The sequence below is a fragment of the Nuphar pumila genome, chromosome 1 (genome assembly GCF_984573655.1).
Source record: "Nuphar pumila chromosome 1, dmNupPumi1.hap1.1, whole genome shotgun sequence".
Taxonomy (NCBI): Eukaryota; Viridiplantae; Streptophyta; class Magnoliopsida; order Nymphaeales; family Nymphaeaceae; genus Nuphar; species Nuphar pumila.
In genome coordinates, this window is record NC_143249.1 from 6,245,152 (window position 1) to 6,317,240 (window position 72,089).

The 72,089-nt window shown below is 38.3% G+C and overlaps 3 protein-coding genes across 4 annotated transcripts in view; all 3 read right to left on the reverse strand.

Moving 5' to 3' along the window:
- Positions 1–412, reverse strand: part of LOC149847805 (EG45-like domain containing protein) — a 2,317-nt gene extending 1,905 nt beyond the window's left edge. Inside the window, exon 1 of the mRNA XM_090009500.1 lies at positions 275–412. Within this exon, the coding sequence (XP_089865626.1) occupies positions 275–392 (118 nt within the window). The 5' untranslated portion in view covers positions 393–412. The remainder of the gene's footprint in view (positions 1–274) is intronic.
- A 4,413-nt stretch (positions 413–4,825) lies between these two features.
- Positions 4,826–7,596, reverse strand: LOC149847806 (beta-fructofuranosidase, insoluble isoenzyme 1-like). The gene is made up of 5 exons (XM_090009504.1): positions 6,739–7,596; positions 6,249–6,407; positions 5,852–6,093; positions 5,650–5,740; positions 4,826–5,169 (listed from the first exon to the last, which is right to left on the reverse strand). Exons 1-5 carry the CDS (start codon positions 7,594–7,596, stop codon positions 4,990–4,992), a joined length of 1,530 nt encoding a protein of 509 aa, XP_089865630.1. The 3' UTR covers positions 4,826–4,989.
- Positions 7,597–17,901: 10,305 nt separating this feature from the next.
- On the reverse strand, positions 17,902–53,380 carry LOC149847807 (cyclic nucleotide-gated ion channel 17-like). Of its 2 annotated transcripts, XM_090001819.1 has the most exons (7): positions 52,929–53,380; positions 52,152–52,692; positions 26,024–26,236; positions 25,552–25,847; positions 22,591–22,702; positions 21,467–21,703; positions 17,902–18,982 (listed from the first exon to the last, which is right to left on the reverse strand). In XM_090001819.1, exons 1-7 carry the CDS (start codon positions 52,982–52,984, stop codon positions 18,230–18,232), a joined length of 2,208 nt encoding a protein of 735 aa, XP_089857945.1. In that variant the 5' UTR covers positions 52,985–53,380; the 3' UTR covers positions 17,902–18,229. The 2 variants fall into 2 exon arrangements, with proteins under 2 accessions (XP_089857945.1, XP_089858012.1); XM_090001886.1 differs by lacking the exon at positions 26,024–26,236 and having other exon boundaries at positions 52,929–53,297.
- Between the last annotated feature and the right edge of the window lie 18,709 nt (positions 53,381–72,089).

Consider the following 72,089-nt stretch of genomic DNA (forward strand, 5'->3'; position numbering starts at 1 on the left):
CCACGGTACATCTCACTTGAGAACTATGACACGGGGCCCTCGCACATCTCTATCGAGCGAGATGTGCGGTGGAGATTGAAAAGCGAAGAATCAGTTATATACAATATGAACATGTTCCGCTGTCGACTTGAGGGATCAGACGCAGGACTTGATCCATCATGGTTCCAGCCTAGCTTGAACTCATTTGCAAACTTGGTTAGAATTGAGGGGCCATATTGTTAGTTGTACCCCACAGGGTCACCAATATTGGCAAACTTGGGTGTGTGATACTTACGAACATAAGGTGGTGTGTAGTAGGTTGCAGTGCCATCATCAGCAAGGGAAATTGAAGGAAGCACTAGGATCATGAGAGAGAGGAGGATGAGAGAACAGAAGAAAGTGGCCCTTTCCATTGTTGAGTAGTGCCCTTGTTTATCTAAGCTAAGGCAAGATAAGTGGCCTTAATATAGGGAGTGGCTGTTGATGTCAGGCCCCTCCTTGAAGACATACCATATCAATGTATTTGCATATCAAAACACCTCATCTACCTTGTTTTCTTGTTTTAATATCTTATCTTACGGGATTATTTGATATGAGTATTAATTAACATGGACATACTTTTACCTAGTTGGGTTTCTCTAGGGAAGAATAAATATAGGTTGGCAGTCGTACTAGGGAGATGTTTATATGAGAAATTAATGCAAGTTTCTTACTAGGGAAAACCGCTTGTCTGGTAGGAGTAGTTAATGCAAGTCACCTTGTGTTGGGAGGTTGCAAGTTCAAATCCCAGTGATATCGCTGTATAACTGGTAGCAATCTGCCTAACCCCAACTTGCCTTTTTAAAAAAAAGTCATATTTGGAGTATGGAACCAAATATATGAGTGCTCATCTGGTAAATGCATATATACCAAAAAACGCCTGTCCCTACGAATGGGACATCTACACACAAATCAAACATGATAAGCAAAAGCAAACAAACATGAACCCGCAGATCAAACATGATGACTAAATCTTAATCCAGTAATAGGAATGTAAATGGCATGGATTTAGGTCAGATTTAGCCAATACCATATCCAACAAATCGGATGTTGGCTAAACCGTGAATTTGACTCAGATCCAAAGAGTGAAAATCTCATACCAAATCCAGTTTTTTACATGTCAACAGATTTGGATATTCGTCAAATCTGAATATTCATCAGATTCAGTAGCAAAAAATCAAAACTACCTGCGAATTATAATTGGATATGGATTTGGCTTACCAAATTAGAATAAATGGAGTTCGATTCGGTTAGAGGTCGGATAAAATCCAATACATTGACATCTCTCTCTCTCTCCGTGTAAGTAGCCTTCTTAATTTTTCTCTCTATTAGAAGACATTAAAAAATCATAACACTTAACTTGTCATTCAACAAAATGTTGCCTGACGTGATAGTCCTATTAAAAAAATTGAATAAATTACATGAAAACCCAACTACTCCTCTTTGTCATTTTTAAAATGTTATAATAATACAACTAACTTTAGGCTTTTTAATGCCCCTCATCACTCCTTCATAAGTAGTATAGAATTTGCTTAATATTATTAATGCATTTTTCTTGTAAAAATAGCTAGTAATTACTTGTTTCTCACAAAATGAGAAATCTTAACAAGAGGAATCTATCAGCATGAAATTTTCAGGAGATTTTTTAAAATTTCAATTGTCAAAATATAATTTTCAAAATACAAACTAACTAAAATATGTAAGAAGAACAAAACGGTAGTTTTTCTAAGATTTTTCTTATAAAAACATATAGATTGTGATATATTAATTCAAGTGATAAAAGAGTGCCCCAAGGGGATTGGCGTGTGGGGTTGGGGCCTTGGCTGCTAGACGGCCAGTCAAGATTTGATGCTCATGGGCATCACCCCTCTGCGCAAGCCATCGCATAGCATAGGTCCCGGGGGTTGGGGTCCTAGCCTTGGGAGTTTTACGCTGCCGGCACGACAACCGTAGGAATGGCAGGCTGAGCCAGCGCGATTAGGTCTTCGTGTCTTGGTGCAGTTTCTTCAGTTATAATTTTTTTTTTAAAAGTAATAAAAAAGTGATATTTCACAAACTTTTTCTCATATTTTATGGGTGGGGAAGTGTTTTTCTCTTTACATACTCCACCACATACATGTTGTACCATCCAAATATATCCAAAGAGGTGTCGTAATGAGAGCTAGTAGAAAATGCAGAAAATTATGTAATCTAGAATTATTTTCCTAGCAATTTTGCGTATGGTAACCAACACAACAGGGGGCAGTCGAGCATTCGCTTTTCGCTAGTATGTATGCGGGGACGTCTCGTAACTGCTGTGTAGCATGTCATGACGTGAAATGATAATTGACCTTGGAGCAGTGTTACAAGTTTCGGTGTTTTTTTTTGAAAAATTACAAAAAAATAATAATAATATTTTTGTGGCTGATAAAAGCTTGAACATTTTCAGAATTCTTTTTTGTTTTCATTGTAAAAATTTCTAATTGTAATTAGTTTTATTGCCGGCATTTTGTGGGTAAAAATTTGAGAAAAATAAAAAGTTTCAATTTCCCACAATGAAATGTGCAACAATAAAGCAGATACACCAATTAGAAATCTCAACTGAATTAATCAGTATATATATGATTTTGAAAACCTCCCCAATGGAAAACCCTATCAAAACCTTTCAAATGGACTTTTTATTGGATTTTTGGTGTTTTTTCAAAATTTCGACTCTACATATGTTTGATTCAGATGCACAAATAGGTTTTTATAAGTTTAAAAAAATCAGCGGCCTACAATTTTCATAAATTTTAAAGACTCCAAATACCATTTTTTCTATCCAAAATTCATGATCCAAGCGTCGATTTCTAGTAAATTATCATGCCAAACACATCCGTGTTTGATGAAAACACACACGCATTGACCGTCCATCACGTGCATAATCCATCCGTGATGGACGGTCAACCCACAAAAAACACAAAAATACAAAAAGTGACTTTAGCGCACTTCTGAAGCGCCACTAAAAGCCCATATTATAAAAATGTTTTTAGCAGTGTTTTAAAGTGCCACTAAAGGTCCAGCAGAACTGAAACCTTTAGTTGCGCTTGGCACCAAGGCCTCTTTTTGTGCATTTTTGCACAAAGAAACATTGAACGTCCATCGCGCACACAATGGACGCTCAACATAGGTGTGTTTTCATTAAGCACCTCTCTCTCTCTCTCTCTCTCTCTCTCTCTCTCTCTCTCTCTCTCTCTCTCTATATATATATATATATATATATATATATATATATATATATATATATATGCCAGTAATGCACTGGCTCTGCCCACTTTCTCGTTCTTCCCCATTCTGTCCCCTCAAAATTGCATTTTTTAGTATTTTTTTCTCACATCCACCACCATAGATGTTATCTATAGATTTTGTTTAGTGGGCGCCGGCTTTTGGATCATCGGAATCTGACCTGTATACAGGTTTTTCAGTGATCCAAAATCAATGGCTATGAAGGTACCGGTTTTCTCGTCTCATAAATCATGTTTTTCGTCCAGAAAACATGATCCAATGGTAGATTCCCACTAAATTGAGCATGCTAAACATATCTAACGGTTCAGATCTATCATAAAACACTTAAAAACTCGGGGGCAGAATGAGAAATGGGGTCTAATATGTTCAGTTCTTATATATATATATATATATATATATATATATATATATATATAGAGAGAGAGAGAGAGAGAGAGAGAGAGTAATGCGCTCATTTTGCCTGCCTTCTCATTCTTTTCCGTTCTGTTCCCTCAAAAATCATAGTTTTTGGTATTTTTTCTCACTTCTAGCACCATAGGTGTGATCTATAGGTTTTGTTTAGTGGGAACCGGCTTTTGGATCACCCTAATCTAACTTGTATACAGTTTTTTCTGGTGATCCAAAATCAATGGCTATGAAGGTACTAGTTTTTCCCCGCTCATAAAAATATGTTTTTTTGTTGAACAAACATGATCTAAGAGTTGATTCCCACTAAATAGAACATTCTGAACACATCTAATGGTTAGATCTATCATAAAATACTTCAAAACTATGGGACAGAACGGGGCAAAATGAAAAATGGAGCCTAATATGTTCAGTTCTTTTATATATATATATATATATATATATATATATATATATATATATATATATATATATATATATCCGATCTGTAGGAGTTTGGTCGGGTAATAAATGGTTGAGGGTCGAGTCCTGGCCCATCGTGCTCCAAGGCTGTGTTCAGATTTACGAAGTTTTGGTATACCTGCAATAGGTTCCCAACAAAATTCTTTCATCCCGTGTTGCTAAACCAGAAATTTGATGTAATTTAGCTTCAATTCCCACCCAAATTCCACAAACCCAAAAGAAGCCACAAGCATTCAACCAGGCCAACCCAACCCCATGACCACACTTAATCGAGAGGATATCCGGTCATATTCAATTGTCACCCTGCCTGATTTCAACCCAATTTTACCATTAGGTTGCGGTGCGATGAATCTACCAGGCGACATGAAGATTATTCATGAAAAATTCCAACCAAAGAAAAAGAGAAAAAAAAAAGTCTACATTGGAAAGCTACATTTTTGGGGGATTTATGACCCAAAGAAATTGCACCCAGCACGAAGTCCTGGTCGCAATGGCTCAGTCTGCCATACCTATGTCGTGCCGACAGTGTAAAACTCTGAGGCTAGAACCCCTGCTCCCGGGGCTTATGCTAGGCGTTGGCTTGCGCAAATAGGTGATGGCCATGAAAATTGAAACTTGACTGCCCATGTAGCAGCCAAGGACACACCCCACTACGCCAACCCCCCTTGGGGCCATTGGGAAGCTACATCTTAATGCTTTTTTATTGTATGAACTAATTCAGCACTAGTTTTAGTAACTGGCGTAGAGGAACATGGGCATGAATCAAAGTCCATAGCAGAAGAGAAATGAAAAAAAAAAGCTAAAAATAATCTTTAAATAGTTTTGATCTCTTTCTTATAATCAGTTAATGGACGGTTTCGACATCGTCCATGCACTCAATCTCGAGATGCTAACTGTGGCAGCTCCGTTGTTGAACACAAAGAGTCGTGCATCATCTCCGACGGCCTTCTCGGGGTAAACTCTTGCAGTAATGCAAGTCTTTCCGCCCGCACCGAAACTCTCCACGATAGAGTGATCGATCTACAACAAATTATTGAATCCATAAAGCCTCATTAATGGCTATTCAATATCCCAAATTTGCTCAATGATCAGCTAAAATAGCACACTCTAATTTCACAGTGCAAGCTAAGGGCTTCTTTTAAGCAAAAAAGAGTCTTCCATTTAGCTTGAAAATTAACACAAAGACCAATTTAAGGGGGCATGTGTGGGATATAGCTTCAGAAAAGAAGCTCGTGAATCATGTATATTATGCTTGCAGTAAGCAAGTTGGAGTTCATGGGAGAAAGAAAAAAGTTTACACCATCAGGAAAGCGACCTTTAAGTATGGCATGCTTAGCCAACAAGACTAGGTCTCTGATCCCGGGTGTGGTTTCCCATTCCTCATGGAAAAAAAATCATGAAATTGGTCCCAATTCATCATATTGGTCCATGACCAAGATCATGCAAATGCAGTAACTATGAAAAAAAATAAAGGCAAAAAAATAAAAACTAGTAACATACCAAAGTACGTAGAGACAACTTCCCATCCGTTAGATCCACATCTACAAAGCCACCATATGTAGTTTTATCCACATCGGTTGCCAATGTTGACCTGCATTATGTGTAACTTCAGTCTACACATTCTGAGTATGTCCGACCTTGTGCAACTGAAAGAGGGAAAAAGAAAAAAGGAGCAAGAGAAAGAGTCTAATTGTGGACTTACCTGCTTTGGTCACTACACATGACTACCGCATGTTTATTGCCTTGACCCTTGAACACCCTAAAGAAGACTGCAGTCTGCTCCTGCAAGTCTTTGGAAGCCAAAACCAATAGGCCAAAAGGCCCAACTCCACCCTTAACTGAGGCACCCTTCTCACTGCATATCAATTGTGGGTTCACTAAGCTTGGGTCCAGAACGTCAGCCTCATCTAAGCCATGCAATTTAAAAGTAACTTCTACATCTGCCTGAAAAAGAACCGATCAAACCAATATCACCAAATTCAGATCCTTTGGCACAATGCAAAGGCTCCATCGAAATGCTTGAGTCAGAGTATATGAAAGTAACACTAGGCTTATAGAACCATATTTCTCTCTTGATACAACTAGAATGAGAATTCTACCTGTGATGCCTTTACTATTGGAACCTCAACAACAGACCCGCTCTTAATCTGTTTATTCTGAATGTCGTATTGTTCTCCGCGTAGAGCTTCAATTTCTTCAACAGGCCACTGAACAAGCTGCCTTCCACTTGGATCAAGCCAAATACTTCTCGGAATCGACTGAAATGAATAAAATCAAGGACGCCATTAATTCTTCATTTTACAAGACAAATAAGAAATATGGTGACACTGTTTTGAAGAATGTAGATACAATAATCAATACCCATGTTGAGCTTTTTGTTCTGGGGGGGCTTATTTGGATGCACCAACTTATCCAGAAAATTAAGATTACTTGGAAAATGCAATTTCCAAGCCTATCCTAGTTTTGTAGATAAGTAGGTGCTGCCAAACACCCATGCATTGGTATGCAAATCATCATTGTATCATTAACTTTTGTAGGCATACTTGTGTGCAAATCATCATTATATCATCAACTTGCAGGCAGACTTACATGGACACCAGCCCAACCTTTCAGCATATCACTGGGCACACTGTCTGATTCATTCATCCACCCCAAGAGAATCCTTCTGTTCTTGGCACTATCATAGAATGTTTTTGAGGCATAAAACTTCCCATAATCATATCTCAGCCCGCTCGCATTATCGGCAGACTTATTATCAGGTATATACTTGTCTTCTTGATGCAAATATGTCCCCACAGTGTAGTATTCATACTTCTTATCATCCAAGCTTGCTTTCAGTACATGCTTCACATGATTACCAATAACAGAGGTATCCAATCCCTCAGTACCTCTAAGAGAAACAGGGAAAAAGTCGGGACACTCCCACATACCAGTGCCTGCTGAGGAATGAAGAGAGTGTTGGGCTTTAACCCAATGAATAAAATCCGTGCTCCTGTAAAGAAGAGCCATCCCCCTGTGACCTCTTTTGCTGCCCACAAGGACTCGCCACATTCCATCTGGACCCTGCCATGCTGTAGTGGGGTCCCTAAATGAACTAGCATTGATCTTGTTTTGAGGAGTGGGAGCCATCAAAGGGTTGTAAGAAGGCTTCACCCACTCCCTAAGAAAAGGGTCAAATGGGTTCTTGGGCAGGGCAATGTTTTGAACCTGTTGGCCTGCTGTGTTTATTCCTGTGTATAAGATGGCAGGCTTGCCCCCTGGGAGGATGGTAGCAGAGCCAGACCAACAACCCTGTATGTCAAATGGCCCAGTGGGATATATTGCTGGTTCAAGAGGCAGCCAATTGATCAGGTCTGTGGATATTGAATGAGCCCAAACAATGTTGCCCCATACAGCACCAAATGGGTTGTACTGATAAAACAAATGGTAGACTCCCTTGTAATACATAGGGCCTGAAGTTTGCAAAAAAAAAAGTCAGTTCACTATAAATTTGCAAAACAGGAAAGGAAAGAGAGTCCGATCAATTCATTTTTTGTAGTTCTTTTTATTATTTATAATTGATGAGTAAAATAACTGGAACATAGGAGGCTGACTCACCATTAGGATCTGAGCTCCCACATAAGCCATGTCAAAGAAAAGAGGAGAAGAATGTGTTAGCAACAGATTGAGAGTTTGCAGATCACTTTATTTACTCGGGAGAAAGGGTCAGAGTTATACCATTGATCCAATGGCTTGGTGGTTGGAAGTGATAACTGGTTCTATACTGTAGGTTTTGAGTAGTGTTTGTCTGCACAGATTGGAGTTCTTCAAAGATCTGATGAGATGCTTTAACTCCATTAACTGAGAGCAAAGTGTGGATGAGAGCCAGGACGAGCATCACTCTGTAAGGCTCCATTGTATCTCAAGATAAGTCCCTTGTCTGCACAAGAGAAACAACATATAAAACTCAAAAGACCATTGGCTTTCCTAGTTTATTAGTATGTTTAAGGAGTAAGCTTGCAAGTGATGGGAAAAGAAGGGCAACTAATAAAAAGTAGATACGGTAGAGATTAGAAGCCAAATACAAAAAGTAAAGTTAGACACCAAACTTGACAGGGAATATTTGTACAGTGGGCCATTTGAAACTGATAAAAATATGGCATTGCTGATTCAACGATTGATAAACTGAATTCAGTCTTTATTATCATGAAAGAAAAATTGAAAAAAAGAAAAAGAAAAGAAAAGTGACCAAGTTGAATCATAAAGGTAACAAACAACCACAGTGCAGAATGAGTGTATTTGACTAGGGCAAGCACCTTTAGTGGATGATAAGAGTAAGAATTATGATGTATGATAGATGGATTGTGAACAAGAAAAGAAAGAGAGTATAGTTACTTTAGGAAAAAAGAGGTGCTGCAAAAATTTTACTATCAACCAACATAAAGTAACAAAAAGGTAGATTACATTTACGTGACCAATATGCGGTGAACACGGTGAATTAATTTTAGCCACCTCATTTTTAAAATATTTAAAAGATGCCTCACCTTACAAAAATGTGCAGCTTTCTGTCTACAATTACTTGTTTTGTCAGTTATAAAGAGTACAAAAATGATGTTTAATAAGTAAAAGCAAAGGTTAAAATGTTAATTAACTAGAGTTTGGTGAATAAAAAGTTAACTCAGACGGTTACCACCTTAAGAGCGTGTTTGATGGCACCGGATATTTTTTCCCCAAAGAAAACCTTTCGGCTTTCGGTGGGGAACCATGTGACTTCCCCCCAAACACAGTCCAAAATAATGCCAAGCTTCTTTAGGAAAACATTTGTGGCCATTGGAGCACGTTTCATACACGGATAGAAAAAAGCCGCAGCTTTTTTTTCGATTTTTTTCGATAGATAGAAGAGTTGAAAATCTTGGAATATCATATTTTGAAAACATCGATGAAAAAGATATTCTAGCCGCTGCTTTAAGTAATTAATATATCATAATATTTTCAATATATCGCAATATTACCCACCTGTCGTTGAGATGATAATATCATGATTTTATCACTACATTTATATTCATACTCAAATCACATCGTTGAAATATCACCCAATCTAATTTTTGCATGTACTTATTTTTTGCTCATATTTTTAATTTAGTAATTTTGCCCAAATATTTCTATTAGAAAAAAACAATATTTTCACGGCCAACATGTTGCCCTTGCCCTTAACAATGTTTTGTCACTGCAAGCCATGTGCTTTGTCCAAAATAGTAAATATTTCCTAAAATTAACAAACAACTGCCCTATATGACAAGAGAAGGTGCACAGTAATTATGGTAATTACAAACAAAAAATTGGGGAATCGTTTGTAAGAGTTTCTAGTACTCAGCAGAATATATATATATATATATATATATATATATATATATATATATATATATATATATATATATATATATATATATATATATATATATATATTTATTTATTTGAAAGGCAAGTTGGGGTTAGGCAGACCCCTACCAGTTATACAACTATACCATTGGATTTTGAACCTGCAATCGTCCCAACACAAGGTTAGCTGCTCCTACCAGACAAGGGGAGCCCCTGTTGGTACAACAGAATAATATTTGCTTATACAAAAAAAATGAAAAAAAAATAACTATGAAAAGAATGGACCGATGTTCTATATGAAGTGCACGAGCTTTTAATTCAACAGCATCTATTTATGTGATTGAGGAAGGAAGGTTGCACTAAAAAAAAGCTCAGAAAAAAATTTATTAAAAAGGACTTTCTGGATTAGTTTTACAAATTTAGCAACAATGGGGAGTCTGTTTAGGGACATGTTATCCGGATAACCGTATCCGATCACCAATTAATACATAAACCGTTTCGGTCGTTGGGTAATAATTAAAATATTGGTAACAATTATAAGATTGCATATTCTAATTTGTGGACCTTTATGACTATTTACGTGGATTATTTAGTCAAGGCCTCACGTTTCCGAGACTTTCTCACCTTTACAATTCCATATAGTTATCTATCTTTAAGTTTGCCCACAAGGGCTTTGCTCATCTGGTTGGGGCCATTTGTGAATGTCACCAAGTTGACGGGATGTCACAAGTTCGAAATGCATGGGTGGTGTTCCTTGCCACACAAGAAGGTCGAAGCTGAGTGTACACCGGTGGACAGGGAAGAAACCTCAAAGGTTTTAACAACTAGAGGACAGCCAATGAGGTGTCGGTGATGGTGATGGAGGGTTTTCCCTTTTGTCCAAAAACAAAAAATTCCCTCTTTTGTTTATCCTTGTCAATGTGTGACTAAAGAGGTCCCTTTGCTTTTTTTCATTAGCTTATATGGAAGTCAGTCAAGTCAGAACAACTAGTTTTGTCCTTTTAGAGGGGGGACACATTTAAACAATTTTATATGGCTGAAAGTTCAAAATAATACAGTCAGGACTACAAACGAGTGTCTGGATCCCACACCCATAAACCAGAATGTCTTACAAAGAACAGGCAAAGGGCCAAAACTAGGACCACTCAACCCCAAAATTAGATTATTAACCACCATAGACCAAGATTAGGCCAGGGTGGACCTGATGTCCGGAATCCTATCTTTCGAGCCCGCCTGGTATCTGGCCCACAGCTAGGGCTGGTAAACGGGCTTCATGAACCAAACAGGGCATGTTCGGTAATGGAGCTCGTGCTTGTATTTAGGCAAGCCGAGCTCGAGCTCGAGCTCAAGCTCAGCTAGTCCTTGATTGAGACGAGTGTCAGAACACGAGCTGGCTCGTGTAAAAACTTTTGGTGCTGTTTATATATAGAATATATTTTTTTTATATATTACACTTAAAACATCTATAATTTATATATTATATATACTTAATAGTTTATATTTTGTGTATATATTTTTTATGCATCCTTCTCTTTGTTTATATATATTTTATGAATTTTTATATATTATACTTAAAATATATATTTTACATAAAAATATTTTTTTATCTATACGAGCTCTCCTGAGCCAAACAACCTATGTTAGGGCTCGACTCGTTTAAGCTACACGAGCTGCTCGTAACTTGACTTGCCAGCTATCCGAACCGATTACGAATCGAGTTTGTGATGAGCCAAACAGAGCCGAGTCACAGGTGTTCGGTTCGTTAATCAGCCCTACCCACAGCAAGTGGGGCTAAGGAGCACAGCATGGGCAGGAAGCAGAAGGAGCCCTCTGACCCTTGATAATTAATAATAAATGGTACAACTCTGGCTCCCGGGCACGCTTTTCAAAATTGGATCAAGTTTCACCAAATATTTGCTCCTATTAATACATATCCTTCATCCCAGTGAGACCTAAAAAGGAAGCTACCCATCTTCCCAATTGGAGCAAAACTTGCCATTTGAAGGCAAAATCCATCTCAAAGGCAAAAGTTCCCGTTATCCAAACAACCATCAATAATCCTCCATAGATAGATTTTATAAGGAAAACCATCCTTTTGAGACATGAGATGATCCAATATTTCTCCATTGCTAGATTTTGAAAGAGAAAACCATCCTTGTGTATTTCTCATGACTCATGAGATGATTCAAGAATGCACCCATTACACAAAAACAAGAGCAACAGCAATAGCAGAAGATGGATGCTAACAAATGCCATGAAGACAAGCTCTTAAGATGAGAGAGAGAGAGAGAGAGAGAGAGATGCGATCAATACCATCAACATAAAAATCTTATATAAAAACCAATAATGGAGAACTTGACTTACCCAGTAGAACTATCTCCTCAAATTGCAGTTGAACATCTCAATGGTTATACACTCCCAAGAAAGAATCAATCACCAATCCTGAACCAGCAACTCTCTCTAAAAGCAGGTTTCTAACTTTTTTGACTTTTGAGATAATGTAAGGTTTTGGTGCACTCTTATAAAGAAGGAAAAGGAGGGGAGTTGTGGGGTTGGTGAAGGGCACCCTTCAAGATTTGCTACAGATTTTTTCTTTTCTTTTCTCCACAACCTCAAACTTCCACTCTCTCAGATTTTATTGAACCCCTCTTTGGTGGCTTTGCTTTGGTATTTATACATAATTGGACCCAGTTTCCAATGATAAAGATGATGTGTAGTTTTTTTGTTATTATCCTCAATTATTAAGTTGTTACTATGGATAACTGTGGAAATGTGAGAGAAAAATTAACTTGTCCAGAAATATCCCTGTCAGGACAGCGATCTTACAGCAGGCAGAACCAGCGTGGCTAGGTCTCTGATTTTGGTGGTGGTTTCTCCGCGTAAATATAAAAAAAGAAACATCCTTGCTCAATTTAGACAGTGGTCCGGTCCATTTGGACTGGGTCCTAATCTGCTACTTGGGGATCCATGTTCTCTGCAGTAAGGGCTGTTAATAATCAGGTTTTTAATATTTTAGAAACCCTCCTGACAAGCTCACCCAGATTCACAGAAAGCTGGATTTGAACCAACCCTAATAAATTTTATAGTTTTGTTTGTATCCGATACAATATGGACTTGGATCCTAGTTAGATTTTCCAACGCAGTCCAATTTTTCATGCATCCTGCCTGTATACAACTAAATCTTGAAAACTTTCTGGATTTGGCCTCTTTGTATTTTGTAGCCCAGCCCTGACTGCAGCAAATAGTTTGATTTGTCCATATGAAATAGATTTTTATTAATAATTGTAGCTATTTTTTATTTTTATCTCAAAAAAAGAAATTTTCGGGGGCGCTGCCCCCCAACCCCCGACTATCAAACCAGTTTTTTTTGTTTGTTTTTTTTTTTTAATCTGGCCATCTTGATTTTATAGGAATCGACTCTTAGATCGGCCTATTCTAACACGTAGATAGTTTTTGTAAGGTTGAAAATGAAAGGTGTCTAACATTTTCATAAATATTGAAGACCTGAAAAGTCAGGAAAAACACCCCAAAATCTCACTTTCCGTCGCTGTAGTAAACACTTAACTTTTGTTCGCATCTACTCTATAGCTCATTTCTGGGCAAGGCAAAATCTAGCGATAAATGGAACCTTTTCACTAAAATACCTGATACATTTATAATTAAAAAATATGAGAATAGTAAAGAACATGTGAAACTATATTTTTTTATAATTTTGTGATAAGATCATATATAGTATATTGGAAATATGCAATATTTTAGAATCCAGTGATACCATTGGTATTTACAGTCTGTAAATCTCATAAAATATTCTGAGATTTTCAAAATCTCTGCGATATTCATGACACTGGTTGGCAACTGGATAGGCATGACCCACATGACTTGTCAGGTAAGATTCCTTATTTTGACATGTTTACGTATACAGATCTGATCCAGATCCAGGCTGGAAACCTAAAAACAATCCAGGTACATGCGGATCGGATGAGCATACTCCTGACCTCGTTACCATCAGAAGTCTCTCCGATGTCCTCAGTTATACCATTTTACATGCCTTAGATGCCGTTCATCTAAAGCATGAAAGGCTATGAAAGGGAACAGTGGGACCCATCTATGACATGGGTGATCCGACCTCTGGTGGTTGATGTTGTTCATTTCATGGATCAGAGATACCCCTGACCCAATCCACTGTCCTGTAACTCAGCTCCAACACCCCATGCTAGTCATGTTGCGTCCAAAGTATACGATCCTGTAATTTGGCATCTTATAATTCATTGACTGGATGGGGAGTAGGGGGGTGTCAACGGGTCGGATTTACCTGGACCCAACCGGGACCAAACCCTATAGAGTGCGGGTATGGTAACAAATAAGAAGACCCGGGTCCCGACCTAAAGGTCCGATTAATACATGGACTCAGGTATAGTTTGTGAAATTTTATACCAGACCAGGGCCTGACCTGAGTTCCGATTAAGACCTACAATTTTTCAATGTAAAAATAATAAAAAATATTATTTTACCTTATCGGAACCGAGCATGGTTTCTCTTATAGTAGACCCGATTAGACCCAAGTTTGAACCCAATACCATACCCAAAAATCTGGTCCAAGTCGGATTCCACCTGGGTTTGAACCAAACCCGACCTGTTCACACCATTAATGGATAGCCCTCAAAGACTTAGGCGGTAGCACAACTACCAATCTCAATGGTTGAGTAAGCTTCAAAGCACCAGGTCCCCTTCCCACTAGCTTCAGCCTCACGGCAAGGAATGTGCACCCGCGAGTATGGCTGGAAAACAAGCTGAGTTGCTCGTGGCTAGGCTCACATTAGGCTTGTAAAGAGCTCGTTCAAAGTTGTAAACTAGGTTTGGCAAGTTGAATATGAACAATAGATACTCGGTTCCGACTCATATAAGCTAGTTAGGTAGTAATAAATATTATATATATATATATATATATATATATTACATGAATCTTTCTGCAATACTATTTCTTCCAGATTTAAAACAATATATTTTTCTATAAACAAGCTAGCTCGGCCAGCTCGACCTTGTTATAAGAATGAGCCAAGCTTCAACACTTCAAGCTCATCTCATTCAGCTTGTTTATCAGCCCTAACCGTGAGAATCAAACTCAATTTGGGTTAGTAACCGACTAGGCTTCAAAGGTGAGTGCTGGCTGGATCAGCACTAGACTATGTCACATGGGCGCTCCATCTTTGGCTAGACGTTTAGGGATACGAAACGGGGCACAACCATGACACGCATAGACTATATTTTATTACTTATAAGAATTTTAATAGTTTAATAATATTTTCAATAATTCAAAATTCTATTTTTATTCAATAAAATAACAATAAAATCTTTATTCCCGCATTCTCTTTTTATAAGAAATGTGTTAACTCGCATCATAAACTGGTATAATAGAACAGTTGGTGTCCTTGTCTTTGCCACATAGTCATCAATCAGTAGACAAGGTGGGGGTGTCCACAAGCCTTGAAGTTGGTCAATCTCGTCTGTTAAAAAAAAAAAGTGCCTTTAGTCGCAGTCATTGCCTACTTTTTTTACTACTTTGCAGCGTCCCAACACAATGACGTGCACTAACTGATCCTGCCAGACAAGTAGAGCCCCTGCACCTATTTTTTGAACACTTGTTTCGCTGCTTTTGCTTCACGCATCACTTTCTGTATCAATTTGGGTTTTTTCTTGGGGCTCGTTCGGTTGGATCATTCTGATTGAATGAGAAAATGAATCTAATTTGTACATGCAGCTAAGTTAAGCTGTGATGAAGTGAATGCAAATGAGTCACTTTCTAATTTGCTGAGACCCATGAAGTGATTTTTTTTTTAAAGAAGCAGCCCAACGTACCCTTGGTAACTATGGTTTGGATTAGGGATGGCAGTGGACAAGGGGAAAATGGGGCCCCACCTCGCCTTGCCCCTATTTGGACCGGGGATAAAGGTTAAAATCAAACCTGTATAGGGATGGAAGCGGGGACAGACTTACTTTTGCCCTCATCCTGCCTCGTCCCCAATCCTCATTAAAGAAATTACTATTATACTTTTATACATATTAAAAAAAACCTATATATATATATATATATATATATATATATATATATTAACCTTAATATAAAATCTTTTCTTGAATCTCTTTTCTTTCCTTTCTCTCCTTTTAATGAACCGCATGAGCTCCCATTTCTATCATCTTTTTCTTCTTATGGCAGAAGGCGGCAGTGGCGGAAGGACCGAGTAAACACTTGAGGACATGAAATGGGAAATGGACCGAGGATGAAGGTTAAAAATCAAAACCCGTGCAAAGATGAAGGAAAAAAATTTTAGACGGGGTGGGGGTGGAGACCTTGTCCTCCTCCTCTCTTCTGCCATCCTTAGTTTGGATGTAGATAAGTTATTTTTTTTAATGCAATTGATAAAATCCTCTCTTTTTTTTTTAGAGTTTTCATAATGCAGTTGATAAGTTCAATACTAAGCCCAGTCGGGTATGGGTCCAATTCTTTTGTGGAATTTGGCGAATGTCAAATCACTTGAAAAAAGTGATTTGAGATCCTCACCGTCCGTTGATTCATCTCACAAGGACCTCATGGTCTTTGTGGATATTGTATAATGTGAGGATGCCAAATCACTTTCCTAAAAGTGATTGTGATCCGCTCTCATGTGGACATTATAACTAAGGGCATCAACGGGTCGGGTTTACCTGGACCCGACCCAAACCAAACCCAATAAGGCTCAGGTATGGTGACAAATAATAAGACCCTAGTCTGGACCTGGACCTGAAGGTTCGGACCCAATACCATACCCATTAATCTGATCCAAGTCAGGTTCCACCTGGTTACCAACCAAACCCAACAGATTGACACCCCTAGCTATAACTCAAACATGTCAAATCCACCTTTAAAAACTTTTATTCCAGATGTCATAAGCCATTAGTAGGTGTAGAGAAATCAAAGGCCTCACCCGCGGATTTCGAACTTGTGATGTCCCATTAACTTGGTAACATTCACAAGTCGCCCCTTCCAGATGAGTGGAGCCCTTGTGGGCCTGGTGGTACTCACTCTTGTTGGATCTTGTCATATACTTGTGTTTAACTAAGTGTATTCACCATGTTAGTAAGTTTAGTCATCTTCAACATGTCTTGAGATTAAAATCAGAGGTTCAAAATTCATGAAGACGAGGATGGTTTATAAATGACCTAAACCATCAAGGTGGAATCAACTTTAATCAGCACATGAATAAAGTACATAAATCATGTTAAACATGATCCAATGGTTAGATTTTGATTTTGATTTTGGAGATCAAATCTATATAGTTGACTTGGCAAAGTTGTAGTCCCGATCAAATTTGGAATTCTTCCTTACATCGCCTATCCTGAGCCCAGTCAAACGCCCGTCTTTTTTTCCCATGTTCATCGGAATGGCTCGGGCTACATAATCATGCTCCATTTATAGGATTTGGGAAGCTACATAATTGGCCAGCCCATAGATCAGATCCATTTATAGGCCTGATCGAAAGTGGTCAATAATGAGCTCATATTGAGCCGATTATGAGCTTTTCTTATAAACTTGAACATGCTCATTGCTGATTGAGCTGAGTTACGAGCGACTTGGTTCATATGTTTAGCGTGTCCTGTTTCCAGTTGTCCCCCCTTGTTCCGGTACTCCCTGTATATTATTTTTTATAATCTCAACAGTTAGCATGTACTTTGGGCATAGTCATCAGCATTGATACTCGATACACCCTTATCACATATACGGCATACCAGTCCCAGACATTGGTATAGAACTCATTTTAAAAGTCATAACTAGAAAGTAAGAAATGTTTAAAAAACTCATACCAATTACTTTAGAAACTAGTACCATCTCTAGTAGAAATTCCTTCCTATTAAATTGTAAATGAGTATCAAGCTCATTTCTATCATATTATAAATCAATATCAAACCCTTTCTTCTATCAACATCTCTGCATATAAATAACAATGGCATTACTAACAAAACACAATTTAAGTTAAGACTTTCAAATGTTATAAAGAAAATACAATACATATATAGAATAACAATTGACTAATTATCCATGCTTGACTATTTTAATTCGTAAGTATTTTTCTGAAAATATATACTTTGTTTCAATTTTTTGGAAGCCAATACCAATTCTTTTAACAACTGTATTAATGTTTATTAGAAACTCGTATAAAAAAATTTGATGGCATACTCCATTTCAAGTAAAATGTAGGTGAAAGTTTTTAAGCCCTTGGGTACCAGTACCAATACATGGTAGCCTGTACCAGTACTTGTACCCGTTTATGGCAACTACAGTCATTGGGACCTGTTAAAAGATGCAAGTTGTTAAATTTCTCTGTCGACGCCACAACAGAAATATTCACCGAAAAATGAGACTAGAACCATCAATACTACATAGTTAACATGATAACAAATAAACACCATGCCGGACTCCACTATATCCGATATACATCGAACAAGGTTTTGCATGTCATGCTTCTGAAAATACATACAAAAATAGAAAAGACAAAAGCTTAAAATCAAACCCCTTGCATGGGGAATTTGGAACATTATCAAACTGATTCCATTCTATCTGCGAGTCTCCCGTCAAAGCAATTTCTAGTAAGCCATGAACTATAAGTACCCACTTTGTATTGGTGGGGTGCTTAATGCTCAAATGTAAACTCTGTTCACCTAGTTAAATTAGAATGGTTGAAGATTGTCAATCATCTTCGGGGTCTGCAGAAAAATCAGGTTCATCAGGCTTCTTTATTTTTGGTAATTCTTCTGTTAAACTTGGCACAGTGACACCCTTGACCTTCTGAGCTCCTTTCCTTGTGTTTGCAGCAAACCTTGAGGCAAGTATGGTGACAGCAAGATTCTGCATCGCATTAGAAGAATTCAGTGGGGCGCTCTCACAGTCATCATGCATTCTGTCATCTTCCTCTTCTTGTTGGTCCCTCATCATGGAGAATGGCTCCTGCATCAGGAGCTCCCTTGCCATCTTTCTTCTTTTAAACCGCCGCCAGGCAGCCTGTATGAAGCAAGACGCCCATGTCCTCCAGTGATGGGAGTAGAAACGGAATGTATGCTGTAGCTTCCTACTGTGCAACCGCCTGAACTGGTTCGCGACAAATTTGAGGTCTTCTGCATGCAATGCAAAAGCCTCCACTTCGCTTAGTGCTTTGACTGTTCTTGTTGAAGAAGGAAGATTAACCGTGGATTTTGGAAGCAAGGCCCAGGCAAGCAGCTCTTCCCCACAGAAATCTCCAGGCCTTAAAGTGATAGAGTTGAAGAAACCAGATCTTCCTCCATTGGTTGTGGAACTCTCGAGTTGCCCCCGAATGACAAGGAGCATCTCTGTGACAGGGTCACCCTCGCGTACAATGTATGTGCCTTCAGTGCTTAAGGAGGAGACTAAGCGCTCACATATCGCATCCAAAAGCTGATCATCCATCTGTGAGAAAAGAGGGACCTGCAAACACAAAAAGGGCATTAAGTTTAAGCAAGTGGTAGTGGTGTCATGGCCCCAGAGAGTCTAAACATCAAGCTGCCAGTGATGTGTTCACACATGTACGATCAGATAGCATATCAGGTAGTAATGGGGAAAAAAGCACAAGAAAGAACAAGAAAAGGAGAGAGAGAGAGAGAGAGAGGACTTTTTGTGGGATGTGCTTTCACCAATTTACATCTGAGAAAAGAAATGAGTCCAAATAAATTATCGCAAGATCTCAATGAAAGTTGTCAAGAAACTCCCACCATGTTCACATCAAAGGATGAATATGATTGGAAAGTAAATAATTTTCCAAAGGCACACGAAGAGAGTCCACATGAAGAAACCTAAGGGGCCTCTTTGGATGCAACCACCTACCCAGAAATGTGGGAAAAGTTGGAATTGCGCTATGTTACACGACAATGATTTCTCTAACTTATCCCACCGTTCTCAATGAGTTTTTCTCCAACTTATCCCACTGTTCTCGATAAGTTGGTTCATCCAACCACCCCCCCCCTAATTTTCACCCATCTGCCAGGATTTCTCGCTCAAATCACAAAGCAAGAAGGGAAACAGACCATATCTCTGTCAAATAATGTGCCAAAATAATCAAATGCACATAGTCACAGATATAGGCGATATTTTGAAAATATAGCTGTATCATATTATTCATGAAACGATATTAAAGGAAAAATATCATGATATTTTGAAATATCAGAAATTTATATATGTCAAGATATTATTGCAATAATTTCATGATATTATCACGATAATATCATATTATGAGTTACCTTTCACTTTTTTACTACTTTTCTATATCTCAACCATGTTTTTCTTCTTCTGTTTTATATTTTTTACTTATTTCTTTTATTATATGTGTATTTTATTATCTAGACATGTTATTTTTCTTATTTCTACTTGTCTTTTTTTAATTCTTTTAAGCACCGTGTTTTTGCCAAGATTTATCAACTAAACCTATATTATCACAAGAAACTTCCTTGCTGAGACCGATATTTGTGACTATGGATGAAACTAACATAACCTAAAAGCTATGTAAACTGCTACAAAAGAATGATATATGAGCCAACTATAAGCAGTAGATCTTTAAATTGGATATACATGAATTCAAATATTATCTGAATCAGTTCATAAGGTGCAAAATTATGTAGAGAGCTCATTTCAGCTGATTTCCAGCTTATCAACAAAGATCAAGGATGAGGCTATCGATAGAAATCAACTGCGTTTATAAACAAAATAGCTCTCAGAACCATCACAAAATCAATCCCAGGAGTTTGTGATTTGAAAATTGCCAAGGACGCACAAACATTCCCTTCCAAATTCTGAAATTAGATAAAGCAATCGAAGGAGCAGTCACATCCATCACAATTCAATGACAGTAAAATCAACTTATCCTATATAAATCTCATGTATAAGACCCAGATGAATTGAAAGTTATATTTTTGGATGTGGAAGGGAGAAAGTGCAGAAACCATGCTTGTATTTGAATAAAAATCCTTTTTCTGATAATCCAAAACCTTGAACTTTTGCATGAACATAGAATGTTGTTTAAAGAAATATATACATCATAAACATGTTAACTTCAAAAATGAAGATAAATAGCTCATTGTTCCATCATATGACCAAAATCCACCAATAAACTATGTATACATCAATCAAATTAAGCAGACAACAAAATACACTTCAAAGAGGCATCCAGACCACTCAGCAAGGGAACCAAAGGAATTTCCTATGAGGGCTTTAAATTGCAGCCATATAGTCATGTGGAAGACTAGAAATGACCAGAAAAAGGGAGAAAAAGGCCATAACTTTACACTTAAAGAGGAAAAGAAATGCCCATTTGCATTCTAAATATCTTAAATCACTTGAGAAAATGCTGCAGCTTATTTTCGCTTCTCTTAAGTATACAGGGAAGGAACTCCATAAGAAACAGCCAATTATGACTCAACAAAAGTTCTGAAGCACAGTATGTGTAGGAAGCTCGCTGCACTGACACAGAATGCCAGCAGAACACTGCTCCCTAAGTTTAAGTAAAAGCAGCCATTCAAGTGATAGAATTAAGAATCTGAGTTGTGATTCATGAGTTAAACTCCAAATATTCTTCCACCCAAGCATTATACTTATCCACATGTTACCACTTCTTAATTTTCTTCACCATCTCAAGCAAATGCCAAAAGCTTAGCTTCAGATACTTGTCCTTGTTTTAACTAAAGTGAAAAGCGTCAAGCTACTAGCCAAATACTAGAACTGCAATTTATGCTTAAAACCACTCTTATTCAAATTAATGTCCAAAACAAAAAAATGTTAGTCCTTAACAATAGGGCTGGGAAAACAAAAAATCGGAAGTGAATCACTGCCACGCTTTGTATGTAATATAGCACTATATGAACATCTGTATAGGTTTATATATAACAAACCCAAGAGAATGGATACATAGAGAAATCTTACACGTCGAACAAGGTCCAAGCACAAGTGTCGTTGAATGTCTCGACGGAGGTCTGTAGGCAATCCATGCAGGATAGACTCTTCATCAACACCTCGTGTTGCAATCCACTTATATTGAACAAACCGCCGGACACGGTCCTGCAGATCTGGAGGTAGCTGACGATGTCTCATCCACTCCTCAGTGTCCCTCCGTTTGAGCCTCCACTCTTCAAGCCTCACAGTAAGAGATTGCAGGTATGTCTGCAAACAAGACAAGTAGCTACAATGTAAAACCAACAACTGGAAGCACCAACCAAGATAAACTTTTGAAGTGAAAATTTAATTTGTAAATGACCAATAATAATGTAAGCAAGAAGAAATCATAAACTCAATATGCACAAAGTACTATTGGATTTGATCAGAGTATAAAATGTTATTAAAATCAAATTTTAATTCGAAATTAAAAAGCAAAGGCAGAAGACTCAGGCACATGATATTTGCAAACACATCCTAGAGAGAAACAAAATAAAACAAACTTAGGTAATGTTTGGATGGGCTTATAAATAACACTCTTCTTTCTTTATGTTCATCTTAAATATTTAATATTTCTGTTTTTGATATTTTCTTTTTACCTAATTTTAACGAGTACTCATAAATTTAAAGGAAAAAAACCCTCCTTTACAAACAATGGGCGGGCTGTTTTAGTTTGTGTTGCAATCCTCGTTTAGAATAATTGATCAGCACAAGATAACATTAAGATTAATCATCAGTTTACAAAATAAAAATGGGCATACTTTGATTACCTCATGTTCAAATTTAGGGAGGGAAAGAGAAGCTGGAAGAAAAGATAAGGAAAGAGAGGAGAAGAAAGAAATAACATCGTAGTTGATTAATATGATACATATCAATCAATCAACAAATTGTCAAAAACAGGTGACATGACAACCAAGCATACAGAATCGGTGAAAATTTGATAAATTGATCAACAAGACTTTAGAGTCAGCAAAAGTGTCTTGTCATTTTCTTATCCATGGCGTAAACTACAAATAGAATTCATACAGTAACAAGGGTTGCAAACTAAAGATTCATGTTGCCATACAAGAAAAAACTTAGAATTTTTTAAATGGCAACAAAAGCAAGTAGAGTACCTGCATGTTTCCAATCAAATGTGCAAACAGCACTAGACCCAATATAGCAATAAGGATGGCAAACGCTGTCTCACCAATAAAGGTGCTTGTGTTCAAATTCTGCCCATAGGAACTGAAAAGGATTCACAAAATTATGATTTTTTTCTTTTTGTTTTTTGCAACTCAAAACATCTTGCTAACAGATATCATATCTCATTAGAATTTGCATGAACATTCACATGGCAAGATAACATATTTCAACTAGTGAGATACTGCAATGTAGCAATAAAAGATGTGAACATCAAAATGATGAGAAACTAAATCATAAATGTATATGACTGTCAAAATAAAAAATTCAAGGAAAAATGCTCATTCCAAAGCATATATCGCGTAAATGGACCATTGTTAATCACATCTACTAATTCCAATTTGTTTAATATGCTCAGATTCACTACTTTACTAGACGGTTTCGTAGAGTAGGTAAGTGAATATGTGTGCATTTGTGCGTTCCTTATCATGTGTGGAGTATGGCCACAAGGAAAAATTACAAATCCACTTAAGTGATTGCCGTGGTCGAAATCAATGGATTGACCTACACTGGCTCAACTGGTAACAAGGAAATTCACACTTGCTGCAACAGCTTATATTGTAATAATCTTCCAATACCTCAATATTTACTTATATGCTTGTACCAAGAACAAGAAATAATGTAATCACTACCCATATTGTGAAGTTTCCAACATCCACCATTCCCCCATTTGTCCATAATCTGAAAACTCACAGGACTGAATGCCAAGTTAAGTGCCAAGAATGCCAGTCCAGTTACAGATAGATTGGACTGTCATCTGTGAATCAATTTATTGGGACATTTCTTACAGGACTTTGCATATGCTTATCACTAAACATAGTCTTGCCTAGACTTATCCATGTTAAGCAAGTCTTGACCATATAAACTTGAGATATTTGAGTCTAAGTAGGCCTTTTAGTGGTAAGTTCCTCCACTAGAGACTTTGATTTTTACCAGGGTTGTCAGCTGATAATTAGAAGGCTCAAGAAGCTCTTACATTATTTAAGATAAGTTTTTCATCAAACAAATCTGTAAATTCTACAACTGGGATTGTCTAAAGTCAACCTGATACAGTGTTAGTTGTATATAGACTGAAGAAGTTCTTACAGAGATAAAAATGTCTTCCATCAAACAAGTTTAAGTCCACGACTGAGATGGTCTAGAATACAGTTTTAGTTGTATATAAGAGCCCTTGAATCATTTGTGTACCTAGATGTTTTTTCTTTTTTTGCTGAAGAAAGCCGTGACTTCTATCTTATGAGCATAACAAGGACAGTTAACAAAGTGTACTTATCAGGGTACTTAACATTAATATAAATAATAATATATGGGACACCCACATATAGGAGTCAGCATGAACGTGGGGGCTGATCCTCTCCAATGTGTACTTGGTTTCTCCTTTCTCTTAGCATATTTCCAATAATTTCCAATGGAAACCAATATTTTGGTTTATTGTTTACCAATGAAATAGTTGATTGTTAAAACCAAAAAAAAAGTAAAATCATTTTATGGTCCCTACTCGACTTAGACTCTGAGGTTGCACCAACCTCCTTAACTCATGTTACAAGGGGTGCCATCACTAAGAGAGAAAACCTTTATATTGTCACTGACATTCAATAAATCATTTACAACTTGCAATGAAGAGAACACTATTGAGTATTCCCACATCCAAGGAAACACAGAAGTCATCGTCCCTCCTTATAGCCAAACAGACAGATGGGGATAATAAAAGTGGAAAAAAAAAAAGATTTGAAGTTAATTTCTCCAATCAGTGTTTTAGCACATTTGGTGGGAAAAAAACAGTATAATATGGATTTTTTTGCCCATGAGTGTTACAATTCTTTTTCTTTTCTCTTCCATCCCTTCAAAAGTTTAAATTTCTGTTAATCAACCATATAACAGGTAGAAGCCAGGAAATCGTTCTGTATTTTCAATAACTGAGCCAATTTCCCGATTCGTAAAACATGTAGACTGACATCTTCATATCCCACCATATCTTTAAGGGTATTTTCATCAGACCTGTGGATCCATTTGCAAACATGATATGGATCTTTCCCACCCTCAAATAAATGTGCCTGACATGAATGTTGGCCATGCTCAGTTTATGATCATAATGGTACCTTGCCATCTCCCAGACTTCGGCTTCAATTTGTTTGTGGCAATCAAAATTATAGATGTTTTCAACACCAATTTCACCCCAAAAATAGTCATTATCATGTATGCAGAAACTCTTTTGTTCTTTTTTGTTTTTTACAGAAGCTACAGACTTCCAGTCCTGATATCTAAGAATAGAACTTTCCAATTCAAAAACATGGAAAGGGACATAACTGCTACCCATGAATACATTTAATGTCTAGGGAAGCTTCATCAGACTGTTGTAGCCTTTTCCAAATATCAGGGCATGTAGTACTTCATCCATTTGGCCATTAATTGTTGCATATTGTGAGCTTCGAATGAAATTGTAATACATGAATAAAACTTGGCAACTGTTATTAAATCAGGCAAATAGAGAAAGAGAACAGCAACCTTGAAGCACCACAGAATGTCAAACAATAGTATGGAGCTAATTCTGTATGTAAAACAATGTGCAGTTCACATTTATTTTGGAGGGTGTTTGGACGAATGCTTTTAATGCATTTCAGGTGAAACACGTATAGATAACTACCATGATTTGCAACTTTCAACCATTTGGTAAGTTTTGACCAGCTCACATATATGTGCATGGGCATGTCACTAGTGAGATATACAAACTATTGTGAATTCCATTGAAAATGGTTGTGTTCAAAATGCTTTTCTCCTAACACGTGCAACCATACACCCCTTAGATTTATGGTCTTCCAAATTTCCTGTACACTTGAGCAGGCAATCTGACTCCATGGCCATCATCAATGAAACTGCTCAGACTTGAAATTTACCTTAGTTGCTGTAAACCCCACCACAGGCAGTAAAAGTATTTCTCAAGGAAATTTGCTGAGACAATATTGTTGCTCAAGGCATTCTGAAAAATGCCATAATTGAATGTGCTGTTGCTGGGATCACAATTAGCAAACACTTGTGTAATGTTTGCCCAAATCTCACGATCACGATCATTGGCTGTGTTGCAGTATAAAAATTCAGGTTTGCAGACAGAAACACCTTCTATCCTGCATTCTTTCTTCCAGCATGTATTCTGTCGCTCAACAGAAAGCAGATACCATGATGCTCCCAAGACCTACATGCCAGACAAAGTTATTTTTGGATACGGTGGCTCAGGTAAATTTAGGCATTAAACAAATTAAGGAATTAAAATATCACAGAAAACGAATGAGCTGAAAGTAGAAGACCATTTATCTGGATTTTCTTACACAAAAATAAGATGAAAATGACAAATTTTGATATCATACATACATGACTTGCAATCATGTAAAGAAGCAAATTGTAGGCAGCTCCCGCCCAAGCAGTCTTTGTAACAACACCGGTGGCTTTGACAATTTGGGCACTCAATGGAAAAATCAAATACAATCTGGGAACATACTGAAATAGAACAATCAAAGCTAGTGCATTGTTGGTATGTTCAGCATTAGAGTTTCTTACTGCAGGTATAATAAACCAGATGACCATCTGCACATAGACACCTTGATTGTCAGATTCTAGTAAAAAATTTTACCTCAGATAAAGACACAAATGTGGCTTCACAAAACAAAATAACGAAATATGCCTTCAGAGTTTGTCTTCTCAAATACTAGAGTCTGCCCCCACAATTAGCAGGACAGATAAGAAACAATCTTCAAAGATATTATCGTTATATATATATAGATAGATAGATAGAGAGAGAGAGGTGTATCTTCCAGACCATTTATCTCCTAACTGTCCCAGACCTCTTTAAAAAACATATATGTGCAAGTTTTTTGCTTAATCCAAACCTGTAGATGTGCTTATAATTGCTTATTTACAAAAAATCATGCTTTGGATCAAAACAATTTAACAAAAAATCTTGATTTTTAGTTAATCAAGTTTTTGGTGCAATATATACCGTTGATTTTTGCATTGAGCTAGAAACACATCTAAACATCAAAATGCTTAAGCTAATACATGTTTTTTACTAAATAAAGCATAGGGATCACATCTATGAGTTTAGATCAAGGTTGTCAAACTAGGAAGCGGAAGCGGGAAACGATACGGAAAGCGGAAGCGAGAAGCGAGGCATTTTAAAATCTATAGGAAGCGGGAAGCGAAGTATCAATTTAAAAGCAAAATATTAAAAAAAATGAAGCAATATGGTAATTGAATAGAAATCGAACAAGAAACAAATAAAAACTAAAATAAAATTGTTCATTCTTATATTTCATGATTTTTCAGTAAAAGAGCTAATTTTTTGTTAAAATTTAACAATGATGGTTACTAATTTAAAGAAAGTACATGAAAAGTGAGTGAAAGCGTGAGATAAAATACATGAAAAGAAATGTGAGAAAAGCATATAGGAAGCATAGACCATGTGTGTGGGAAGCATAGAAGAAGCGTGGGGGAATCGAGATTCTCATGAAGTTTCCGAAGCGAGGAGTATCGTGCTTCCGAAGTGAGTTTTTGGGAAGCGCACTTCCGAGGCGAGTTTCTGGGAAGCGCGCTTCCGAAGTGAGTTTTCGGGAAGCGAGCTTCCCACCTACCTAAAAAGCTTCCGGTTACTCTGGTTTAAATTAAAAAAAGAAGTGCATGCAAGCATGTTTTCTAAAGAGGACCGGGAGATAAATGGCCTGGAAGATACACATCTCTCTCTCTCTCTCTCTCTCTCTCTCTATATATATATATATATATATATATATATATATATAAGTGATATTATCATTGTATTTTCAGCAAATGATATTATAGGTAAAATATCATGATATTTTGAAAATATTGCCAATTTGATAATATTGTGATATTCTTGTAATAACATTGTGACATTATCAATTATTGTTACTGTTTTCATTTATTTTCTACCTCTTAAATGTGTTTTCATTCTTTATTTTGAATTTTCACTTATTTATTTTATTATACATGTACTTTATTATCTAAACATGATATTTTCTTATTTATTTTTATATATTTTTTGTTTTTTTAAGCCCAAAGATTTTTCTGAGTTTTATCACCAAACCTATAATATCGCAAGAAATAGCCTTGCCAAGATATAGCTGATACCGATATTTGTGACTATGATATATATATATATATATATATATATATATATATATATATATATATATATAATTTATTTATTTATATCCCAACATGTCGATGTGCTTCAAAAAGTAAAAGAATATATCCATTTGAAGTGAAAAAGAATAAAAGGTACTAATGGCTAGAACATATGTTCTAATTAAAGGACACTATCTTGAACGAATAATCTGTATTTCAGCTAACTATTATTAGATTTAGTTCATTTTTAAGGAAATATTTTGTGTTTGTTTTAAGTTTTAACCTACTGATATTCAAAACATTTTAACGGTTTCAGAGTTGTATTTGAAAGAAGATGAAATCCACAATCGGATCTTCAAATGATACTCACAAAAGATTTCTTCACAATAACCACAATGTTCATAAATGGCATACACTCACAAGAACCACTAGGGTTCATACAAAATACTCAAAAAAGAGTATGCAAACAAAGAGAGAAGATGAAATATATTTCATTCAAGTGGGAGAAACTCACACAAAACCCACACAAAAAGAATGCTTTACAAGGGGGAAATGACCCCATATATATACAACACAAAAGAGAGTAAGAGAGGGAGTCCAATGACTCCTTTTGAAATGTACTTTTTGATTTGGTCAAAAAGTAGCTCAAAGTTGAGATGGCTAAAAAGTTCCAAAAAATGAAAAATAAAACTAATCCTAATTGGATTCCAACCTAACCTAACTAAAATACATAACTAAACAAAAAAGGAGATCACATATGAGATTACATATTTCAACACTCCCCCTCAAACTTGTAGTTGAATAACCGAAAGTTTGTTTAAGAAAAAGTGAAATTGTGGAGCGGCGAGAGGTTTGGTAAAGAAATCTACCAATTGATATTATGAGGAAACATAGGGAAGATCAATGGTGCCATGTAGAAATTCCTCTCATACGTAGTGACAATCTATTTCAATATGCTTGGTGCGTTCGTGGAATGTCCGGTTACTGGCAATATAAATAGAATTTTTGTTGTCCCAGTATAGTCTTGATGCTCCTGTGCTTTCAATACCCATGTCATGAAGCAAGCACCGTAGCCAGACTACTTACATAGTGGTTGTAGTCATTGCCCTGTATTTGGCTTAAATTGACGAGAGAGAAACCTTTTGTTGCTTCTTGCACCTCCATGAGATCAATGAGTCACCTAAGAACACACAAAAAACGAGAGTTCAGTGTCGATCATTGAGATCACCTCCCCAGTCCACATCAGTATAAGCAATTAATTCTAACGAAGAAGAAGCAGACAAAAAAAGTCTTCTAAAAATGAAAATTTTAATATATCTAATAATGCGTAAAACAACTCTCATATGAACAGTGGTAGGAGCATGTTGAAATTAGCTTGATGTGTGAACCGAATGCGCAATGTCAAGTCTTGTAATAGAAAGATAAGACAGTGCCCCGACAAGTTGTCTGTAAGGTATTGGATTTTCAAGAAGTTCTCCATTATCAATCTTTATTTTGACATTTACAACTTTGGGAGTATCAACATGTCGTTCATTTGAGATACCAAACCTGTCAACTGTAAAAATGTCTTTAAAAAAGACACTACAATCTGTTAAAATGTAAAACTGTACATATATGTATATATAATAATATTATATTATTATATATATATATATTTTTCATTTCTTTCTTTTCTGTAATTTTTTTCCTTTATTTTTATTTTGTCTTTATGTCATCTAGTTCAGTTTGAATTAGAATGATTGTTGCTAGTCAAGTCCTGTCCAGACTTGACTAGCAATAGAGCTGTTGGACTGACACAGTCCAACAGCTCTTAATAGAGCTGTTGGACTGTGTTGAGTCCTCTTTCAGCTGTGTATATAAAGGGGTGCAGCCCCTCTTGTATTTTATTCCAATGCTTCTTAAGCAATTGGTTTTTCATATCAATAAAGAATACATTTTTATTTTTATTTTATTTCCAGTTATACCCTTTTTAAGGGTTATACTTTAGTGTCATTCTTGACACTTGCCCTTGTTAATCTAAGCTCGTGTTTCGAAGATCCCCATTTCGTTTCATGGTATCAGAGCCGCGGAAGTACTAAATCTTGAGAAAAAGCTGCCTCGGTTTCCGTGCCCGTTTGCAAAAGTGTTCGCCACTTGAAGAGAAGTGTTTTATCACTTCATTGGAGAAGATTTCACATCTTGTTGTATTGTTTTTTTTTCTTTCATTTTCCTTCTTGTTTCTCTTCTATCCCTATTCTTTCTCTCCTTGTAATCGATTGATGACAATGATAAAGTCATCATCATGCCTATGAAACTAAGCGATACGAACTATGTAACATGGGCTTCAATCATGAAGCACCATATATGGGGAAAAGGCTTATGGGGGATTGTGGATGGTTCCGATTCGGAACCTAAGCTATCTCTTACTAAAAAGGAGGGAGATAAAGAGGTCCCTCTATCGGAAGAAGAGAAAATCAAGGCTATTGCCTCATACGAGAAGAAATGGAAAGAATGGAGAATATCTCATGCGAAGATAATGTCATGGCTTATCAATAGCGTTGACATTAAAAAATGCTCAAGTCTTGCCAAATTTGATCGGCATGGGAATACCTTAAGAATATGTATTCCCTTAAAGATATTGCACACGTGTGCAACCTCCAAGAAAAAGTTTGAATGATGACACAAGGAGACAAAACTATTCGTGAATATTACAATGGGTTGTCCGAACTTTGGGAAGAACTTTCCCTTTTAGAACCAAAGTGGCATTGTGCCGAAGACATCGAGCTTCGTCAGAAACAACTCGATGCTGAACATTTTTACCAGTTTATCACTGGATTAAGGCCGGAATTTGAAATCACTAAATCGGTCCTACTTCACCGGGGAAAAATTCCTTCTATTGTTGAAACTATTGAAGAGTTAATAATGGAAGAAAATCGTCTCCGGAAAGGTTCTTTAAAAATTGAAGATGATTCCGTTTTAGCCGTGTCTAGACCAGGGAATCATGTTCGATCATATAGGCCTCCTCACTTTAACCGACAAAATGGTGACTATGATAAGAAGAAAGTTATTTGTCATCACTGTCATGAACCGGGACACTACAGGCCACAATGTCCCAAACTTAAGGAGCTGAGAGAAAAAAGAGCTGCAATTGCTGGATCGGAGCCTAAAGATCAAGATGCACCAGTTTCCCTAGCCCAACTAATGGAGATTCTTCAGCCTCTCATCAAAGGTGCCTCTTCCTCATCTGAAGCTTCAACCGGCGCAGCAGCCTCATCTTTTTCTGATCTAGGTAAAATTTCTTGGCTTCTTGACTCTGGTGCATCTTTTCATATGACCCCAAATAATCAAAGTCTATCCAAATGTGTTAAAAATAAAACAAGTGTGTCAAAGGTCTTTACTGCTGATGGGACTTCTCTTAAAATAGAAGGAATAGGAAATTTTGAAAAAATTTATAAAACAAAAAAAAAATTTATTCCAGAAATTAGACATGTTCCCAAATTAAATTTAAATCTTTTATCTGTATCTCAAATTTCTGATTATGGGTGTAATATTTCTTTTTCTTCTCATGGTTGTTGAGTACAGGATCGCCAGTCAGGCAAGCTGATTGGGGAAGGCCATAGAGAAGGAGGACTCTATTACATGGATTTTTTGGAAATGCCGAAGAAAGCTTTTTGTTATAATATTCAAAAAATAGAGTTTGAACTATGGCATAAGAGACTTGGTCATCCACATATAGCCAAAATCCAACATTTTCCAAATCTAGGGAAATTTTGTAACTCTGAATCATTTGATTGTAAAGATTGTATTCTCGGCAAAATGAAAATATTACCATTTCATAACAGAACCTTTTTCTCTTCAAGACCACTTGAATTAATACACTCGGATGATTGGGGTCCTGCACCAGTAATTTCTAAAGGAGGATTTGTTTACTATGTTATTTTTGTCGATGATTTCTCCCGACATACGTGGATGTACTTTCTCAAACATAAGTCTGAAGTATTTTCATACTTTCAAACTTTTCATAATATGGTTAAAAACAAGTTTCAAAATGATATTACTATTTTTCGCACAGATTCAGGGGGAGAGTTTTTATCTACAGATTTTCAAAATTATCTTAAATTGCATGGCATCACACATCAAAGATCTTGTCCTTATACACCTCAACAAAATGGACTGGCAGAACGAAAACATCGTCATATTATAGAAACCACTAGGACTTTATTAATAGCAAATCAAGTCCCGAAAGACTTTTGGGCAGAAGCTGCCTTAACTACCACCTATCTCATTAATAGGATGCCATCTTCTTTGTTACAAAATATCACTCCCATTGAAAAACTTATGAACATTTCTCCAAACTACTCTAGACTAAGAATATTTGGGTGCAAATGTTTCATATTTACTGACAAAAATGATAAACTTTCCCCTCGTGCGATTCCCTGTGCCTTTTTAGGATATGCTGAAAACCAGAAAGGTTATAGATGTTTTGACTTCAAAAATAATAAACTATATGTGTCTAGAAATGTTTCCTTTCTTGAAAAGGAGAGCTTCTTTGATTTTAGAAAATTAAAAGACGTCACTGAGTACTCCTTTTTGCTAGATCTAACATCAACATCTGATGAATATGACCTTGACTGTAACTTTGATGATGATCAAAGAATTATTGATCTTAATGTTGAAAATAAAGAAGTTCATAGAGATACTAGTATTCAATATTCCAGGCGACAAGAGTCTAATCCTCCATGTGTACTTGAGAAATATTCTAATATTCCAACTAGACAATCATCCCGAATCTCGAGGCCTCCAGGAAAGTTTGTATCATACGAGTCTTTCTCACCCACATATAGGGCAGTTATTGCATTAATTCACTCATATGAAGAACCATCCACATATTTTCAAGCAAAAAATGATATCAAATGGATAGAAGCCATGAAAGCTGAATTAGATGCACTTGAAAAGGCTTCTACATGGAATATTCAAGATCTTCCTCCAGGGAAGAAAACTATAGGATGTCGATGGGTTTATAAAATTAAAACCAAGAGTGATGGTACTCTTGAAAGATATAAAGCCCGTTTAGTAGCCAAAGGTTATGCCCAAGAATATGGGATTGATTATAAAGAAACCTTTGCTCTGGTGGCTCGTATGACTATTGTCCGAACCTTAATTGCCTTAGCTTCTATCAAAAAATGGTCTATTTTTCAAATGGATGTCAAAAATGCTTTTTTAAATGGAAAGCTAGTTGAAGAAGTATATATGGAACCCCCTCCTGGTCTAAGTATTCCTAAGGGTAAAGTCCTTCGCTTAGAAAAAGCTCTTTATAGACTTAAACAAGCACCAAAAGCTTGGTATGATAGGTTTAGTCGTGTTATGATTGATATTGGTTTTCAATTCTGTTTAACTGACACTGCTTTGTTTATTAAGAATTCTGATGCAGGGATCATTGTGCTTCTTCTCTATGTAAATGATATGATCATCACAGGAAGCGATAAACAGGGAGTTAAAACAATCAAAACACTTCTTAAATCTCATTTTGAAATGACTGATTTGGGCTTGTTGAGATATTTTTTAGGCATTGAAGTTGCTTATTCTCCTAGAGGATATTTATTATCTCAGACTAAATTTGCTTTTGATATTGTTTTCAGGTCTGGTATTACTGATGATAAGAAAGTTGACACTCCAGAAGTTGTTAATGTTAAAATGAAGATTGATGATGGAGAACTTCTTGCAGACCCTACTCCTTACAGACAGCTTGTCGAGGCACTTTCCTATCTATCCATTACCCGACCAGATATAGCACATGTTGTTCATACAGCAAGTCAATTTCAACATGCTCCTACTTCTGTTCATATGGGAGCAGTCATGCGTATTATCAGATACATCAAGTCTTCTCTTTCACGAGGACTTTTCTTATCTTCCTCCTCTTCTCTTGATTTAATTGCATATACTGATGCTGATTGGGGAGGTGATCCCAATAACAGACACTCAACCACTGGCTTTTGTGTCTTTTTAGGGGAATCATTGATCTCGTGGAGGTGTAAAAAGCAGCAGAAGGTATCTCTCTCATCCACCGAAGTTGAATACAGAGTCATGGCAACCACGACCATGGAAGTAGTTTGGCTCCGACGATTGCTTGCTGACATGGGAGCTGAAGCAACAAAGGCTTCACAAATGTGTTGTGACAACAAAAGTGCGATCTACATTGTCAGTAACAGAACATTCCACGAACGCACCAAACACATCGAAATGGATTGTCACTACGTCAGAGAGGAATATCTACACGGGATAATTGATCTGCCATATGTCACTTCAGAATATCAGTTAGCAGACTTCTTTACAAAGCCTCTCGCTGCTCCCCGATTTCACTTTCTCTTAAACAAACTTTCGCTCATTGTACCGTAAGTTTGAGGGGGAGTGTTAAAATGTAAAACTGTACATATATGTATATATAATAATATTATATTATATATATATATAGATATATACATTTTTCATTTCTTTCTTTTCTGTAATTTTTTTCCTTTATTTTTATTTTGTCTTTATGTCATCTAGTTCAGTTTGAACTAGAATGATTGTTGCTAGTCAAGTCCTGTCCAAACTTCACTAGCAATAGAGCTGTTGGACTGACACAATCCAACAGCTCTATTGAGTCCTCTTTCAGCTGTGTATATAAAGAGGTGCAGCCCCTCTTGTATTTTATTCCAATGCTTCTTAAGCAATTGGTTTTTCATATCAATAAAGAATACATTTTTATTTTTATTTTCTTTCCAGTTATACCCTTTTTAAGGGTTATGCTTTAGTGTCATTCTTGACACTTGCCCTTGTTAATCTAAGCTCGTGTTTCGAAGATCCCCATTTTGTTTCACAATCAAGACACAAAGTTCTTGATGAAGTGCGTGCACACAAATGCACAATAAGAACTCTTAGAACACTTGTGTACAAAGACACAACCCACAATATCTCACAAATGCACTAAGGCATAAAAAGGAATGGAAAAACTTTATTAAATAATGTTTGGGCTTCGACTCAAAGCCATGAAAATACACAAGGGGAGAGCCCCTTTAAATAGAGAAGTGGAGACCTTGGAGGGGCTCCACTTCTAGTCATTGGAGCCCCTCCAACGGTCACAAATGTGACCGTTGGAGAAGCCCAATGACTAGAAGTTGGGCCCCCCAAGGTACACGATACCCTAAATTCAAAACGAAAAAGATAAAAATAAAATAAGAAAAAGAAAAATAATTACAACATATTCAATAATATGAATATGTGTAAAATGATTAAAATACCCCTACGACTATTACAAGAAACAAATATATATATATATATATATATATATATATATATATATATGTAGGTCTATGTCACAGGGATTAGGCCAGACAGGTACCGCACCCGCATCAACGCGATGCGGGTGCGGCACCCGGTGCGGTCAACGCACCCAGGGTCATTTTGATCCATTTTTTGGATTTAAAAAAAAATTGCCCGATGAAATGGGCTGCGGAATTTAAAAAAAGAAAAATCTTGGGGGGAGGGGGGCGCTTCCCCCTATAACCCCCCGTCAGGGGCGGCCCCCCCAGGACCCGCGCCGGGGGGAAACCTCGGACCCCCCTTCTCTCTCTCTCTCTCTCTCTCTCTCTCTCTCTCTCTCTCTCTCTCTCTCTCTCTCTCTATATATATATATATATATATATATATATAATTTATTTATTTTTTGCCGCACCCCTGCACCCAAGGTTTTGAAAGTGCTGCACCCCCGCACCCATGTGACATAGACGTAGGTAGATACATGTACATATATATAAAATATGTATGTGCGTGTATCTTCCTATATATATAAAATATATATAGAATTACAAGGATTTGGTATATACAATTTAACACCCTCCCTCAAACTTAGGGCATAATGACTGAAAGTTTGCCAAGAAGAAAGTTGAATCGTAGAGAACACAGTGCTTTGGTGAAGAAATCTGCCAACTGATATTCTGAAGTTACATACGAAAGATCTATGACTCCTTTCAGATATGCTTCTCGAACATAGTGACATACAATCTCAATGTGCTTAGTTCGCTCATGAAAAGTATTATTTTTGACAATATAAATTGCACTATTGTTATCATAGCATAGCTTGGTGGGCCCTTCTACATTAATCCCCATGTCTTCTAATAGCTGATGAATCCATACAATTTTCATGGTAGTAGTTGTCATGGCTCGATATTCAACTTCGATAGAGGATAAAGACACTTTTTGCTGCTTCTTACATCTCCATGAGATCAGTGAGTGTCCTAAAAACACACAAAAGCTAGTGGTGGAGTGAGGGTTATTTGGGTCACCTCCCCAGTCAGAGTCAGTATAAGCAATTAATTTCAATTCAGAGAAAGAGGATAAGAATACTCCCTTATTTAATGTACCCTTTATGTATCTGATGATTCGCAAAATGGCACCCATGTGAACAGATGTTGGTGCATGTTGAAATTGGCTTGCAGTATAAACTGCATGAGAAATATCTAGTCTAGTAATACTTAGATACATCAACGATCCCATAAACTGTTTGTAGGGAGTGGAATCTGTGAGGAGAATGCCATCATCAATTTTCATTTTGGCTCATATAGCAGAAGTTTCACAAATTTTATCATCTGTAATACTGGACCTGTCAAGAATCTTAGAGACAAGCTTAGTTTGAGATAAAAAATACCCTCTATGAGAGTATGCCACTTCAATACCCGAAAAATAGGTTAAAAATCTCAAGTCAGACATCTCAAATTTATCTTTTAAAATTGATTTTATACTTTTAACTCCTTTAGTATCACTTTCAGTTAATATCATCCACATATAAAAGCATATTATTATCCCTGCATTAGTTTTTGTAACAAACAAAGCAATGTCAGTGAAACTGGATGAGCATCCATTTTCTAACATTACAGAATTAAATCTATCGTACCAAGCCTTTGGGGGCTTGTTTTAAACTATAAAGTGTTTTTCGAAGATGAAGCACATTTCCTTTGGGAGCCTTCATTCCAGGAAGAGCATGCATATATACTTCTTCATTTAGATCACCATTTAAAAAGGCGTTTTTAACATCCATTTGATAGATGTTCCATTTGTTAATTGAAGCAACAGTAATGAGGCATCTGACAGTGACCATTCGAGTTAAGGGGCAAATGTTTCTTCATAGTCAATCTTGTATTCTTGACTATATCCCTTAGCAACTAGTCGAGCTTTATATCTCTCAAGAGATCCGTCGCTATTAATTTTTACCTTAAATACTCATCTACATCCTATCATTTTCTTACATTTGGGAAGATCTTGAAATTCCAAAGTTTTTGCCTTGTTGAGGGCTCTAAGTTCACAACCCATCGTTTTTAATCATTCATCGTTCTTTTTGGCTTCCTTGAAGTTTCTGGGTTCTACGTAGAAGTGAATGGCACTGAGACAAGCTCTATGTTTAGGTGTGAAAGAATCATATGAGATGAACCTAGAAGGTACCTTTCTATTTCTCTCAGTTCTTCGTAGGTTTTCTCCATTTGTTGAAGTGGAGCCAGTAGGTTCACTGTATTTTTCAATTGCACTTCTAAAACTGCTTCTGTCTCTGTGGGTATATGTTATAGAATCTCTCGATGCTCCTTCATCACTGTGTTGGTAGGTAGATGGATGGAAGGAAATATTTTCCTTATCTTCATTATCGCTAGCCTCATTATGAGTGAGTTCATCATCACTATCATCAGTTTTAGCTAACAGCTCAAATAAAAAAAAATAATCTATATTTTCTTTATAAGGTTCACTTCTTTCAAAACCATTAACATTTTTCAGAAAACTCACATTTCTAAAAACATATAACTTATCATTCTTAACATCATAACATCGAAACCCTTTTTGGGTTTCGAAGTATCCAAGGAAAGCGCATGTAATGGCTTTTGGTGAGAGCGTATCGTTCTTGTCAGTAAGAACAAAGCATTTGCAACCAAAAATTCTCAACCGACTATAGTCAGGTTCTTTGGTATACAACATTTCGAAAGGCGAGATTTTGTTCAAATTTTTAGATGGTAGCTGATTTATAAGGTAGACAGATGTTAAAGCTGCTTCGGCCTAAAAACCTTTCAGGATGTTTTGAGAAATGAGAAGGGTTCGAGTTGTCTCTATGATATGTCTATGTTTTCTTTCGGCTAATCCATTTTGTTGAAGAGTTTTCGAACAAGATCTTTGGTGAAGAATACCATGACTTTCAAGATAATTTTTGAATTCACTTGAAAGATATTCTCCCCCAGAGTCAGTTCTAAAGATTTTTAAGTTTCCATTAAATTGATTTTTAATCATCATATGATAGGTTTTGAAAGTCGAAAAAACTTCATATTTGTTCTTAAGAAAAAATATCCAACAATATCTTGTGTAGTCGTCAACAAAGATTACATAATACGCAAAGCCCCCTTTTGATAAAATTGGTGTCGGTTCCCATACATCCGAATGGATAATTTCAAAAGGTTTTGTTGTAAACATAGATCTTTGACAAAAAGATAATTTTTTCATTTTCCCAAGAATACAATCGTTACAAGTGAAATCACTTTTACATAGGTGTTTAACAAAAGGTAAATAGGAAATTTTTATAATATTTGGATGTCCAAGTCTCTTGTGCCCTACATTAATATCTTTTTGTTGGACAATATTACAAAAAGGGTTCTTTGGAATTTGAAGAGAATCAACATAGTATAGATCTCCCTTCCTAGAGTCTTCCCCAATCAACCTCCCGGACCGGCGATCCTGTATCTAACATTTATTAGATGAAAACTTTATATCACACCCATGATTCGAGAGTTGAGAAACCGAAAGCAAGTTTAAGTTTAGTTTTGGTATAAATCTAATTTTTGGGATAAAGAAACCTTATTTTTCAAATTTTTCAATTCATTTTACTTTAAGAAAAGTTTCATCCGCGGTTGAAACAAATGATGGAAAGAGATTGTTTGAGTATTCGGAAAAGGTACTAATATTTGGGGACATATGAAATGAAGCACCCGAATCTAAGAGCCAAGAGGTCTTACCGAGAGGCAAAGAGGTTGACATGACGGCTCCAGAAATTGCCCATTTCAGAAGAGGTTGAAGTGCATCCACAATTAGTTGTAACGAGAGAGCTCCATTTGAAGATGATGAGCATTCTTCTTTTTGAGGTTGAGATGTGGTAGCCATAGCTAGCAACTCCTTTCATTTAGGACAAATTGGTTTGATGTGCCCTGGTTCCTTACAAAAGTGGCACACAAGCTTACTATAATCTCTCTTTCCGCCTTGACCACTTGCGCCTTGGCTTTGATTCTTGAAGTGAGGGGGTTTGTAGGTTCTCAAGTTGTTTCCCGGTCTTGAGACGACATTAACACCTTCACTTTTTTCATGGTTGGAAGATGTTGCTAGAACACTTGGGTTATTTTTGCTTATACCTATACAAGTCTCTTCCCCACTTAGTTTTGTAATTATATCTTCAAGAGAGGGGGAAGTGAAAGAGGATAGAAGGGAAGATCGAATTTGTTCAAATTCGGGTCTAAGCTCATTCAAAAAGTTAAAAAAGCGATCATCCTCTATTGTTTATACCTAAGTTCAATAGCCTCTCCGCTCCATTTGGGCTCAAGCATAGCAAGCTCATCCCAAATAGAAGATAATTTCGCAAAATACTCTTTAATAGTCATTTCGTTTCGTTGAAGGGTCAAAACCCTTTTTTGAAGATAATACTTGTAGGACAAATTCCTTGAAGTGTACATTTTTTCAAGGTATTCCCATGCTTGAGAGGCTTTCTTGAACTTGATGATGTTGGCATTAATCCTTATCTCAACGAATGAGAAGATCCATGATAGGATTTTGAAATTCCTCATCTCCAATTCTTCATGTCTCTTACTATAGTCTTCAAGAGCCATGGCACTTTCTTCTCCTGTAAGGATCTTTATTTCTCCTTTTTCCATCAATGTGATTTTAGGCTCCGGTTCTGGAATCGAGCCTTGGACATAGCCCCACAGCCTTTTTTCTTTAATATGGGTCTCCATGTTTTTGGCCCAAACGTGATAATTAGAGCCATTAAGTTTAAAACCAAAAGAGAAATGGGAGTCTTTTTCACCCATTAGAGAGGAGAAAAAGATACATACCACAAAGAATTTTAGATCTTTCTAGGTAAAAGAGACTTCTAAAATATTGGATGAAGAGAAGAATCCACGCCAATCACCAAAAAATTGAGAGCACATTTTTTGAGGCACCCGAAAAAAGTGAGGAACCACACAATCTTCTTTCTTCAACCTTGCTTTGATACCATGTAAAAATGTCTTCAAAAAAGATACTGCAATCAAGACATAAAGCTCTTGATGAAAAACATGCGCACAAATGCACAATAAGAACTCTTAGAACACTTGTGCACAAAGGCACAACCCACAATATCTCACAAATGCACTAAGGCATAAAAAGGAATGAAAAAACTTTATTAAATAATGCTTGGGCTTTGACTCAAAGTCATGAAAATACACAAGGGGAGAGCCCCTTTAAATAGAGAAGTGGAGACCTTAGAGGGGCTCCACTTCTAGTCGTTGAAGCCCCTCCAACGGTCACAAATGTGATCGTTGGAGGGGCCCAATGACTAGAAGTTGGGCCCCCTAAGGTACACGATACCCTAAATTTAAAAAGAAAAAAGATAAAAATAAAATAAGAAAAAGAAAAATAAGTACAACATATTTAATAAGATGAATATGCACAAAATGACTAAAATACCCCTACAACTATTATAATAAACAAATATATATATATATAGGTAGATACATGTACATATATATATGAAATACATATATGCATGTATCTTCCTATATATATAAAATATATATAGAATTACAAGGATTTTGTATATACAATTTAACAGTCAACAATATCTAAAGCAAATTTAGATTGAGTTAGTAAATAGCCCCCAGAAGAATAAACAACTTTTATTCAAGAAAGAATTTTAGGAAACCCAAATCACTCATTTAAAAATGTGTTTTGAGGAATTTTTTAATGCTATCAACTCCCTGTTTATCACTTTCAGTGATGATCATGTAATCTACATAGAGGAGAAGGATGATGATACTTATATCAGAATTCTTAACAAACAAAACGGTGTCAATAAAACAAGATTGAAAACCAAAATCAAGCATAACTTGACTAAACTTATCATACCAAGTCTTTGAGGCTTGCTTAAATTCATACAAAGCCTTATTTAGACGAAGAGTTTTTCCTTCAAGAACGATGATGTCAGGTGGTGGGTCAATGTATACTTCTTCGACTAAGCTTTCATTTAGAAATGTGTTTTTTACATCCATTTGGTATATATGCAATTTCTTTACAGAGGCAAGGGCTATTAAGATTCTTACTGGAGTCATTCTAGCAACTGGGGCAAAAGTCTCTTCATAGTCTATGTCATATTCTTGGAAATATCCTTTGGCAATTAATCGAGCTTTAAACCGCTCAAGAGTGCCATCACTCTTGGTTTTAACTTTGTATACCCATCGACATTCTATACATTTTTTGCCTGGTGGAATATCTTGAATGGTCCAAACATTGGCTTTTTCTAAGGCTTTTAGTTTTGTTGTCATAGCTTTGGCCCATTCAGGATGACTTTTTGCTTCATCATAGTTGGAAGGCTCTTTATAGGAGTGAATCAAGGCAATGTAGGCTTGATGTTTTGGTGTAAACGACTCATATGACACAAATTTTCTCGAAATTTTTGATACTCTAAATGACTTTCTAGTCAATATCTATTCATGTTCTTTGGTATATTTTTCTAAAGCGCATGGTTTCTCTAAATTTCCTTGCCTAGAATATTGAATACAACTTTGATCATTATTAATTGGTTATGTACTTATCTGGTCATTTTGATCATCGTAACTTTCATTAATATCACCTTCATCAATCTTTAGGACTAAGTCCAACAAAAAAGAGTACTCATCTGCTTTCTTAGGTTTTTCACTAAAGAAACTTTTTTTTCTAGAAAGGACACATTTTTTTATACATATAATTTTTCAGATTCAAGGTCAAAACATCTATAGCCTTTTTGGTGACTTGCGTATCCTAAAAAGGCACAAAGAATTGCACGAGGGGAGAATTTATCATTTTTATTTGTAAAAACAAAACATTTACACCAAAAAACCCTCAACTTAGAGTAATTTGGATTTTGTTTAAAAAGTTTTTTCACAGGAGAGATGTTGTTTAGTGTAGAAGATGGCATTCTGTTAATGAGATAAATTGTTGTTAAAGTGGCTTCACTCCAAAAGGTTTTCGGTACTTGATGTGTAATAAGTAAAGTTCTTGTTGTTTCTATAATGTGTCTATGTTTTCTTTTGGCTAAGCCATTTTGTTGAAGAATATAGGGACATGATTTTTTATGTATGATATTGTGTGTGTTCAAATAATCCTTAAATTATTTTGATGAAAACTCTCCCTGAATCAGTGTAGAAAAATGAAGATATCAATTTTAAATTGGTTTTTTACCATATTATAAAATATTTAAAAAAGTAAAAAAACTTTGGATTTATGTTTAAGAAAATAAATCCAAGTATGTCTTGTAAAGTCATCTATGAAGATTATATAATATATAAAACCTCCTTTTAATATAACAGGTGCAAGTGCCCATATGTCTGAATGTATTAACTCAAATGGTCGTGAAAAAACAAAAGTTCTTTCTTGAAAGGGTAATCTTTTCATTTTTCCAAGAATACATTTTTCACATGTAAAGGTTTCAAGGTTACAAAAAATTTCCATTTTTGAAAAAAACTGGAGCTTGAATACACTAGGATGTCCAAGTCTCTTGTGTCATAGATCTAGGTCAACCTTTTGAACATTACAACACAATGTCTTCTTAGGTATTTCCAAAAAATCCATGTAGTATAAGCCTTCTTTTCTATGGCCTTCCCCAATCAGCTTCACTGACTGGTGATCCTGCACTCGACATCCACGAGAGGAAAAGGAAACATTTCATCCATGATCAGACAATTGTGAGACAGATAAAAGATTTAGTTTGAGCTTAGGTATATATCTAACTTGTGGAACAAAAAAATTTGAGTTTGAAAAACTTTTTCAAAATTTTCTACTCCCTTGATTTCAAAGGCAGTACCATCAGCAGTAAAAACATTTGATCCATTTGAATTATAACATTCAAATAACATATCAACGTTTGTTGTCATATGAAATGAAACACCTGAGTTAAGAAGCCAAAGAGATTTACTAGGATAAGAGATGCCTACGGAAGATGTAGTGGCTCCAGCAGACGAAGATGCTCCTTTGAGCAGAAGTTGCAGTGCTTCCACCAATTGAGTCAAAGACATGCTTCCAATAGATTGTTCATTTGGTTCTTGAGATGGTCCAATAGAGGCGACCTTCTTTTCATGTGGTTTCTTCAATTTCGGACAGTAGGTTTGTACATGTCCCGGTTCTCGACAATAGTAACAGATGACTTTCTTTTTTTCAAATTCATTTTCATTTCTCTCATTATTTGTCCTCCCATAATTTGGAGGCTTGTATGTACGAACATGATTTCTCGGTCTAGACATGGTTAGGACTGAGTCATCATTATTTTTTATGATTCTATTCTTGAGCCTATTCTCCTCCATGCTCAACTCCTCTATTGTGTCTTCAATTGAGAGAACCTTCCCTCGATGAAGAAGAATGGACTTGGTAAATTCAAACTCCGATCTTAGTCCATTGATAAATTGAAAGAAATGCACCGCATTAATTTGATTTTGGCGGAGTTCAATGTCTCGTGGACAATGCCACTTAGGTTCAATAAGAGCTAACTCTTCTCATAGTTCGGACAAGCTATTGTAGTATTCTCTAATAATTTTGTCTCCTTGAATCATATTCCAAACATGGTTTTGTAAATTACATATATGGGCAATATCTTTAACAAAATACATTCTCTTACATAATACCAAGCATCATTGGCATGTTCAAATTTTGCAAGACTTGAATATTTCTTGATGTCAACACTACTTATGAGCCAATACATAATCTTGGCGTGTCTCATTCTCCACTCTTTCCATTTTTTCTCATAGGTGGCAATGGCTTTGGTTTTTTCAACCTTCTCAGAGGTATTTCCTTCTCTCCTTCAACTTTTGGAAGAATTAGCTTAGGTTCCAAATCGGAACCATCTACTAATCCCCACAACCCCTTTCCCCATATGAGGTGCTTCATAATTGAAGCCCATGTAACATAGTTTGTATCGTTAAGTTTAATGGGTTTAATGGTGACATTATCATTGTCATCCATTTTACAAAGTTTGAAACGGCAAAAAAAAAGGACAAGAAAAGTAGAGAAATAAAGGAAAAAAATGTACTCCACCACGGATAGTGAATACGAGTGCTCCTCCAATCTTTTGCAAGAACACAACTTCAAAGAATGTCACTTTTCTTTTCAACCTTCAAATGGCACGCTTCCCGATGTACCGATAAGAGTTGCTTAATCACAACCGAACTCTCATACCATGAAAGAAGATGAAATCCACAATTGAATCTTCATATGATACTCACAAAAGATCTCTTCACAATAACCACGAAGGTTCATAAATGGCATACACTCACAAGAACCACTAGGGTTCATAGAAAAATACTTAAAAAGAGTATGCAAAGAGAGAAGAGGAAATATATTTCATTCAAGTGGGAGAAACTCACACAAAAAGAATGCTTTATAGGGGGGAAATGACCCCATATATATACAACACAAAAGAGAGCAAGAGATGGAGTCATTGGGCTCCCAGAGCCGTTGGGAGTCCAACGACTCCTTTTGAAATATACTTTTTGACTTGGTCAAAAAGTAGCTGAAAGTTGAGATGGCTAAAAAGGTCAAAAAAATGAAAAATAAGACTAATCCTAATTGGATTCTAACCTAACCTAACTAAAAGACATAACTGTTAGTTTGGATCATGGATCCGACCCGCATCACATTCCAAGGATCCACCTCGGGATGCGTGGGCAGTGGCATGTTTGTAATTTAACTTTATTTCTTGTGTAATGTTATACCCTGTACAACACTTATAAATAACAAAAGAAAAGGGAAAACCCAATTGCCGCCGACTCCTCTCTTCTCTCTCTTCTCTCTTTACGTCATCTTTAACTCTTGCAGGTTGATATTTCCGACATGGTATCAGAGCACAGGCGCGGAAATCAATCATGTAGAAGGCCTCTAAGGACCAGCACGTGCTGCTAAAGGACGTAGGTTTTATTTCTGTCTCTCTTCTTTAATCAGATTTACTTCTTTCTTCTTTTTTCTTAATCCTCTTTCACGTCATTCCAGTTTCTCTTTCGATTCTTTTCATTTTTCAGTATTTTTTTGGTACGCACGCTTAACATCCTGTTTTCAGTCTGCCGAATCTTTGTTTTTCTCCCCAAAACATTTATGTTCAATATTCTTCTAGTTCGCACGTCACTATTCTTCTGTGTAACGTGTGTGCTGATATCATTTTCTGTGTAACGTGTATGCTGATATCATTTTTTGTGTAACGTGTGTGCTTATATTATTTTCAGCACACAGCATTGATGTTTTTCCCTCAATGCACTGTTAGTACAGTCGGCATTCAATATTTTTCTGGTTCATACACCACTATTCTTCTGTGTAACGTGTGTGCTGATATTATTTTCAGCACACAACATTGTTGTTTTTTCCTCAATACACTGTTGGTACAGTTGGCATCTCATTCTTCATATAATCCATGGATTCCAAGTTGAACCCCAGTTTTCTTACTCACCTCATAACCCACAAGTTATCCCATGATAACTACTTACTTTGGAAACGTCAGATTGTGCCCTTTATTCGCAGTCATGGTCTTTATGGGCATCTAGATGGGTGATCACCCGCCCCACCTACACATATCATGCAAGAAATAACAGGTGAAGATGGGAAGGTGAGTCAACTTCGAATCACCAATCCTGCTTATGACATATGGGTACAACGGGATCAGACATTAGTTGCTTACATAACTTCCACACTTTCTGATCATGTTTTACAAACTGTTTCTGATGATCAATCTGCTGCCGAGTTGTGGAATGGACTAGCTCATTCCTTTTCTCAGGTTTTCGAATCTCGGGCTTTACAACTCAAGTGGCAATTCCAATCCATGCGAAAAGGAAACAAATCCATTACAGAGTTCATGGGGGATGTCAAAGTGATTACAGATCAGTTAGCTGCAATTGGAAGTCCTGTATCAGATAAGGATATGGTACAACAGGTATTAGGTAGCCTTGGACCTGAATATCGCAGGTTTTGCACGGCACTCCAGGTTGTTTCAGTTCTTCCATGTTTTGATGATCTTCAATCTAAACTTTTGCAATATGAGGTCAGTTTAAATCAGGAACATGCGTCAGATGATGCTCATCCTGTGATGATGGCACATACGCCTATTCAAACAGGAGTCTTATTTACTCCTCCTCGTCCCAATGGAACACCTATGAACAAAGGAGGATTACTACCTACACCAGGTGGAGGAGGTATTGGTTCAGGCAGTGTACCACGAGGGGGACGTGTTCCTACTTGTTTTCTATGCAACAAGCGGGGACATGTTAAAGCAAATTGCTGGTACAATCCTCAAAACCGGAACAAAACAGGGAGGCCAGATAGTAGGCCAGGCCAGAAGGCAACTCATCAGTTTGCACGCACTTCTCAGGGACAGGTTCTTCCACAGGACGTACAAAATATCCTTATGACTACTTTCAATTAGATGAACTTGCGCCAAAATGATGAAGGTATATGGTATATTGATTCAGGGGCAGCAACACATGTTACTTCTGATGCAGGTAAATTTTCTCACTTGACTCCTTACACTGGAAATGGCACTATAGTCATAGGAGATGGATCTCACCACCCCATCTCTCACACTGGAAATGTCTCCTTTTCTTTGCCTGAATCTCAATTACCCTTGTCAAATGTCTTACTCACACCTGCTATTCAAAAGAATATTCTATCTGTGTCAAAATTAGTTGATGAAACAAATTCTTCTGTTGAATTTACTCCTTCTGTTTATCTTAAGGATCTTCACACCAAGAAGACGCTCGCTAAAGGTGACCGGCGCGAGAACATGTACGTCTTTGAAGAATCTCATGTGCCTTTGAAGACGTCGTCTTCCGTAGCCGTGGCTTCTTCCTTCCCAACATTTTTGAGTCGATCTACAGATCATTGTTCTTCATCTAGAGTCTTGAAACTTAATAAGCCAGACTTATGGCATCTTCGTTTGGGTCATTGTAGTCAAGTTTTTCTTGACAAGTTGTCTGCTAAAGGTTTAATACCCGTAGTCAGTTTAGAGTCAAAATGTCCAAGTTGTCACTTATGCAAAAGTCATGTACTTCCTTTTCATAGTATCAATAAAAGACCAACAAAGCCTTTTGAGATTATATGCTCAGATGTTTGGGGTCCTGCGCCCACTGCCTCTCTTTCTGGATCTCAATACTATGTACTCTTTCTTGACTCTTACACTCGTTTTAGTTGGATTTACTTCATGAAAAACAAACATGAAGTTTTCAAGTTGTTCAAACAGTTTCATGCACTAGTCCAAAACCAATTCAATACCAATGTTGTATATTTCCAGTGTGATGGGGGGGAGAATACATATCCCATGATTTTAGTGAATATTTGAAGGAGCATGGCATTACACGTAACATTTCTTGCCCTCATACCCCTCAACAAAATGGAGTAGCTGAGAGAAAACACAGGCATATTGTTGAGACAGCCTTGAGCATGATGCACACTGTGGGTATTCCTTTCTCTCTTTGGACAGAGGCTTTCATACAGTTGTTTTCGTTATTAACAGGTTGCCCATGACCATCCTTGAAGATAATTCTCCATATTTTGTTCTTTATAATTGTCATCCATCATATGAAGAGCTACATCCTTTTGGTTGTGTATGTTATGTTCATATTGATTATTCATTGAAAAATAAGTTTCAAGACAGAGCTGTACAGTGCAAGTTTCTTGGGTATGCAGATGACTATAAGGGATACAGGTGTTATGATCCTCATACAGGCAAAATTCGGGTATCTAGAAATGTTGTTTTTGATGATGAAAACTTTGACACTCTAGGTTCATCTTCCACAGATACACAGGATAGTTATGATCCTTGGCTCAGTGGCTCACTTTTATATGACTCGTTGCCTTATGAGGATTTATCTTTATCGACAGACAATGAACCCTATACTTTTGATGTGGAACCGCATATGAAAGACATTCCCCCTACAACAACATCCTCACGTTTTTCTGGTCTTGTTTATTCTCGTAGAGTTCATCCAATTAATGATGAGACTCCTCTACGACGTTCCACTCGGATTAGACATCCTATAGATCACTGGGTAAGTTATAACAATTTCTCTTTGGATTTTCAAACATTTCTAACTAGAGTGTCCAAAGAAACAGAACCCTCCTCCTTTCATGAGGTTGTACATTCCCGTGCCTAGGTAGAGGCGATGAATGAGAAAATGGAAGCATTGCATAAATGCAACACATGGGAAATTGTACCAAGGCCAGATAACAAGAATGTTGTAGGATCCAAATGGGTGTACAAGATCAAGCACAAACCGGATGGCAGTGTTGAGCGCTATAAGGCTCGTCTGGTTGCACGAGGCTTCACACAGCAGTATGGGCAGGACTACGATGACACGTTCAGTCCAGTAGTAAAATTGGGCACCGTCAGGATTATCATTGCATTGGCGTTACAACATGGATGGTCACTCAGCCAACTTGATGTTAAAAATGCTTTTCTGCATGGTGAACTAAAGGAAGAAGTTTACATGGAGCAGCCACCTGGTTATAACATGCATGATTTATCAAATTGGGTATGTAAACTTCGACGCTCTCTTTATGGCCTGAAACAAGCTTCTCGATCTTGGTTTGAAAGTTTTTCCACGGAGATCCAGCATCATGGGTTTACTAAAAGTGTTCTAGACCATTCATTGTTTATATTCAAAAGTGATTCAGCTATTGTTTGGGTGCTTATATATGTTGATGACATCATTATTACCGGGAGTGATGAGGATCACATATCTTGGGTTAAGTCTATGATGATGGCTAAATTCAAGATGAAAGACTCGGGTCCCTTGCGATATTTTCTGAGTGTAGAAGTTGATAGTCGACATGAGACTATTACATTGAGCCAACATAAGTACACCATTGATATTTTACTTGCTACAGGGATGGAGAATTGTAAACCAATTAGCACACCTTGCCTTCTAAATCATAAGCTAAGTGCTAAAGAAGGCATTACTTATCATGATCCTACTTTATATCGTCGAGTTGTAGGGATGTTACAATACTTAACATTCACTAGGCCTGACATAGCATACTCTGTCAATCAGGCTTCACAGTTTATGCATGCTCCTACAGATGTACATATGGAAGGAGTAAAAAGGATCCTTCGGTATTTAAAGGGTACGATTGGAGATGGCTTGATGTATACCAAGGACACAACTTATACGTCAGGGCATCGACTATTCACCTACACAGACGCGGATTGGGCTGGTGATCCTGACGAGCGCAGATCAGTAACGGAGTATTGCATTCTTATCGGCAATAATATTGTAACATGGAGTAGCAAGAAGCAAAAGGCAGTGGCACGATCTAGTACTGAAGCAGAGTATCGTGCAATGGCAGCAGGAACAGCCGATGTTACATGGGTGACACACCTACTGCAAGAATTACAAGAATCGATCTCGTCCTCTATGTTTCTTTGCGATAATCAGAGTGCTATTAATATTGCCTTCAATCCCATCCTTCATTGTCGCACGAAGCATATCGAGATCGATCAACACTTTGTTAGACAAAAGGTGGAAGAAAAAGAAATCGAACCTGCATATGTTCGGTCAGATATGCAAGTTGCTGACATTTTTACCAAGGGATTATCCACTCATCAGTTTTGGGCACTCAAAGACAAGTTGAGCATGATCAAAGACCATACTCAACTTGAGGGAGGTTGTTAGTTTGGATCATGGATTCGACCCGCATCACATTCCAAGGATCCACCTCGGGATGCGTGGGTGGTGGCATGTTTGTAATTTAACTTTATTTCTTGTGTAATGTTATACCTTGTACAACACTTATAAATAACAAAAGAAAAGGGAAAACCCTATTGCCGCCGACTCCTCTCTTCTCTCTTTACCTCATCTTTAACTCTTGCAGGTTGATATTTCTGACAATAACTAAACAAAAAAGGAGATTACGTATTTTAACAATATTAAGATCACTTTTTCACAATATTTATCTTCAAATATCAAGGATGACTCCATGTAGACGAGGCAATGCATATTGATGGTCATCTTCAAATTTTGAACAGTTCTAATTATTGCAAAATATATAATTCAGTTTAAATTTTGTATAAAATATGTCATGCTTCCACCTTTTCCCACATAATGTGCAAACATAACATGTAACTCATTTTCTGTATATAACAACATACAACATGATTATGTGAGCATGCTCCATTAAGGCCAAGGACGAAGCCACGTTCAAGCCAGGGTGGGCACGTGCCCACCTTGATCCGAAAACTTCGCCAATGGAAGATTCCGGTTAGGGTGGGCACACTCATACTCGACCCATGCCCCTCCCCCTCTAACCCCAACTCTCTCTCTCTCTCTCTCTCTCTCTCTCTCTCTCTCTCTCTCTCTCTCTCTCTCTCTCTCTCTCTCTCTCTCGTGCCCCCCTGAAGCCCTGCACTTTCAGCGTCCATCCGCCATCCAGCAGCACTAGTGGCAATGTCAGCGTGCATGCCCCTGCCCTGAGGTCCTCTCACTCTCATGAAACTTTGTTGGATAGCTTCTGGCCATCTAGCGGCCTCTCCGGCACGCCCCTGACTCTGGTGGTTGGGTCACCTTCTTGTTCTTTCTAATTTATTTTTTTTAATGCTTGATAGGGTCTTGATTTTAAGGGTTTTGATTTTAGGGGTTTTAGTTTTTTTTCAATTAGCATAATGTATTGTTAGGGTTTAGCTTTTTTATTTAGCTATTTTTTGAAATAGATGAATGTTTAATTAGGTTTTTAAGGTTTTTGTGTTTTTCTTTTGAATTAGCATTAGGTATGAATAATGAATGCTTGATTTTGTGGTTTTATTTGTTCTTTTTTATTTAACATAAATCTATGATTTCTTTTAGGATTTGAGGCATTGATTTGGATTTTTCAAATGACATAAATATACAATTAAGGCTTTAGGGTTTTTTATCTGCTACTTTCTTTTTAATTATCATTAAGCATGATTCTATTAATAAATGCTTGATTTTGGTTATCAAACCCTTAAATCTTTAATTTTTGTTCGAATTTATGTCTTTTATTTTGATTTTTCAAATGATATAAATATTTATTTAGGGTTTTTTTTCAATTAGTATATCTATGAATGATGTTTGTTAGGATTTAAGGTTTTTATTTGGTTTTTTTTAGTATGACAAATATTTAGTTTATGGTTTTAGGGTTTTTGCGTGTGTGTTTTAATTACCTTTGGGCACGACTCCATGAATATTATTGATTTGATTTTGGTTAGAAAATTAGGGGTTTTTATTAATTAATCATAAATACATAATTTATGATGTTTGAATTATGGTTTTGCTTTTATTTTTTTAGAATGACATAAATGTTTAGTTTATGTTTTTAGGATTTTCCATGTTTTTTTTTAATTATCATTAGGAGTGAATCCATGAATATTCATGATGTGATTTTGGTTAGAATATTAGGATTTTTCATTAATTATCATAATTGCATAATTTATGATGATTGTAGTATTAGGGTTTTGATTTTTTTAGAATGATATAAATGTTTAATTTATGGTTTTAGGTTTTTTTTTTAATTACCATTAGGCATGAATCCATGAATATTGTGTGATTTGATTTCATTAGAATATTAGAGTTTTTTATCAATTAGCATAAATACATAATTTATGCCGGTTTTGATTTGGGTTTTTAAAAACATATTGTTAGTATAGTTTGTTAGTAATTTTTTTTTTTACTTTGTGTTTGTGCCCACCCTAGTTTAGAATCCTGGCTCCGCCCCTGATTAAGGCCAATTAGGTAAGCTCCCAAACCAGGAGAGATCAAAGTTGAGGACCAAGGCCAGCAGGTCGAAAACAATATATCCAACTACCACATACCGCAAAAGATAGAAGATGAACAAAATAAAATAAGTAACAATACTATCTGAATGTTCTAGCCAAGGAAAAAAGAGAACTCCAAACGTATAGCCAGGTTTTCAAATTATTTGCACATTATGTACTAAAGAGAAGCCAAAACAGAGTACCCATAGTCTTATACACTCACACAGAGAGCATGCCACTGTCAACTGTATGATTGAAATACTCCCAACATTTCTATGCACAATGAACCAAGTAAAATCAAAGAGAACCCAATAACCAAACCGCGTTTCTTGCATAAAGCTCTAGAAATCATACCTGAGGAAGGGGCAAAGTTGCAACAAGGTCTATAAGGAAATCAGATTTCAAATATCTCATGGCAATTTTCTTAGGATCCATGACAAGTTCACCCCTGCCAAACACGCGCGAGCTTGGTGCTACATACGCAGTTCGGAACTTGATCAGCATGTGCAAGAAGTAGAATATGTCTGCAATTGTTCTGAAGATGGTTACAACAATGCCTAGATTCAAATCCGTTTTCATGCACGGCGACAGTGTTCCGATCGATGGAAGGTAGAAGTACAAGGGATCGAGGAACAGAGCTACCAAACACGACATAAGGAAAATGTGGTTCCACATCAGAACATGCTCGCTGCCGGGATCTAAAATCCGCCGCCTCCATGGCTCGTGGTCCTCGGCGAAGACCTTCGATTTGGCGGCGGATGAAGATCCACCAAAGTGACCGAAACCCCCCGATTTCAGGAATGGAGCTGCCATATCAAAAGATTTAACTCTTGCTTTGCGTAGTGCATCATCTTTCTCCCAAGAGAGCCTAGAATTCTTCTCAGAAGGATAAAATCTGATAGCAAGAAAACCCACCATAGCTCACACTCACACAGAATTGCACGAAAACATTTCGTAACACGAATCGAACTCGAATTCAAGTAACGAAATCCACTAAATTGCATGATTCAACCAAAAACCAAATAAAATCCTAATTAAAAAAAACCAATTAATCGATGAATCCGTTCAACAAAGAAGTCGAATGCTAACAAGAAATAATTCACCATACCAAGAATTCGCGAAAAATGTTACCTCACGAGCTTCTCGTTCTTGAACTCCATACCACCAACTGAATCAGTGACATGCATCACTCCCCTCCAGATTAGATTCCAAGCCCATCCTTACCGGAATCCAACTGACACCATCTTAGGGAAACCATTTCTAACTCACCAAAATCGTTCAAAAAGGAAAGATAGTTACCATTTCATCAATTCTTTCCCTTTTTTCTTCAAAAATGGACCACCGTGCAGGATCATCTCAATGACTTGATCAAATCAAATAAACCATTCATACCTAATATCTAATTCCCCAAAATAGCCAAACACCAATCGATCATCTTCTCCGACCAAGATCGTCCCGAAGTCAAGCAATGGTCAAGCTGAAAAATATATATTACATAAAAAATATATATTACATCGCACTCAGGGACGCTTTATAAACATCGCACGAATCACGGAGAGCGAATTTAGTTTGGTTTTTTCCACTTTTTTTTGTCTTACTTTTCTTTTTGGGGAAATGGTGACTTGACCCTATGGTGAGTTTGAAAAACAAGTCTCGATGGTACTGGTTACCTTTTTGACACAGGTACGTTAGTTTGCCCTAAAAATCTCCTCGCTTCCTTGTAGCCTCTTTTTGGACACGAAAAGAAGGATACGGGACACGTTAATTTTTGTGCAGTTTTCCATTAAAGATAGTGTACAAGGGGTACGAAACGGCTTAACTTGAAGCATCCTTTTTATTGAAAGGCAAGCTGGGGTTAGGCAGACCCACAAATATTTCCCGATAATATCGTGAGAAATTGCCTGAAAGTTTAAAACTGTTTTTCGAGATTTTTAAAATATCACGAGATTTATAAAAAAACATAAATATTGTGATTTAAATGTGATGTTTTAAATGGCTATTTAGCATGAAAAAAAAAACATGTTTTTTTTATTTTTAAATAAATTTTCTTAATATTTTCTTATAAAATTTATTTTTTATTGCCAAGATTTTGCGGAACAAAATGCAAGATTTATGAAAAAAAAATTAATTCTAACGAGTTTTTGAAAAATGATATTTTTGTCGTTTTTAACTTTTGCCATTATGAACAGACCACCACCCGTTATTATTTGACTTATCACTGGGTTTTGAACCTCCAAGGAGACGTGCAGTGACAGCTCCTACCAACCGTGGAGCCAAAGTCTTAGAAAAGAAAGATAGGTTGTCAATACTGATGGGATTGGGATCAGCTAAATACATAGAAAAGTCGGATCTGGATCTAATCAAAACAGCCAAAATTCATAAAAAGTGGCGTACTAAATCCAGTCAGTTCGCATCTTTATTTATCAAGGGATCTATGTTTTTTTCTTTTTTGATAGTTGGGAAGAAAATCACTACTTTTTTTCCTTAAGATAAAATTTGAACTTTGTGTCTTATCCAGTACACCCAGCTTTAGTCTTGCAGTGAGGAACAGATACTGCGGGTTTTGAACTTGTGACCGACTCCCCTTCAATTTGGGACATCATGTGCTGCCTCCTAACCCAATACGCGAAGCTCTTGTGAGCTATCAAATAATAAATTATTGTCTTCGTTTAGATTGGGTCTAATCAGTTTGGATCTAAGTTTGCACTACCCGGTTACACGCCTACGAAGTTACGAACCGTCTTTGGGGATTGATATTTGCAATGTTGTTAGTATCGGATCAGACCTGTATCATTTGGACAACAATTCAGGTGAATCAGCTGATACCGATTATCTAGTGAATTATCCTGAATCAGCCAAAAAATATTATGTAACAATCAGAACATGAAACGTGTTAAAGTCATTAAAATAATATTAAAAATTAAATTTAAATTATTTTTACATTTATTAGAAAAAAAAAAAAGCTGATTCAGGTCAAAATCGTATCGATACAACACTGGGTTTTCTGTCAGTCACGTTAATCCAACGTTCATATTTGCATTTTCTTTTGTCTTTTTTATTTTCTGCCCCTCTGGTTGATGGTAGGGGTGTCAACGGGACCTGACCCGTACCAAACCCTATAGGCTCCGGGTATGGTAATGGTGTCAATGGGTCGGGTTTACCCAGACCAAACTTTATAAGGTTCGGGTTAAGACCCGGGTTCAGATCCAAAGGTTCAATTAATACATGGATCCGAGTATAGTTTGTGAAATTTTATAGCAGACCCAGGCCCGGCCCGAGTTCTGATTAAGATCCATAATTTTTCAATCTAAAAATGATAAAAAAAAATATTATTTTACCGAGTATGATCCAGGTCTGGTTCATGTAGTTCTTATCGGGTTCGGGTATGGATTCTTTTATAGTAGACCCGATTAGACTCGATACATACCAAAAAATAGAGTCCAAGTCTGGTTTCACCTGGGTCTGAACCAAACCTAACCCGTTGGTGATAAATAAGAATACCCGATTAAGACCTGGGATCAGACCCGAAGGTCCGATTAATACATGGATATGAGTATAGTTTGTGAAATTGTATACTAGACCCGGGCCCGACCCAAGTTCTGATTAAGATACACACTTTTTTAATGTAAAAAAAAATAAAAATCTTATTTTACCAGGTATGGCGTGAGTCTGATTCATTTAGTTTTAATCGGATCTGGGTATGATTTCTTTTATGATGAGATCCTATTAAACATGATTCCAGATCCGATACCTTAGTAAAAAATTAGGGCATCTGGGTCCGAACCAAACCCAACCCAACCCATTGACACCCGTAGTTGATGGTGAACATGCGGGTGCAGTCATTGTTGAATCAACCAGTGATCACTTTAACATGAGAAAAAGGTGACCTGCATCACTGTTTTTTTGTCTTGAGGAAAAATGAGAGGTGACAACGGTTTTTGCTGCCGCCGGTAAAGATGATGTAGTTTGGTCAAAGTTTCTTTGTGCCGGGGTCCTTGACTGCTAAACGTGTGGTCAAAGTATCTCCCTTGCTCGTGCGAACCCTGAGTGCAAGGGCTATACCACAGGTTTACATCGTTGAGAAAGCAATGCATGTTGCGCTCCACGTGTGCCAGCACACAACACACATGGCGTGGTATGGGACGCGGTGTGTGGGGCCAGCCGACACATGCAGCTGTTGGCCATGAGCATTGGCAAATAAGAAAAGGAAAAACCCATGCCTTTGGTTCTCATGGGCGTCAGCGCCATCATGGCTCATCTCGGCAGCACTTCGGGGGCAGTGCTGTGGCCATAACAGGCCCTACAGTGTGAGACGTGGCTGGAGTGGCAGGCTGCACAGGCCAGCTACATACCTTGCCTTTATCACCACAGGGTCGCACAGGCTCTGCCGCGCACCCTGCATCAAGCCAGCATGCAACAGCGCATGCGTGTTGTGATGTGATGGTGCCCAGATGCCATACTAGGAAGGCCTGCTGCGTGAGGCCTCGTCCACGCCCACGTTCACTCTGCATGCTGCACGCTGCACGCTGCCATCGAGTGCCTGTGCGGCAAGCCCATAGGCTGCCGTTCACCGGTACCCGCAACTTTCATGTCTGCAACACCCCATCTTTTATGGAGATTCTCTCAGCCCAAACTGAAGTTCCTCTGCACAAGTGACCACGGGGAGCATGATGGTGTGATAGGTTCGGCAAGTGGAGCAACTTCACCTGGCGGTGCTCGCACACGGGCCCGCCACAACTTCGGGCGCACATTTCTACGTGCAGTTGGCAGAATTTCGGTCGAAGATTTCGACATTCACTAATTCATATATGGAGAAGATGATGGTGAAGTCAAAAGCTATCTAGGTTTGGAACTTAAATTTTATAGTTTTCCAAGTGTTTTTGGGGTTTCTCTTATAAGTGGAGGGTCGTCTCCCAAAAAAGCACATATGTAGGACCATTTTTTGGTTAAAACAGTCTCTCGCCTCAAGGCGCTGTTTTGGCCTAGGGTCATCCTATATTTTATGAGGAGCACATTGGGTGCTTGGAGGTGCTCGTGCAAATCCTAGCAATCACGCATGCTTTGAAAGGGGCTAGAGAAGTGCATGTCTAGCACCGGTAAGCAACTTGGTTGGTATTACTTGCTCAGGTTCAAACCAATGGCCAACTTGGCTGACGACCTTCGGGGGCCTTTCTCATGTGCATACGGGGGTTGCTATCCTAGGCGCGGAAGGCCTCACCCCCACTGTTGCTAGGTGTCACAAGCTTAAACTTCAACCTTTGAAGTTAGCCTTGCACCGGCACGAGATCGCCCCGATCTCGTTCAGCCTCACAGCAACAGAAGTCTTTCTTTGACACAAGCCGAATGTAAACAATTACCCACACTTGTATTATTCACATAAGATACAGTCACACTGGTCTAGCTTGCATCCCTTGCAATGCCCAGACATTACACATTTATAGCTTTCAAGGGACATGTCAATCAACGCATCCTTTGGGTCGCACCCTTTAGCGAACACAGGTGTCTTCACACCCCTTTGCCACCAAGAGTCACTTGGATCACACCCCTTTGCCACCAAGAGTCACTTGGATCACACCCCTTTGCAAGTGCAGGCGCCTCCTCGCCATACGCACCAGCCATCTGAATGCCACGCCTCGTTCCGCATGCCGCCTCGTAATCCGCACTATGCACGCCACGTCCGACACACTGCGCCTGCCGCCCGCGCCGCGAGTGCCGCGCCGCGCATGCCGCCACGCATGCCGCGTGTGCCGCCCCGATTATTGAGGGTCTAACAGGCCTTCCCCACCAAATGAATCTGACGTCCTCGTCGGGTTCATCTTCTTTAAGAAGGCTTGGATCAAATCCTCAAATTGCCACAAAGTAGTGTCCTTCTCCCACGTTGCTTCCTCTATTGGCAGTCCTTTCCATTTGACAAGGAAGTAGGTCCTTCGATTCTTCTTGCTTTGACCCTCCACCCTTCGGTCCATAATGAACTCAGCTTGCTTCTGAAACTGTGTTCGTATATTTGGTGGAGCACGTCGTGGCACCATCGGCGAAGGTTCTTCCAAGTCTTCATGGTACTCCTTGAGGAAACTAACATTGAACACTGGATGTACCTTAATCCTTTCTGGAAGTTTCAGCCTATAAGCCGAGCGTCCAATCCGTTTGGTCACCTTAAAAGGTCCGTCATACCGAGGAATGAGTCCCTTATGTGCTGTCTTCCTTAGGATCTTTTTCCAAATCTGTGGAGTGAGTTTCAGCCACACTCTATCCCCAACTTGAAACTCAAGTGGTCGACGCTTCTCGTCTGCCCACTTTTTTATCTGCCGCTTGGCTCTTTCCAAACAATCTTGCGCCTCTTCTATCCTCTCATGTCGCGTTCTTGCGAACCGGTATGCCGCAGGACAGCGACTTTGGTCCTTCTGCTTCACTACCTCATGAGGAGTGAAAGGTTGTTGTCCCGTTGCCAACTCGAAGGGACTCTGACCTGTCGTCGAGGTCTGTTGCAGATTGTAGCAGAATTGCGCAATGTCCAGCAAATCCACCCAGTTTTGCTGGTTGGCCAGCACGTAATGCCTGAGATATTCCTCCAACAAAGCATTAGCGCGTTCCGTCTGACCATCTGTTTGTGGATGATTGCTTGTCGAGAAGTTAAGCGTAGAGCCCATCAACTCGAACAAGGTGGTCCAAAACTTCCCAGTTAATACGTCACGATCACTCACAATGTTCAGCGGCAATCCCCAATACTTCACAATCTGTTTCAAAAACAATTGTGCAGTAATCTTCGCTGTACATTCCTTTGGAGCAAGAAAGAACGTTGCATACTTTGAAAACCTGTCCACCACGACCATAATCGATGTAAACCCTTCCACCTTGGGCAATCCAGAGATGAAGTCCATCGATATGCTTTCCCACGGTCTGGTCGGTGTCGGTAGGGGCTCCAGCAACCCCGCAAATTTTTTCCTCTCTGTCTTGTCTTGCTGACATACAAGACAAGTTCTGACATATAAGTCAGTATCTTCTTCCATCTGCGGCCAGTAGTAACTGGATGATAGGAGTGCCATCGTGCGCTTCTGTCCTAGATGCCCCGCCCATGGGGTATCATGTGCCTCCTTTAGTAACAACTTCCGCAAGCCGCCACCTTTAGGCACATAGGGTCGCCTTCTTTTAGCATAGATAACCTCATCCTCTATCCAAAACCGCCTTGTCACCCCCTCTTCCACTTGCTTTAACAAGCGGATAGTGACTGGATCTTTTTGAGTTTCTTCCTTTAAACTCTGCAAGATATCTCCAGATACTTGCGTGATTGAAGCAACAACCACCTCAGGTTCCTCCTTGCGGCTTAAAGCATCAGCAACCAAGTTTTCCTTCCCTGGCTTATACTGCAACTCAAAGTCGAACTCTACCAAGAAGTCTTGCCACCTAGCCTGTTTAGGCGTCAACTTCTTTTGAGTCGCAAAGCAATTTGTAGCAACATTGTCTGTCCGAACTATGAACTTGGAGCCCAACAAGTAGTGCCTCCATGTTCGTAGGCAATGTACCACCGCCGTCATCTCCTTCTCATGAACAAAGTACCTCCTCTCTGTATCATTGAGTTTCCGACTTTCAAAGGCAACTGGGTGTCCCTCCTAGACCAACACCCCGCCTATTGCAAAGTCTGATGCATCGGTATGGACTTCAAATGCCTTCCCAAAATCCGGCAGATGAAGGATGGGTTCTGATGTCACCACCCTCTTCAACTTAGTGAATGCCTCATGGCATTCAGCAAACCACTCCCAGGTCTTGTCCTTTCTGAGCAACTCAGTAAGCACCATCGTCTTTTTAGAGTAACTCTTCACGAACTTACGATAGTAGTTCGTAAGGCCAAGGAACGACCGCAGCTCCGAGACCTTCTTTGGTTCTGGCCAGTCCGTAATGGCCTGAATTTTCCTTGGATCCATCTTTACTGTGCCTTCTCCGATAATGTGCCCAAGGAAGTGAATTTCCTTCCTTGCGAACTCACATTTCTCCTGCTTAAGATAGAGTTCATTCTCTCGCAGTTTGGTCAGGACCATTTTCAAGTGCATCTTATGCTCTTCAAGTGATTGGCTATAAACCACAATATCATCAAGATACACTACTACAAACAAGTCAAGGTACTCCCGAAAGACATTGTTCATTAGAGTGCAGAAAGTTGCAGGAGCATTTGTTAGCCCAAAGGGCATTACAAGGAACTCAAAAGACCCATACCGAGTCACACAGGTAGTCTTTTGTTCATCACCCTCGGCTATTCTGACTTGATAATATCCCGACCGCAAATCCATCTTTGAAAAGTATCGTGCCTTCCCCAAGCGATCAAACAGATCTTCAATGTTAGGCACTGGATACTTGTTTTTGATGGTTACCTTATTGAGAGCACGGTAATCCACGCACATTCGAAGGGATCCATCTTGCTTTTTCTGGAACAGCACATGCTCCCCATACGGTGCCTTGCTTGGCCTTAGCAATCCAGAATCTAGCAACTGGTCAAGTTGCCGCCGCAACTCAACCAAATGCGGAGGAGGCATTTTGTAAGGCATCTGAGATGGAGGAAGTGCACCTGGAACCAACTCAATCGAGTGATCAATATCTCGCTTCTTGGGGAGCTTCCTTGGCAACTCATCCGGCATCACATCCGCATAGTCCCGCAGAATATCGTTCACTTCTTCTGATTGTTCCGCACCATTCGATCTGCCATCTTCTATCAAGGTTGCAACATAAGTAGGGAGCCCTTTTCGGATTTCATCTCTAAGTTGCAGGGCCGACACCAAGCTCTCAACTGAATTTTCTTCCAAGCCCCGAACGAAACAAGGCACCCCCGTCCCTGTGATGAGGATGCTCTTTAAATGCGGCATAACAATGACCGCATTCTTTGCCAAGAATTCCATCCCCAATATAACTTGGAAGTCGTCCAGTTGCATTGCCATCAGACTGCAACTGCCAACCCATTCTCCAACTTGCAGTTGGACATGGGCAATGCCACCGACCTGCAATGCTTTGGTGTTTACTGCCTTCACTCGACTTCCGTCCTTAGACAACGGCAAGCCGAACGCCTTCACCTCTTCTGCAGAAATGAAGTTATGGGTCGCCCCAGTATCGACCATAGCCTTTACGGTTTTCCCATTAATTTTTGCCTCCACATAGATTAACTCATTTCGCACAGTCTCCTTTCTCAACATATTGAGAAGTTGGAGAGGATTCACACGGACTTGCTTTGTGGGTCCTTCCTCACCCACCAAAGCATTTAGCTTCTCTTTCTTTGAGCAATCCCGAGCAAAGTGAGGCCCTTCACAGATGTAGCAGCCAGAAGCTTTCTTCTCACCTTTATCCATCTTTTTGAAGCCTGGATCTTCTTTGGGCTTCTTTTCAAACTTGCCCTTACCTTTGCCATTTCCCTTTGATTTGCCCTTGACATTTTGGTCATTCGAACCAGACGATGCCAATTTGTAGTCGACGAGCGCATCTGCCACCGCTACTGCTGCCTAGAGATCTTTCACTCCCTGTCTCCTCAACTCAGTCTGAGCCCAACCCTGCAGCCCAGACATGAAGTTGAAGAGTTTGTCCTCCTCGGACATATTCTTGACATCAAGCATGAGCGAAGAGAATTGCTTGACGTATTCCCGAACAGAACCAACCTGCTTCAAGTTCCTTAAAGCATTCCTTGTCACCCACGCAGTATTGCTAGGCAGGAACTGCTCTTTCATTTTCCGAACAAGGTCCTCCCATGAGTCAATAGTTGGACGTCCAGTTTCCCCAGACCGAGTGCGCCACCAAAGCTTAGCATCCTCAGTCAGGTACATGCTGGTCATAGCAACCTTCTCAGCGTCCGGTGTCTTGATATTCTTGAAGTAATGGTCCATATCCCACAAGAAGTTCTCCAACTCCTTGGCATTACGCACACCCGTAAATGCCTTAGGTTCTGGCACTTTGATCTTTCTCATCTCAGTGCCAGCCGAATTACTAAGTAGTGCCAACTTTAAAAGGCCTACCTCATCCCCCAGGGACTTGACATCATCCTGAATCATGGAGAAGAATGAAGACTCCCCATGAGACTTCTCGAATCTTTCCTCCCAAGATCTCATGTAGACATCAAATTCAGTAATTTGGGTCTCCAAAAGCGTCAACCGAGTGCCCCATGCATCCATTCGCTCCTCCAGGAGTCCTATCCTTTCTGCAGTCTTATTAGACATGATAGGCACAACACTACAACAAAGCAGTAGATCAGCGACGACCACATTCTGTCGCTAACCACGTTAGCGACGGATTAGCGACAACGAGGCGACAGTATGCTTACGTCGCGAATATTTCGACGCTAACTGGCGATGGAATTATTCCGTCGCCAGGTCCGTCGCTAATTGCGACAGAATAACGAGCGGTATATTCCGTCGCCAATCCGCCGGTACTAAACGGTGACCACGTCTTGGCGACGGATTTACTTCCATCGCTATGCCGTCGCTAGATTAATATGAATAGCGACGGATGGTTCCGTCGCAAACACAAAAAAAAATTAAAAAAAAAAATTATTTGAAAATTAAATACCGAGCAATTTCTATTTCCTGTACAATTTATATTTCCTGTAAATAAAAAACAAACCACACAAAAAATTTCATATAACAAGAATCTACAACAATTAATTGTTCCACCTTAAAATTAAGAAGTTTAATTATTTACAATTCAACAATTACAATTAGGAAACATAAAAAAAAATAGAACTTCTTCAACACAGTCCTCTAATCATCGCCAAGATTTTGTGCGTCTTCTTGTTCATTGTCTTTATCTGTCCCTTCAGCTCCACTACGCTGATTATCGCTAGCAGCCTACACAAGAAAAGAACAGTCAGTATTGATAAACAAAATATAATGAAATAAATTACACACTATATGTGATTCTATCATGTGCTCATGTGTGATCTAAGGCAATAAAAAAACTCTATATGTGATTCTATCATGCTCATATGTGCTCTAAGGCAGACAAAAAGTTTTATATATATATATATATATATATATATATATATATATATATATATATATATATATATATATATATATATATATATATATATATATATATATATATATATGTGATTCTATCATGCTCATATGTGTGCTAAGGCAGTCAAAAAATTGAATATGTGATTATAACATGTTCATATGTGTTCTAAGGCATCTAGAAAAACTCTATATGTGATTCTACCATGCTCAGATGTGCTTTAAGGCAGGCAAAAAACTATATATGTGATTCGATCATGCTTGTATGTGTGCTAAGGCAGTCAAAAAATTGAATATGTGAATATAGCATGCTCATATGTGCTCTAAGGCAGGCAAAGCAAAAAAATTTATATGTGATTCTATCATAAATGATATATAGCATGTTCATATGTGTTCTAAGGCAGTAAAAAAACTCTATATGTTATTATAGCATGCTCATATGTGTGCTAAGGCAGTCAAAAAACTGAATATGTGATTATAATATGCTCATATGTGTTCTTAGGCAGTAAAAAAATTGAATATGTGATTATAGCATGCTCATATGTGTTCTAATGCAGTCAAAAAAACTTTATATGTGATTCTATCATGCTCATATGTGTTCTTAGGCAGGCAAAAAAACTTTATATGTGATTATAGCATGCTCATATGTGCTCTAAGGCAGTCAAAAAACTGAATATGTGATTATAACATACTCATATGTGTTCTTAGGCAGTCAAAAAACTGAATATGTGATTATAGCATGCTCATTTATGTTCTAATGCAGTCAAAAAAACATTATATGTGATTCTATCATGCTCATATTTGATCTAAGGCAGACAAAAAAACTTTATATGTGATTATAGCATGCTCATATGTGCTCTAATGCAATAAAAAAACTCTATATGTTATTATAGCATGCTCATATGTGCTCTAAGGCAGTCAAAAAACTGAATATGTGATTATAACATGCTCATATGTGTTCTTAGGCAGTAAAAAAACTGAATATGTGATTATAGCATGCTCATATGTGTTCTAATGCAGTCAAAAAAACTTTATATGTGTTTCTATCATGCTCATATTGTTCTTAGGCAGGCAAAAAAACTTTATATGTGATTATAGCATGCTCATATGTGCTCTAATGCAATAAAAAAACTCTATATGTTATTATCGCATGCTCATATGTGCTCTAAGGCAGTCAAAAAACTGAATATGTGATTATAACATGCTCATATGTGTTCTTAGGCAGACAAAAAGTTATATATGTGATTCGATTATGCTCATATGTGTTCTAAGGCAGACAAAAAACTGAATATGTGATTATACCTGAGAGGGACCTGGAATCGAAGATCCCCTATCCTGAACAGCGGCCTTGATCTCATTTCGGAGAAAGGGGGCGACGGTGTATTGGAAGTAGTTATTCAGTGATTCATTAATGATATGACGTACATCATCACCGGAAAGAATAGTCGGCTGCTTGGAGCTTATGTCGGCGCAAGAAGTCGGTGAGCCTTAACTGGAAGAACCAATAACTGGTGAAGTGTTCATATTACTCCCAAACCCAAACACGCGACCTTTTTTGGGTTCACCTGCTGCAGTCACCCATGCTGTAGGATCAAATGATGGATGCTGAGTAGCGTCATCGCCATATCGCTCTACCATCTGTTGCTCATATGCCTCCTACAAAATAATGTTTAAAGTATTCATTAATAATTAATGATAACATTATGATAACTTGCATATATATTGCAATGATTATTAATAGAATTAATACATACCGTTGTCGTTCTCGCCTTCTCTGATACGAAGACTCCTGTGGTCTTCCGTTTATGTGTTTCTACAAACACATTCTTATATGGTACACTGCCTCCTTTTTCTGCTTCCTGCGAAGTTAAATGCCAAAAGATTTAGTACACAAGTTTGGAACAATACTTATAAAATTAATATTATATATTGATGAGTTACCATTTTCTTTAGGTGGCTCCCAAATGTCTTAGATCCACCTGTGTGTAGATGGGCTTCGAGCATCTTCGATCGATTTTGTGCAGCCTTCGCAGAGCGATTTCTAAATGCATATCCCGCCCACTTATCGCACATTTCATCCCAGTAATCTCTCCTGATAGTAATAGGAACATGGCTCTTCCACAGTAATGGATCATCTACTACGCCAGATGTTTTTTTTGCTGCAGTCTTCATAGTGTGCAGCATATCTGCAAATCGATTGGCAGTCACCTTCTGCCACACCTTCCTTGCATCATTTTCTTCCACCGTAGTTGCGAATCGATTCGAAGCCTATAAATATTTTCAGAAAGTTAGTAGACATTGCTTAAATAAATTAAATATGAAACACATTAACTATGAGGAACAACTGTATACCATGAATGAGGACCACAATCTGTCTAACACCTCCTTTGGGTACTCTTTCCATTGAGCAACTGGTCCTGGTAGATGTTGAAGAAGTGAATTCCTAATCTCCCGTACTACTTCTTGTGGTTCAAACCTCGTGCTGCACATGAATTGTTACACAGTAAATATCAATATAAAATATTTAAAAGATATGCAATAATTGAAAACAAAATACTTACGGTCGATTATCGATATACACTATTCGAATGAGTCTTCCTGTGCCAGCCTGAGAAGACCCTGTTTTCTGTGTTGGCTGTTGACTTGTGTGATCAACTGATGTAGGTGGGTCGTGTACAGGCGCAACATCATCTGTAAAAAAATACATTAGAACTTCTCAGAATGCGCATTTGAACTAATCAAGCATCCAATTAGTTATATGATATACCTATCACAGGAGCCCGTGAAGATGAAGGTTGAGCTTGGCTACTACTGGATGAGCGACCACAATAACCTCCATGAACCATATTCTAACAAATAACATATGTCATATAATACATTCAAATAATTCACATCAAGTATTACAATGCATTCAAGTCATTCACATCAAGCATTGCAATGCATTCAAATAATTCAAATAATTCACATCAAGTATTGCACTAATTCAAATCATTCGTTGCATAAATTATAATACATTCAGATAATTGAAATCATTCACATCAAGTATTATAATGCATTCGAATCATTCGTATCAAGTATTACAATACATTCAAATAAAATTTTTAATCATTCACACCAAGTATTGCAATACAACTCACATCAAGTATTACAATGCATTTAAATAGAGGTTTGTAGTATAAGATTTTGCTCACTAGCTTGAGAATTATTCCTCGTCACTAGTTTGACTTTCTTCTTCTTCTCCTTCTTCTTCATTGTTTGCCCATCCACTTGGTACATCATTTGGATCACATTCCTCTATGAATGATTCATCGGCCAATGGAGATATGACATGCATATCATGCGCAACATTGTGACCATAAGCGAAGTCATAGACATCATCTGATTGATAGTAATCACTGTCTTCAGCTAACTCATCTTCCTGTAACTGATCATACTTGGGGTATAGTTTGGATTTCACCTTGCAAACTGCCCACCATTCATTTCTATCTGACTTTTTTATACTCGGATATGAAGTATAATAAACTTGTTGAGCTTGCGAGGCTAATATGAATGGTTCATATGTTCCAAACCTGGATTTATGATTCACCTCCACAATGCCTGAAGCTTTGTCGAGTCTTGTTGCAGTTGGATCAAACCAATGACTCTTGAATATTGTAACCGTGTTATTCATGCCTAAGTAAGTCAACTCCATTATTTCCTCTATAACACCATAGTAATCATGTTCATTTTCACCGTAGTTGCTACCCTTGACACACACGCCACTATTTATCGTTGATTTGTTTATACCGTAGTCTTTTGTATGGAATCGATAACCATTTACGATATACCTGTTGTAGCATTGCACAACTTTGGTCAGACCATTTTCTAAATCACATATTCCTTGATCTTTAACATCACCATTGCGAACCTACGCACAGACATAAACAATGATTGTGATCACGATCAATTAAGTAACTTAGTGTTGTTTATAAGTACAAAATTTATGTTAGCTTCTTTACCAACTGTTTCAACCACTCCACAAACTTAGTTTCACGTTCTTTTTGTACTTCTGCATCAGTGAGATGTGAAACTTCGTTTTGCAACTCCAGATCAAATCGTCTGCAAACCACAAATACTTATATTACCGAGCCATGTATCCACATATAGAACATAAAAGGATTTATAATTGAGTTGCATATACATATACTTACTTGATGTATGGGTCGATCACTGAGCAATTAAAAAGAATATAGATGTGTGATGCATCTTGCTCTCGGTCTGTCAATAGCCTTGATTGGCAACTACCAAATGCATGCCCTAGTGGTTGAAATATCGACAGCTTGTCAGCTACAGTTACTTGTTCTCCATCATTGTTACGGGGCGGGCATGTGTAACGTGTTGGAATATGAGGTTCGAAGTACATAGATGAGAAATTTGAAATCTCTTCTAAAGTGTATACCTCACAAATAGAGCCTTCTACTATTGCTTTATTACGAACCGTTTTTTTTAGGTCGAACATGCATCTGACAAGAATATACATTTCAAATTTTAAATATCTGTCATTAAAGAGACAAATATAAAAAAACATATACCTTTCAAATGGGTACATCCATCGATATTGCACAGGGCCACCAACCCTTAGTTCATATGGCAGATGTATGATCAAATGTTCCATAACATCAAAAAATGCTGGCGGAAATATCTTTTCTAACAGACAAACACTGGTGATGACAGAGTCCTCGAGATTCTTTACATCTGATACAACGACCTCCGATGCGCACAATGTTCTGAAAAATCCGCTCAACTCAGACAATACCCCCCATATAGGTTTGTCTAATATATCATGGAATGCTAGGGGTATCAATCATTGCATAAAGATATGACAATCATGGCTTTTCAACCCATATAACTGTCCATCGTCAATCTTCACAGCCCGAGCAATATTAGAGACATATCCATATGGAAATCTCAGTTGTCTCAACTATTGACATACATGTTTTATTTGATCAGGTCTGAGCACGTACTTCGCCTTTGGTTTCAGTACTTTGCCATTATACTCTTTGAGTTCCAATTCTGGTCTTTTACATATTAATTTTAAATCCATACGAGCCTTCGGATTATCCTTCGTTTTTCCTTTAATATTCATTACTGTATTGAACACATTATCAAACACATTTTTCTCTACATGCATCACATCCAAATTATGTCGTATCAATAGGGTTGGCCAATACGATAGTTCCCAAAAAATAGATTTTTTCGTCCAATTGTGATCCTTTCCAAATCCACGGAAGGGTGTAGGACTGCGGGCATCTGTTAATATATCTGGAAAGTATCACAATCTTCTTAGAATCTCTATGCCGGACAATCTTGAGGATGGACCTTCCGTTTCAGTTGTGCCTGCTTTAAATGCATTCTTTTGACGTCGGAACGGATGATCGCTGGGTAGAAATCGACGATGGCACTCAAACCAACAAGGCTTCCTTCCATGCCTCAATCTAAAAGCTTTGGAATCCTCCATGCAGTACGGACAAGCCAACCTCCCATGTGTGCTCCAACCAGATAACATACTATATGCAGGGAAGTCACTGATTGTCCATAGAACAACGGCCTTCATGTTGAAATTTTGTTTTTTGTGGGCATCATACGTGGTAACACCGTCATCCCACAGTACTTTTAATTCATCAATCAATGGCCTTAGATATACATCAAGATTTTGGCCAGGTGAGGTCGGACCAGGGATCAACAGAGACAAGAAAAGATTTGGACGTTTCATACACAAGCTTGGTGGAAGGTTGAATGGAGTTACAAATACTAGCCAGCATGAGTATAAAGTTGATCTACCCCCAAATGGATTAAATTCATCTGTATATAGACCGAGTCTAACATTTCGCACTTCCATTGCGAAGTTCTGATGAGTACGATCAAAGTGCTTCCAAGCTTCAGCATCAACAGGATGCGTGATCTTGTTTTCATCGTGTCAAACTTTATTTGCATGCCATCTCATATGTTTAGCTGTCCTTGAAGACATATACAATCGCTGCAATCTAGGAGTGATAGGAAAGTAGCGGAGCGACTTGTATGAAACTTCCTTTGATCTCGTGCTACCATTGCCTCTTGTCTTTGGCTTGAACCGAGGATGCCCACATGACGGGCATGATATGTCGTTTTCCTGCTCCTTGAAATACAACATGCAGTGATTTGGACAAACATCAATCTTTTTGTAACCCATACTTAGAGCGTTGACCTTAACTTTCGCACGATAGAAATTTTGTGGCAATTTCTCATCTTTGGGCAACATACTTTTCACAATCATGCACAAACGGTCAAAACATGATTGACTCAAATTATACTCGGACTTCAAATTCATTAGTTGAAGAACTGCAGACAAGATAGTGTGACTCTCACAACCGTTCCAAAGTGGCTCATCAGCATCTCTAAGTAAATCATAAAATCTACTAGCTGCATCATTTGGTGATTCTTCATCTATGACAGTTCTTACATCACTAGAACTCATAGCAGAACCCAGTTCTGTTCTTGCGGCATCAAATATCAAATTCGTATATGGATTATCGTGCACCATATTCACCCGTGCATCAAAATCGTTTCTAAATTCTTCTCCATGAAACGTTCAGTTCTGATAATCACTCACAAAACCCTTCATGTATAGGTGATGTCTAACGCCATGAGGTTCTACAAATCGATTATTCTTACAAATCTTGCAGGGACATCTAATCCGACCTGTGGGATCTACTGTACTGACACTTGCCGTTGCAAATTCAATAAAACTGTCAACACCATCCATATATTCATGCGATAACTCATTGTCCACTATCCTACGGTACATCCATTCACGGTTTGCAGTCATTTTGTCGTATGATGTTGCGAATAGTATCCTAACCAGTTAAAAGAGAACCATCAGAATGCTATGATGAAGAAAATATCAAATTTATCATGCAGTATATGATGTCATACAATCACAAGAATTATGATGCATGCATTGATAACTTAAAATTTTCATGTGCAAACTATTCATGACACGATACATTCATTTGAAGCATGCTTTCAGTATACAATTTCACATGGTAGACATAATCAAATTGAAAGTAACTACATGTAAGCATGGATACAATCACATCAAACATTGCAATACATCGAAATAATTCATATCAAACAAATCTCAAACATGTACCTGCAGCAAACACACTTCAATATCCCACTAACTACTACCATGCCTAGCATGGACTCCGTACTCCAAAAATAAGAACACTTCCATATTCATACATTAAAATCATGCTCAGCATGATCTCCGAACTCCAACAAAGCAGTCCTAGATATCAACAACTAAGTGAGTGTGTAAACAATAAAGTGTTACATTCAATAAATTAAATAACATGTGATGCGCTTGCATCACTTACTCACCACGGGTATTTACCCGATTTGCATTATTTTTGTCACTTACTTACCACGGGTGGCGGGGCATAAGCGAGTTCCGTTGAGAAATCTGCACAAAAAAAATGATATTTTAAAATAAAGTCACCATGAAAAAAAACCCTTTCAAACTTAGGACAATAGGATCCTGCCAACTCATCCTTGGGCGGATATGGATCCACGAATATCATATTTGTAGGAATTGTGACTAAATTTGCTAATGGGCAGCGCCGTTTGAAAAATGAGGTGTGGAGGGCTTTTCCTTGCCGGGGTCGACTCCCTCACGGGGTCGAGCGCCTGCCGGGGTCGACCGTCTACCGGGGTCGACCGTCTACCCGGGTCGACCCCCTGCCGGACATGACAAGGGGTTGACCCCCTGCCGGACAAGGCAGGGGGTTGACCCCCGGCCGGACAGGGCAGGGGGTTGACCCCCGGCCGGACACGGCAGGGGGTTGATCCCCTGCCGGACAGGGCAGGGGGTTGACCCCCGGCCGGACACGGCAGGGGGTTGACCCCCTGCCGGACAAGGCAGGGGGTTGACCCCCGGCCGGACACGGCAGAGGGTCGACCCCCTGCCGGACATCAAAAGGGGTTGACCCCCGGCCGGACACGGCAGGGGGTCGACCCCCCCCCCCCCCCCCCGGTCGGACACGGCAGGGGGTCGAGCCCCTACCGGGGTCGACCGCCTGGCGGAGTCGACCCCCTGCCGGAAAACGCAGAGGGTCGACCCCCAATCCATTTAACGGTGAAGTACCTGCGGTTGCTCCGGGCGGCGGCGGCGGCAACGGAAGGTTGACGGAGATCGACTTCCGGCGAACGGTGGGGGGCCGGCAGAGAGGTCGACGGAATGGATAGGGCGGCCGAAGGAAGAGGGCGGCAGGAGGGAGAGGACGGCGGGCGGGAGCAGCGAAAGGAGAAAGGAAAAAGAGGGCTGGGATTAGGGGTAATGCGACATTTAGCGACGGCTTAGCGACAAATTAATTCCGTCGCTAAGCCATCGTAATTCAAAAAATGAAAAAGGCGACAGAAAATATTTCGTCGCCTAGGCCGTCGCTATGTTGCGACGGAATTTTAACCGTCGCAATTCCGTCCCTAACTGCATTATTTATTGCGACAAAATATTCTCTCGCAAAATCCGTCGCTACGTAGCGACCGATTTTGTGAGGGAATATAATCTGTCGTTAGTTTCGTAAAATTCTCCAAATATAGCGACAGATTCATTTCTCTCGTTAATCTGTCGCTAAGTAGCGACGATATAACTCCGTCGCTAAATTCCGTCGCTAATCAACTGTTTTTTTGTAGTGCAACCTGGCTCTGAGTCCACTTGTCACAAGCTTAAACTTCAACCTTTGAAGTTAGCCTTGCACCGGCACGAGATCGCCCCGACCTCGTTCAACCTTACAACAACGGAAGTCTTTCTTTGACACAAGCCGAATGTAAACAACTACCCACACTTGTATTATTCACATAAGATACAGTCACTCTGGTCTGGCTTGCATCCCTTGCAATGCCCAGACATTACACATTTATAGCTTTCAAGGGACATGCCAATCAACGCATCCTTTGGGTCGCACCCTTTAGCGAACACAAGTGTCTTCACACCCCTTTGCCACCAAGAGTCACTTGGATCACACCCCTTTGCCACCAAGAGTCACTTGGATCACACCCCTTTGCAAGTGCAGGCACCTCCTCGCCATACGCACCAGCCATCCGAATGCCACACCTTGTTCCGCATGCCGCCTCGTAATCCGCACTATGCACGCCACGTCCGACACACTGCGCCTGCCGCCCGCGCCGCGAGTGCCGCGCCCGTGCCGCGCCGCGCATGCCGCGTGTGCTGCCCCGATTATTGAGGGTCTAACACTAAGCCTCAACGTCAAAATGGTCTTCAAGGGAACTC

What these genes read in the sequence shown, in the direction of transcription:
- LOC149847806 (XM_090009504.1), bottom strand. Translation starts at nt 7,596, where the DNA reads ATGTATTACAAGGGAGTCTACCATTTGTTTTATCAGTACAACCCATTT. An exon ending in CAATAGTAAAGGCATCACAG is followed by an intron (nt 6,094 to 6,248) that starts GTAGAATTCTCA and finishes GTTCTTTTTCAG; the next exon opens with GCAGATGTAGAAGTTACTTT. An exon ending in AGTTGTCTCTACGTACTTTG is followed by an intron (nt 5,170 to 5,649) that starts GTATGTTACTAG and finishes AATTTGTTGTAG; the next exon opens with ATCGATCACTCTATCGTGGA.
- LOC149847807 (XM_090001819.1), bottom strand. Translation starts at nt 52,984, where the DNA reads ATGCATGTCACTGATTCAGTTGGTGGTATGGAGTTCAAGAACGAGAAG. An exon ending in ATTTGATTGGAAACATGCAG is followed by an intron (nt 21,704 to 22,590) that starts GTACTCTACTTG and finishes TCTTGTTTGCAG; the next exon opens with ACATACCTGCAATCTCTTAC. An exon ending in GCTTGGACCTTGTTCGACGT is followed by an intron (nt 18,983 to 21,466) that starts GTAAGATTTCTC and finishes TTGTGTTTGCAG; the next exon opens with GTCCCTCTTTTCTCACAGAT.